The sequence below is a fragment of the Zea mays genome, chromosome 8 (genome assembly GCF_902167145.1).
Source record: "Zea mays cultivar B73 chromosome 8, Zm-B73-REFERENCE-NAM-5.0, whole genome shotgun sequence".
NCBI classification, from domain to species: domain Eukaryota; kingdom Viridiplantae; phylum Streptophyta; class Magnoliopsida; order Poales; family Poaceae; genus Zea; species Zea mays.
This window is the reverse complement of record NC_050103.1, coordinates 176,509,092-176,580,393: the sequence shown is the minus strand read 5'-3', so window position 1 is coordinate 176,580,393 and position 71,302 is coordinate 176,509,092. Positions and strand designations below refer to the sequence as shown.

Sequence of the window (71,302 nt, the reverse complement as noted above, 5' to 3'; positions counted from 1 at the left end):
CTATGATCATCCCCATCGGTGCCATTAAGTAGTACACGTGAAGGCAAACTACCAAGCTTGGGCAACTTAGTGTCCAATGATTTGCCATGGCCATTCTCATGAGGAACTAAAGAAGGTTTTGTATCGAAAGCTTGTTCTACTGAATTCAGTTGTGTCTTAGAACTAAGAGAAGAATATCTGCTCATATTGTCAGGAACAAATCTTGCGACAGGTTTAGATTTATGCTCTGAGATGCTCTAACCATCGTTGCTGGGAGATGCAAATTGCCTGCTGGAAAATACACAATTAATAATGTTGTTTTCGATGTGTCATTCAAACATGAGAAGGGAATAGCCATATAAGATGAATACGGACACATGATTATTGTATCTTAAAGTATGAAATGTGCAATACCTTCTCTACAAAAGCACCAGAAGTTATCTCATGACTTATTTTAGATTTCCTTCATGTTTCTCCCCCCTTCTACAAAGACAGGGAACAAGGAAGACACTTGAATTCATAGAAATTTGAGATAGCTACTTCTTAATACCTAAATACATAATTGAGACTACGTCAAACCAGTGAAAATAATGCATGCCAAGAGTAGCCCTTGTTTGTACGTTTTAAAATTTGGCAAAGGCAAAAGAAAGGTGGCAACTACCACCAGAGCAAGCCAAACAGTTCAGCAACCTTACACTGTAGATCAAATAGCAAACTGTAGATAAATTTTGACATTTAAATCACATGTCAATGCAATTTGCTATTGTCTAAACAGTGCAACCAGAAAAATAATTGGGAGAGTGAAACGTATTCATGAAAATATATAACTGTTTTGTTCAACTGAAGTAATTGTACTTCAGTGATGCAACAACAAGAAAGTTCTCAGTAAGTCGTACCTCTATAAGTTTGTTCTTAGTGACCATGCTGACACAGGTTGACAGATATATTGAAATAACATGACTGAGAAATTGAAGAACACCACTCCGTTATACACAAACGCAGAACCCAATTCCTTGTACATAGATGCACGAAAGAGGTGGCAACTCGAAGCTCGATGCGAGAGGCCTATTGGCTGCTGCTAGCTCCACCTCCATGCCTCCACGGCCACTGTGCTGTGTCAGAGTTGCATACAGAGAGACCTGATGCTATGTGGACAGATGAATGCTTGCACTGCATCGCGGGCCTCTCCCACACCTTTCTGTAATAGAAACCTTCCTTGTACCTCCTTTCTTCCCCTACTTTGCAGTTTGTTAAACCTCACCACTCCTTGAGTACCAAACACAAGAGCAGACCTATAGTCAGGTCGAAAATCATGGCCCCATTTAGAAACACAATGGACCTCATCAATGGCAAAAGTGCAATCCCTAGCTTTTCTGCAAGTTTCTTCAAGAATCCATTAATCTGCAAGAAGAGACATCACCACCAAGATAGGGACGACAACATGTTAGTAAACTTTAGAATACCACAAGAAGAATGATAAAGTAAGTATGGTTGTGTTTCCTACTGTTCAATGTGCCCTTACTATGCTAGCTCGGTGTTTCTTTTCCTATTTTCCCTTCTAAAAGTAGTTTAGTACTCCCTCCGTTTCGTTTTAGTTGTCGCTGGATAGTGCAAAATTGAACTATCCAGCGACAACTAAAAGGAAACGGAGGGAGTATTTTGGGTTGTAACATTGAAAATCTGCTCCTTTCACATTTGGAGGTGGTTATTCCCTGTTTATCAGGGTTAAAAGCCGCTTTTTCTTTATTTCATCACTGGAATGTTACTCTCTAGTAACATGACAGTAGAACTGATCGAAGTTACTAAAAAGGTTAATTGGTGACTAAAACAAGTTTGATTCTAATGTTCATTATGTTGTTAAGTACAGCTGTGGTACTCCATCTGCAAAATGTTTACAATTTATTCTGCTCACATTTTAATTTCCTTGATTAGATGTTAGAATTGCTTAATCAGAAATCTTCAGTCCAAGGGAAAGTTCTTTCAGGCTATTTTAATGCTCTCTTTGAATTAAGTGGAGCTTGGTTGACTGATGCCAAAGAGACCAAGCATCTAGCATTCGACGGATATTTCATTTCTTTGTACAACTTGCACCTAAAGGCTTCTCCATTAGTTCTTCGAGATGAAGTAAAAAAGGCTGTTCCATCGAAGTGGGATCCTATTGCATTATCATGGTAAGACACTACGTTAGCCTGTAATTCATTTGTTCTTGTCATTCAAACGATATGATTTCTTTATGTTCTTATCGTGCTCCCTGAAATTTGACCTGTCCTTTTCTTTGCCATGCTATATTTTTACATCCATTATAAGTTGTTCTTTACTTCAGTCCTAGGTTCCTAGTCATTCATAAAGCTTTATGTTTTTCTCTATAAATAGAAAGCATTAATTAGTGAATGAAAAATGACATCTACAACTAACCAACTGCTACATTATGGAGGCTCACATATAAATAGTTTCAGGTCGGATTATTTTCTGAATTTCTAGTTTGCCATGTTTCTTTGTTTTCGTTTTGTTAACATCAACCATGAGTCTTATATACTCATCTGCAATATTGCACTTCTTGACCTGAGAACTATAAGGCAGGGATTTTTTTTCAGGACTTTCTAATTTTCTCAACATTTAATCTTATTTGGTCTAAAAAAGATGAACTTACCTGGCAAGAATTTTTCCAAACCACATAAATACATCAGACTGTTGTTTTGATATAAAACCTGTTAATCTTGTGAATATCAGGTTTATAAAGAAAAAGCGCCTGCAGGAACCGGCAGTGGAGCTCCGGGGCCCAGCACCGCCGCGCCTTCCGGCTGGGCGCCTGCGACGACAGCTGAGCCTCCTTGTCCTTGCCGCCTTTGGTGCTGCTGGCCTTATTGTTCTCGGCCGTGTCGGTGTCGGTGGCGCCGGCCCTGTCGCAGCTGTCCCCGACCACGGCCGAGCTCGCCGCGGCCGGCAACGGCAGCTCCAGCTCCAGCTCGGCGCGCTGCTTCTCCTCCTTGTCCTTCTTCTTCTCCTCCTTCTCGAACGGCTGGAACGTGCCCCCGGGCTTCCTGCAGGCGTTGAGCGCCACCGGCCTGCACGGCAGCAGCAGCTCATCCTGGTGCTGCGGTGGGGAGGCGGAGGGCTGTTGCTGGTTACTCCAGAGCTGCACGGACTGTAGCCAGTCCGGCATCGCCTTCTTCGTCTCCGGATGTGGCAACCGTCTGCTGCTGCTGGCTGCTGCCGTCTCCAGATCTCCCACCGCCTCGTCGTCCTTGTCGGCATCGACGCCGAGGCCGGGAGGCCGAGGGGGTTGCGGATGCGGATCTGGAGCCGCTCTGTCATGACTCCCGAGCATCACACCGAGGCCGGGGAGGCCGAGGGTGTTGCGGCGCCGATGACGGGGGCGGGGGAGGCGTTGAGGACGGGGAGGACGCGAGGATGGGCGGCAGCGGCGTTCGCGATAGGGGCGAGCGGGGCGGGGATGGTGAACTTGACGGGCGGCATGTGGGGGCGCGCGGCGCCGCCGCGTCAGTCTCCTCCTGGCGGGGGCGCGTGGTAGCAGTCGTGGCAACTATGGAGGGCGCGGGATCCGCGGCAGGGGCGAGATCCGGGGCGGGGGCGGCGGGGGGACGGTGCCTGTGCGGTCGTGGGGGAGGGGCACGGCGGGGGTTGGCGGGCTGCTTCCTTGCGCGCGTGGGAGGGTGCGGGGGCAGGCGGGGGCAACCAATGTGTGGACGCTGACGGTACTATCTTAATAGAGTAGTATAGATAAAACCAGGTCCTTGATGAGCTCTCAAACTTTGAAACCATTTTTTTGGGATCGTTTCAGTGCGCAAATATTCATTACTTATAAACTAATAAAAAATTGAAATATAAAAAAAAAATCCAAACAACCCCACGGTGGCATAGGCTCAATATTAAAACTATAGTGCCTGACAAGATGTACAATATATACTTTGCAAACTTTGTATTTATAAATATTTGCCAAATATACACTACAGAGTTTTGATAAGTGAATTATATAATTTTTTACCTAGTTATTAAAAAAATGCTAGGGACAAATACAAAGACCACGAATTCAAACCCATGAAACACACGCGCGCGGTCCAAAAAGAAAACGGCATGACTTATGAAAATCGATATTAGACCTGTGTAAAAATAAACTATTTCGTGGGAGTAAAAACATCGATTGATCAGCTCGATCGTCCCTGGATATGCTAGTCATGTAGAATAAATGAGTCATATCTACATCCACATGTGCTTTTTTCGTTCTTTTTTATTTGTTGTGTTTTAGTTTAAAAATAAACTAGCAAATGACAATTATTTAATAACAGAGGTGTTGAGCACCAAATTGAGGTGCGGACAGTCCGGCCCTGAGGCCGGACGGTCCGCGGTCCAGACGGCCCACGCCGGACGGTCCGCGCACGCGCAGAACAGATTAGGGTTCCGAGTTTTTCGCTGCGTTTGTTGACGAAAATCGCGGGATTTGCTCGGAGTTCTGACGGTAAAGGGTCCAGCCCCCTCCTCTATAAATAGAGAGGTCTACGGCCGATTTGTAATCATCATCAATCGAATCAATACAACTTCTATTCGCATTTATTTCCAGTACAATTAGGAGTAGTTCTAGTTTAGCTTCTCGATCCCCAAATTCTTCGCCTCTCTTCGACTCTACGCCGATTAGAGGAGTCTAGGTCGGCCGGCCCGAGCCTAGACAACCCCTAGGATCTCTCCTCCCCGACGGGGTCCCTCCCGGGAACGAGATCCAGGCCGCCGCCGGCGACTTCCGCCGCCCCTGCGCACGCGCGGACCGTCCGGCCCCCAGGGCGCGGACCGTCCGGTCGTCAGGCAGAGGACCCGTGCCCTGCGCCAGGTCGCGGACCGTCCGGCCCCAGGTCGCGGACCGTCCGCGCCTGACCAGAGAGCACCAACACCGGTTCTTCTTGAGTATTTGACGCTCCAAAAAAGCGTCAACATACTTTTTGGCGACTCCACTGGGGACAACACATATAGACCTATCAAATCGGCTCTCAATGGCCGGTTCAAAGGATAGCTCTGAAGTTTCCACCAGCAATATCATCACACCGACATGGGAAACCTTGTCGGCTGAAGAACAACTCTTGTTCGAGGAGCGTCAGGAGCAGCTGATCCAAGAAGCAAAGGCAAAGTTCCTGGCCGACTTCAAAGTGGACAGGAACAACAAAGTCGTTCGGCAACGGGCGACGGATCTGGCTTCGCTCCGATCTACTACGATTACCCCCAATGTAAGTAACACCAACGAACTCCAATCTCTTAAAGCTTACATAGACGAGCAACGAGAACAGTTGCAACGTATCGTAGGGGATATACAAAATGATCATAAAAGGCTAGTGCGTGTGCTTGATAAGTCTACTATGGCAAATCTTCCTTCGCACGAGGTTGAATTGAGAGAATACACACATAATTCATCGGCTACAGGTTGTCACGATCAGTCACAACCCCTTTATGGGATGCCGATGGACATGTACTCTGGGCAACGACAGCCTCCCTCGCACATCTGCGATAAATTTGCCGATCTGCGCATGTCCGGACCGTCCGCACGTGGGCGCGGACCGTCCGGGCCAGCGGCGGCCGATCCCATTTTTAGAAGCGAATTACCGAGACCTGCACCCAAGCCGCCACATGCCGTGCAAACCCTAGATAGCCCATTCGGACCGTCTGCATATGGCGCCAGACAGTCCGAATATAATATCGGACGGTCCGGCCACGTGACCGGACAGTCCGCGCACGGGGCCGGACGGTCCGCATATTTAACCGGACGGTCCGACACATAATTTTTTAAGGAGGATGGATATCCAACTCCGTATCCGTCCCAGCTAGACTCCCCATCTCACCATATGACACACCAGCACCATAATATAATCTATCAAACCCGTGAGAGTGAGTACTTTCCGGCCCCTAGAAGGCCAGAAAGGAATGGCCAGTCCTATGAGCCTCATAGGGCATGCATTAACGCGCCGCAAAACCCAAACCAATGGGGAGGAAAACAATATACCAACATCCAAACAAACTCCCCCATATTGGATCAAAAAACCGGTGGTCTCCCACCAGCTGCCATCGATATAGTAAGGGAGGAAATAGTTGGGGCGTTCCGAGATAAGCTCGGAGTTAGTATAGTCCCTGGGGGCAGTCATATCAGAGACCTTATGATAGCCAGTTTGACCAGCTCCCATACCCACAGGGGACCAGAATACTCGAATTCGTAAAGTTTTCGGGTGACCAAGAAAAGAGCACGCGTGAGCACATAGACCAGTTCTTAGCATAGCTAGGAGAATTGGCCGACACCGAAGCATTCCATGTACGTTTATTTTCATTATCTTTAACAGGAACTGCATTCACATGGTATGCCACGCTCCCTCCTAATTCCATTTTGTCGTGGGGAGATTTAGAACAAAAATTTCATGAACATTTCTTCTCTGGCGATTATGAGCTAGATTTAGTAGACTTAGTGGCCCTACGACAAGAAAAGGATGAATCGGTTAGTGATTACATCCGGAGATTCCGGGATACGAGAAACCGATGCTTTCAAATTCATTTAACAGATAAACAACTGGTGGGAATAGCCTTTGATGGATTGCGCTATTATTTAAAAGAGAAATTAGAAGGCATACAATTCTTTACGCTAGCACAATTACATCAGAAAGCTTCGGCTTGTGAAAGACGAAGCAAAGAACTAGTCAAAACGGTTCATCGTAATGACCATATAGTAGAACACAATCAAAGTAGTTCGGACGGTGAACCAAAGGAAATTTACACTGCCGAAATAGTTTGGCCTGAGCAGGCCAAATCTTCGGCTTGCTCCTCCTTGCAGCCTGTTCAAAAGAAACAACAGGAGGAGATTAAGTTTACATTTAATGTTGGCAAATGTGAAAAGATATTCGATGAATTACTAAAGAATGGTAACATTAAAATTGATTATATCGTTCCACCTATCGACGAACTAAAGCGTCGCGCATACTGCAAGTGGCACAACTCATTTTCCCATGCCACTAATGATTGTAATGTGTTCCGACGACAAATCCAATCGGCCATTAATGAAGGACGATTGAAATTTCAGGAGGACACGGAGCCCTTTCCAATGAATATGATCGACTTCAAGGGCAAAAGGGTCCTAATTCGGTCCAACACAGCCGATAAGGGCAAAGACAAAGAAGTCATCATCGGCAACTCACGAGAGGCCGATGGAAACAACAAAATCTCTTGCAGGAAAGTGGTGGCCGAGAAGACTCCTGATGGAGGAGAGACACTGAAAGTGACCATCACAAACTCAGGCACTGGGGGGCAAGCGCAGACAAGGGGATATGCGCGAGAACCCATACTACGCATCACGGACGGTCCGGTGCCCAGGCGCGGACGGTCAGTAACATCACCAGTGAAAGGGAATTAGGCTTACACCTAGTCCCTAATTAATTTTGGTGGTTGAATTGCCCAACACGAATAATTAGACTAACTAGTTTGCCCAAGTGTATAGATTATACAGGTGTAAAAGGTTCACACTCAGCCAATAAAAAGATCAAGTTTTGGATTCAACAAAGGAGCAAGAGGCAACCGAAGGCACCTCTGGTCTGGGGGCACCGGACTGTCCGGTACACCAGAGGACTCCAACTCGAACTTGCCACCTTCGGGAATTTCTCAGGCCGGCGCGCTATAATTCACCGGACTGTCCGGTGTACACCGGACAGTGTCCGGTGCTCCAAGGAAGCGCGGCCTCCGGAACTCGCCAGCCTCGGGATTTCACTTCAGCCGCTCCGCTATAATTCACCGGACTGTCCGGTGTACCAGCGGAGCAACGGCTATTTCGACGCCAACGGCTACCTGCGGCGCATTTAATGCACGCTCTGCGCGCGCAGAACGCAGGCGCGCCCATACTGGCGCACCGGACAATGAACAGGAGTTGTCCGGTGTGCACCGGACATCCAGGCGGGCCCAGAAGTCAGAAGCTCCAACGGTCAGAATCCAACGGCAGTGATGACGTGGCGGGGGCACCGGACATGTCCGGTGTGCACCGGACTGTCCGGTGCGCCATCGAACAGACAGCCTCCCAACGACCACTTTTGGTGGTTGGGGCTATAAATACCCCAACCACCCCACCATTCATTGCATCCAAGTTTTCCACTTCCCAACTACTACAAGAGCTTTAGCATTCAATTCTAGACACACCAAAGAGATCAAATCCTCTCCAAATTCCACACAACGCCCTAGTGACTAGAGAGAGAGATTTGCTTGTGTTCTTTCGAGCTCTTGCACTTGGATTGCTTTCTTCTTTCTTGATTCTTTCATTGCGATCAAACTCACTTGTAATTGAGGCAAGAGACACCAAACTTGTGGTGGTCCTTGTGGTAACTTTGTGTTCCAAGTGATTGAGAAGAGAAAGCTCACTCGATCCGAGGGATCGTTTGAGAGAGGGAAGGGTTGAAAGAGACCCGGCCTTTGTGGCCTCCTCAACGGGGAGTAGGTTTGCAAGAACCGAACCTCGGTAAAACAAATCCGCGTGTCACACTCTTCATTTGCTTGCGATTCGTTTTGCGCCCTCTCTCGCGGACTCGTTTATATTTCTAACGCTAACCCGGCTTGTAGTTGTGTTTATATTTGTAAATTTCAGTTTCGCCCTATTCACCCCCCCTCTAGGCGACTATCAATTGGTATCAGAGCCCGGTGCTTCACTAGAGCCTAACCGCTCGAAGTGATGTCGGGAGATCACGCCAAGAAGGAGATGGAGACCGGCGAAAAGCCCACTACAAGCCACGGGAGCACTTCATCGGAAGAGTCCCGCACCAAGAGGAGGGAGAAGAAGAAGAGCTCCTCCAACAAAGGGAAGGAGAAGAAATCTTCTTCTCACCACAAAGAGAAGAAGGAAAGATCTTCTTCCCACAAGCCGCATCGGAGTGGGGACAAGCAAAAGAGGATGAGGAAAGTGGTCTACTACGAGACCGACACTTCATCAACATCGACCTCCGGCTCCGATGCGCCCTCCGTAACTTCTAAACGCCAAGAGCGTAAGAAGTTTAGTAAGATCCCCTTACACTATCCTCGTACATCTAGACATACTCCATTACTTTCCGTTCCATTAGGCAAACCGCCAACTTTTGACGGTGAAGATTATGCTAGGTGGAGTGATTTAATGAAATTTCATCTAACCTCACTCCACAAAAGTATATGGAATGTTGTTGAGTTTGGTGCACAGGTACCATCCATAGGGGATAAGGATTATGATGAGGATGAGGTGGCCCAAATCGAGCACTTCAACTCTCAAGCAACAACAATACTCCTCGCCTCTTTAAGTAGAGAGGAGTATAACAAAGTTCAAGGGTTGAAGAGCGCCAAGGAGGTTTGGGATGTGCTCAAAACCGCGCACGAGGGAGATGAGCTCACAAAGATCACCAAGCGGGAAACGATCGAGGGGGAGCTCGGTCGGTTCCGGCTTCGCAAAGGGGAGGAGCCACAACACATGTACAACCGGCTCAAGACTTTGGTGAACCAAGTGCGCAACCTCGGGAGCAAAAAGTGGGATGACCACGAGGTGGTTAAGGTTATTCTAAGATCTCTTATTTTCCTTAACCCCACTCAAGTTCAATTAATTCGTGGTAATCCTAGATATACTAAAATGACCCCCGAGGAAGTTATCGGGAATTTTGTAAGTTTTGAGTGCATGATCGAAGGATCGAGGAAGATCAACGAGCTTGATGATCCCTCCACATCCGAAGCTCAACCCGTCGCATTCAAGGCGACGGAGGAAAAGAAGGAGGAGTCCACACCAAGTCGGCAACCAATCGACGCCTCCAAGCTCGAAAATGAGGAAATGGCGCTCGTCATCAAGAGTTTCCGCCAAATCCTCAAGCAAAGGAGAGGGAAAGACTACAAGTCTCGCTCCAAGAAGGTTTGCTACAAGTGTGGTAAGCCCGGTCACTTTATAGCTAAATGTCCATTATCAAGTGATAGTGACAGGGGCGACGACAAGAAGGGAAGAAGAAAGGAGAAGAAGAGGTACTATAAGAAGAAGGGCGGCGATGCCCATGTTTGTCGCGAGTGGGACTCCGACGAAAGCTCAAGCGACTCCTCCTCCGACGAGGACGCTGCCAACATCGCCGTCACCAAGGGACTCCTCTTCCCAAACGTCGGCCACAAGTGCCTCATGGCAAAGGACGGCAAAAAGAAGGTTAAATCTAAATCCTCCACTAAATATGAATCCTCTAGTGATGATAATGTTAGTGATGAGGAAGATAACTTGCGCTCTCTTTTTGCCAACCTCAACATGCAACAAAAGGAAAAATTAAATGAATTAATTAGTGTCATCCATGAGAAGGATGATCTCTTGGACTCCCAAGAGGACTTCCTAATCAAGGAAAATAAAAAGCATGTTAAGGTTAAAAATGCTTATGCTCTAGAAATTGAGAAATGTAAAAAATTATCTAGTGAGCTAAGCACTTGCCATGAGACAATAGACAACCTTAGAAATGAAAATGCCAATTTATTAGCTAAGGTTGATTCTCATACTTGTAGTGTTTCAACTTCAAATCCTAGAGATAATAATGTTGATTTACTTGCTAGGATTGATGAGTTGAATGCTTCCCTTGCTAGCCTTAGAATTGAAAATGAAAAATTGCTTGCTAAGGCTAAAGATTTTGATGTTTGCAATGCTACTATTTCCGACCTTAGAACTAAGAATGACATGTTACATGCTAAGGTTGTAGAATTAAAATCTTGCAAACCCTCTACATCTATCGTTGAGCATGTATCTATTTGCACTAGATGTAGAGATGTTGATATTAATGCTATTCATGATCACATATCCTTAATTAAACAACAAAATGATCATATAGCAAAATTAGATGCTAAAATTGCCGAGCATAACTTAGAAAATGAAAAATTTAAATTTGCTAGAAGTATGCTCTATAGTGGGAGACGCCCTGGCATCAAGGATGGCATTGGCTTCCAAAGGGGAGACAATGTCAAACTTAGTGCCCCTCCTAAAAGATTGTCTAATTTTGTAAAGGGCAAGGCTCTCATGCCTCAGGATAACGAGGGTTACATTTTGTACCCTGCCGGTTATCCCGAGAGCAAGATTAGGAGAATTCATTCTAGGAAGTCTCACTCTGGCCCTAATCATGCATTTATGTATAAGGGTGAGACATCTAGCTCTAGGCAACCAACCCATGCTAAGTTGCCTAAGAAGAAAACTCCTAGTGCATCAAATGATCATAACATTTCATTCAAAACTTTTGATGCATCTTATGTTTTAACTAACAAATCCGGCAAGGTAGTTGCCAAATATGTTGGGGGCAAGCACAAGGGGTCAAAGACTTGTGTTTGGGTACCCAAAGTTCTTGTGTCTAATGCCAAAGGACCCAAAACCATTTGGGTACCTAAAATCAAGAACTAAATTTGTTTTGTAGGTTTATGCATCCGGGGGCTCAAGTTGGATACTCGACAGCGGGTGCACAAACCACATGACAGGGGAGAAGAAGATGTTCTCCTCATATGAGAAAAACCAGGATCCCCAACGAGCTATCACATTCGGGGATGGAAATCAAGGTTTGGTCAAAGGTCTTGGTAAAATAGCTATATCTCCTGACCATTCTATTTCCAATGTTTTTCTTGTAGATTCTTTAGATTACAATTTGCTTTCTGTATCTCAATTATGCAAAATGGGCTACAACTGTCTTTTTACTGATATAGGTGTCACTGTCTTTAGAAGAAGTGATGATTCAATAGCATTTAAGGGTGTGTTAGAGGGTCAGCTATACTTAGTAGATTTTGATAGAGCTGAACTCGACACATGCTTAATTGCTAAGACTAACATGGGCTGGCTCTGGCATCGCCGACTAGCACATGTTGGGATGAAGAATCTTCACAAGCTTCTAAAGGGAGAGCACATTTTAGGACTAACCAATGTTCATTTTGAGAAAGACAGGATCTATAGCGCATGCCAAGCAGGAAAGCAGGTTGGTGCCCATCATCCACACAAGAACACCATGACAACCGACAGGCCACTGGAGCTCCTACACATGGACCTATTCGGCCCGATTGCTTACATAAGCATCGGCGGGAGTAAGTACTGTCTAGTTATTGTGGATGATTATTCTCGCTTCACTTGGGTATTCTTTCTACAGGAAAAATCTCAAACCCAAGAGACCTTAAAGGGATTCTTGAGACGGGCTCAAAATGAGTTCGGCTTAAGGATCAAGAAAATAAGAAGCGACAACGGAACGGAGTTCAAGAACTCTCAAATCGAAGGCTTCCTTGAGGAGGAGGGCATCAAGCATGAGTTCTCTTCTCCCTACACCCCTCAACAAAATGGTGTAGTGGAGAGGAAGAATAGAACTCTATTGGACATGGCAAGGACCATGCTTGATGAGTACAAGACTTCGGATCGGTTTTGGGCCGAGGCGGTCAACACCGCCTGCTACGCCATCAACCGGTTGTATCTACACCGAATCCTCAAGAAGACATCATATGAACTCCTAACCGAGTCTTTAACAAGTCCACTGGACAAGTTGAAGTTTCTTGTGACGTTGTGTTTGATGAGACTAACGGGTCTCAAGTAGAGCAAGTTGATCTTGATGAGGTAGGTATTGAAGAGGCTCCGTGCATCGCACTAAGGAACATGTCCATTGGGGATGTGTGTCCTAAGGAATCCGAAGAGCCTCCAAATGCACAAGATCAACCGTCCTCCTCCATGCAAGCATCTCCACCAACTCAAAATGAGGAAGAAGCTCAATTTGATGAAGGACAAGATCAAGAAGATGAGCCACCTCAAGACGATGGCAATGATCAAGGGGGAGATGCAAATGATCAAGAAAAGGAGGATGAGCAAGAACCAAGGCCGCCACACCCAAGAGTCCACCAAGCAATCCAACGAGATCACCCCGTCGACACCATCCTCGGTGACATTCATAAGGGGGTAACTACTAGATCTCGTGTTGCACATTTTTGTGAACATTACTCGTTTGTTTCCTCTATTGAGCCACACAAGGTAGAGGAAGCACTTCAAGATTCGGATTGGGTAGTGGCAATGCAAGAGGAGCTCAACAACTTCACTAGGAATGAGGTATGGCATTTAGTTCCACGTCCTAATCAAAATGTTGTAGGAACCAAATGGGTCTTCCGCAACAAGCAAGATGAGCATGGTGTGGTGACAAGGAACAAAGCTCGACTTGTGGCCAAGGGATACTCTCAAGTCGAAGGCTTGGATTTCGGTGAAACCTATGCACCCGTAGCTAGGCTTGAGTCAATTCGCATATTATTGGCCTATGCTACTTACCATGGCTTTAAGCTTTATCAAATGGACGTGAAAAGTGCCTTCCTCAATGGACCAATCAAAGAAGAGGTCTATGTTGAGCAACCTCCCGGCTTTGAAGACTGTGAGTACCCTAACCATGTCTATAAGCTCTCTAAGGCGCTTTATGGGCTCAAGCAAGCCCCAAGAGCATGGTATGAATGCCTTAGAGATTTCCTTATTGCTAATGGCTTCAAAGTCGGAAAGGCCGATCCTACTCTATTCACTAAAACTCTTGAAAATGACTTGTTTGTATGCCAAATTTATGTTGATGATATTATATTTGGGTCTACTAATGAGTCTACATGTGAAGAATTTAGTAGGATCATGACACAGAAGTTCGAGATGTCTATGATGGGGGAGTTGAAGTATTTTCTAGGATTCCAAGTCAAGCAACTCCAAGAGGGCACCTTCATTAGTCAAACAAAGTATACTCAAGACATTCTAACCAAGTTTGGAATGAAGGATGCCAAGCCCATCAAGACACCCATGGGAACCAATGGGCATCTCGACCTCGACGCGGGAGGTAAGTCCGTGGATCAAAAGGTATACCGGTCGATGATAGGTTCATTACTCTATTTATGTGCATCTCGACCGGATATTATGCTTTCCGTTTGCATGTGTGCAAGATTCCAATCCGACCCTAAGGAATCCCACCTTACGGCCGTAAAACGAATCTTGAGATATTTGGCTTATACTCCTAAGTTTGGGCTTTGGTACCCTCGGGGATCCACATTTGACTTGATTGGTTTTTCGGATGCCGATTGGGCGGGGTGCAAAATTAATAGGAAGAGCACATCGGGGACTTGCCAGTTCTTGGGAAGATCCTTGGTGTCTTGGGCTTCAAAGAAGCAAAATTCGGTCGCTCTTTCCACCGCCGAAGCCGAGTACATTGTCGCAGGCCATTGTTGCGCGCAACTACTTTGGATGAGGCAAACCCTGCGGGACTACGATTACAAATTAACCAAAGTCCCTTTGCTATGTGATAATGAGAGTGCAATCAAAATGGCCGACAATCCCGTCGAGCATAGCCGCACTAAACACATAGCCATCCGGTATCATTTTCTTAGGGATCACCAACAAAAGGGGGATATCGAGATTTCTTACATTAACACTAAAGATCAATTAGCCGATATCTTTACCAAGCCTCTTGATGAACAAACTTTTACCAAACTTAGGCATGAGCTCAATATTCTTGATTCACGCAATTTTTTTTGCTAGATTGCACACATAGCTCATTGATATACCTTTGATCATATCTCTTTTATATGCTATGACTAATGGGTTTTCAAGTCTATCTCAAACCAAGTCATAGGTATATTGAAAGGGAATTGGAGTCTTCGGCGAAGACAAAGGCTTCCACTCCGTAACTCATCCTTCGCCACCACTCCGCGCCTCTCTCCACCTTTTGAGGGAGAGTTAAAAGAAAAAGGACTTCGTCTTTGGTATAATCTTAACTCATTTGTTTGTGACCAAAGGGGAATAAATTACTTCGAGGGCTCTAATGATTCCGTTTTTGGCGATTCATGCCAAAGGGGGAGAGTATGAGCCCAAAGCAAAAGGACCGCACCACCACCAATTTCAAAAACTTTGTGTTTTCCAAAAATATTATCAATTGGTATCCTATTGTGTTCAAAAGGGGGAGAAAGTAGTATTTCAAAATGATATATCAAAACCCTCTTGAACACTAAGAGGAGGATCTCATTTAGGGGGAGTTTTGTTTAGTCAAAGGAAAAGCATTTGAAACAAGGGGACAAAATTTCAAATCTTGAAAATGCTTCTCAAAATCTTATTTATTTGCCTTGACTATTTGCAAAAGAACTTTGAAAAGGATTTACAAAAGAGTTTGCAAAAACAAAACATGTGGTGCAAGCGTGGTCCAAAATGTTAAATAAGAAAGAAACGATCCATGCATATCTTGTAAGTATTTATATTGGCTCAATTCCAAGCAACCTTTGCACTTACATTATGCAAACTAGTTCAATTATACACTTCTATATTTGCTTTGGTTTGTGTTGGCATCAATCACCAAAAAGGGGGAGATTGAAAGGGAATTAGGCTTACACCTAGTCCCTAATTAATTTTGGTGGTTGAATTGCCCAACACGAATAATTAGACTAACTAGTTTGCCCAAGTGTATAGATTATACAGGTGTAAAAGGTTGAAAGTCGCCTAGAGGGGGGGGGGGGGTGAATAGGGCGAAACTGAATTTTACAAATATAAACACAACTACAAGCCGGGGTTAGCGTTAGTAATAAAGAAACGAGTCCGTAAGAGAGGGCGCAAAACAAATCCCAAGCGAATAAGCAAGTGAGACACAAAGATTTGTTTTACCGAGGTTCGGTTCTTGCAAACCTACTCCCCGTTGAGGAGGCCACAAAGGCCGGGTCTCTTTCAACCCTTCCCTCTCTCAAACGATCCACGGATCGAGTGAGCTTTCTTTTCTCAACCACTTGGAACACAAAGTTCCTACAAGGACCACCACAAGATTGGTGTCTCTTGCCTCAATTACAAGTGTGTTTGATTGCAAAGAATGGATCAAGAAAGAAGAAAGCAATCCAAGCGCAAGAGCTCGAAAGAACACAAGCAAATCACTCTCTCTAATCACTATGGCGTTGTGTGGAATTTGGAGAGGATTTGATCTCTTTGGTGTGTCTAGAATTGAATGCTAGAGCTCTTATAGTAGTTGGGAAGTGGAAAACTTGGATGCAATGAATGGTGGGGTGGTTGGGGTATTTATAGCCCCAACCACCAAATGTGGCCGTTGGAAGGCTGTCTGTTCGATGGCGCACCGGACAGTCCGGTGCACACCGGACAGTCCGGTGCACACCGGACAGTCCGGTGCCCCCTGCCACGTCATCACTGCCGTTGGATTCTAGCCGTTGGAGCTTCTGACTTGTGGGCCCGCCAGGGTGTCCGGTGCACACCGGACATCTACTGTTCCTTGTCCGGTGTGCCGGAGTGGGCGCGCCTGCCATCTGCGCGCGCAGAGCGCGCATTAAATGCGCGGCAGAGAGCCGTTGGCGCGGAGATGACCGTTGCTCCGGAGTCTCACCGGACAGTCCGGTGCACACCGGACAGTCCGGTGAATTATAGCGGACGAGCCGTTGGCTTTTCCCGAAGCTGGCGAGTTCCTGAGGCCGACCCCCTTTGGCGCACCGGACAATGTCCGGTGTACACCGGACAGTCCGGTGAATTATAGCCGAGTCGCCTCCGGAAATTCCCGAAGGTAGCGAGTTCGAGTCTGAGTCCCCCTGGTGCACCGGACATGTCCGGTGGCACACCGGACAGTCCGGTGCGCCAGACCTGGGGTGCCTTCGGTTGCCCCTTTGCCCCTTTGTTGAATCCAAAACTTGGTCTTTTTTTAATGGCTGAGTGTGAACCTTTTACACCTGTATCATTTATACACTTGGGCAAACAAGTTAGTCCAAAGATTTGTGTTGGGCAATTCAACCACCAAAATTATATAGGAACTAGGTGTAAGCCTAATTCCCTTTCAATCTCCCCCTTTTTGGTGATTGATGCCAACACAAACCAAAGCAAATATACAAGTGCATAATTGAACTAGTTTGCATAATGTAAGTGTAAAGGTTGCTTGGAATTGAGCCAATATTAATACTTACAAGATATGCATGGATTGTTTTATATAACATTTTGGACCATGCTTGCACCACGAGTTTTGTTTTTGCAGACTATTTTGTAAATCCTTTTCACAGTTCTTTTGCAAATAGTCAAAGGTGAATGAATAAGATTTTGCAAAGCATTTTCAAGATTTGAAATTTTCTCCCCCTGTTTCAAATGCTTTTCCTTTGACTAAACAAAACTCCCCCTAAAAAAGATTCTCCTCTTAGTGTTCAAGAGGGTTTTGATATATCATTTTGAAATACTACTTTTTCCCCCTTTTGAACACAATAAGACACCAATTGAAAATATTCAACACTTAAGTTTTTGAAATTGGTGGTGGTGCGGTCCTTTTGCTTTGGGCTCACTTCTCCCCCTTTTTGGCATGAATCGCCAAAAACGGAATCATTAGAGCCCTCGAAGTGCTATCTTCCCTTTTGGTCATAAATAAATGAGTTAAGATTATACCAAAAACGAAGTCCGGTCCTTTTGCCTTGGGCTTATTTCTCCCCCAAAGACGAAGTCCGGTCTTTTTGCTTGATGCTCATGCTTGAAGTAATGGCGAAGTATGAGTTACGGAGTGGAAGCCTTTGTCTTCGCCGAAGACTCCAATTCCCTTTCAATATACCTATGACTTGGTTTGAAATAGACTTGAAATCACATTAGTCATAGCATATAAAAGAGATATGATCAAAGGTATATAGAAGAGCAATGTGTGCAATCTAGCAAAAGAAGTTCCTAGAATCAAGAATATTGAGCTCATGCCTAAGTTTGTTAAAAGATTGTTCATCAAGAGGCTTGGTAAAGATATCGGCTAATTGATCTTTCGTATTAATGTAAGAAATCTCGATATCTCCCTTTTGTTGGTGATCCCTTAAAAAGTGATACCGAATGGCTATGTGCTTAGTGCGGCTATGCTCGACGGGATTGTCGGCCATTTTGATTGCACTCTCATTGTCACATAGCAAAGGGACTTTGGTCAATTTGTAACCGTAGTCCCGCAGGGTTTGCCTCATCCAAAGCAATTGCGCGCAACAGTGACCTGCGGCAATATACTCGGCTTCGGCGGTAGAAAGAGCGACTGAATTTTGCTTCTTTGAAGCCCAAGACACCAAGGATCTTCCCAAGAACTGGCAAGTCCCCGATGTGCTCTTCCTATTGATTTTGCACCCCGCCCAATCGGCATCGGAATAACCAATTAAATCAAATGTGGATCCCTTAGGATACCAAAGCCCAAACTTAGGAGTATAAGCCAAATATCTCAAGATTCGTTTCACGGCCGTAAGGTGAGCTTCCTTAGGGTCGGCTTGGAATCTTGCACACATGCATACGGAAAGCATAATATCCGGTCGAGATGCACAAAGATAAAGTAATGAGCCTATCATTGACCGGTATACCTTTTGATCCACGGACTTACCTCCCGTGTCGAGGTCGAGATGCCCATTAGTTCCCATGGGTGTCTTGATGGGTTTGGCATCCTTCATCCCAAACTTAGCAAGAATGTCTTGGGTGTACTTTGTTTGGCTAATGAAGGTGCCCTCTTGGAGTTGCTTGACTTGGAATCCTAGAAAATACTTCAACTCCCCCATCATAGACATCTCGAACTTCTGTGTCATGATCCTACTAAACTCTTCACATGTAGACTCGTTAGTAGACCCAAATATAATATCATCAACATAAATTTGGCATACAAACAAGTCATTTTCAAGAGTTTTAGTAAAGAGTGTAGGATCGGCCTTTCCGACTTTGAAGCCATTTGCAATAAGGAAATCTCTAAGGCATTCATACCATGCTCTTGGGGCTTGCTTGAGCCCATAAAGCGCCTTCGAGAGCTTATAGACATGGTTAGGGTACTCACTGTCTTCAAAGCCGGGAGGTTGCTCAACATAGACCTCTTCCTTGATTGGTCCATTGAGGAAGGCACTTTTCACGTCCATTTGATAAAGCTTAAAGCCATGGTAAGTAGCATAGGCTAATAATATGCGAATTGACTCAAGCCTAGCTACGGGTGCATAGGTTTCACCGAAATCCAAACCTTCGACTTGAGAGTACCCCTTGGCCACAAGTCGAGCTTTGTTCCTTGTCACCACACCATGCTCATCTTGCTTGTTGCGGAAGACCCATTTGGTTCCTACAACATTTTGGTTAGGACGTGGAACTAAATGCCATACCTCATTCCTAGTGAAGTTGTTGAGCTCCTCTTGCATTGCCACCACCCAATCCGAATCTTGGAGTGCTTCCTCTACCCTGTGTGGCTCAATAGAGGAAACAAACGAGTAATGTTCACAAAAATGTGCAACACGAGATCGAGTAGTTACCCCCTTATGAATATCGCCGAGGATGGTGTCGACGGGGTGATCTCGTTGAATTGCTTGGTGGACTCTTGGGTGTGGCGGCCTTTGTTCCTCTTCCTCCTTGTCTTCCTCATTTGCATCTCCCCCTTGATCATTGCCATCATCTTGAGGTGGCTCATTTGATTGATCTTCTTCTTCATCAACTTGAGCCTCTTCCTTATTTTGAGTTGGTGGAGATGCTTGCATGGAGGAGGATGGTTGATCTTGTGCATTTGGAGGCTCTTCGGATTCCTTAGGACACACATCCCCAATGGACATGTTCCTTAGCGCAATGCATGGAGCCTCTTCTTCACCTATCTCATCAAGATCAACTTGCTCTACTTGAGAGCCGTTAGTCTCATCAAACACAACGTCACATGAGACTTCAACTAGTCCAGTGGACTTGTTAAAGACCCTATATGCCCTTGTGTTTGAGTCATAACCAAGTAAAAAGCCTTCTACAGTCTTAGGAGCAAATTTAGATTTTCTACCTCTTTTAACAAGAATAAAGCATTTGCTACCAAAGACTCTAAAATATGAAATGTTGGGCTTTTTACCGGTTAGGAGTTCATATGATGTCTTCTTGAGGATTCGGTGAAGATACAACCGGTTGATGGCGTAGCAGGCGGTGTTGACCGTCTCGGCCCAAAACCGATCCGAAGTCTTGTACTCATCAAGCATGGTCCTTGCCATATCCAATAGAGTTCTATTCTTCCTCTCCACTACACCATTTTGTTGAGGTGTGTAGGGAGAGGAGAACTCATGCTTGATGCCCTCCTCCTCAAGGAAGCCTTCGATTTGAGAGTTCTTGAACTCCGTTCCGTTGTCGCTTCTAATTTTCTTGATCCTTAAGCCGAACTCATTTTGAGCCCGTCTCAAGAATCCCTTTAAGGTTTCTTGGGTTTGAGATTTTTCCTGTAAAAAGAATACCCAAGTGAAGCGAGAATAATCATCCACAATAACTAGACAGTACTTACTCCCGCCGATGCTTATGTAAGCGATCGGGCCGAATAGATCCATGTGTAGGAGCTCCAGTGGCCTGTCGGTCGTCATTATGTTCTTATGTGGATGATGAGTGCCAACTTGCTTTCCTGCTTGGCAAGCGCTACAGATCCTGTCTTTCTCAAAATGAACATTTGTTAATCCTAAAATGTGTTCCCCCTTTAGAAGCTTGTGAAGATTCTTCATCCCAACATGGGCTAGTCGGCGGTGCCAGAGCCAACCCATGTTAGTCTTAGCAATTAAGCAAGTGTCGAGTTCAGCTCTATCAAAATCTACCAAGTATAGCTGACCCTCTAACACTCCCTTAAATGCTATTGAATCATCACTTCTTCTAAAGACAGTAACACCAATATCAGTAAAAAGACAGTTGTAGCCCATTTGACATAATTGAGACACAGAAAGCAAATTGTAATCTAAAGAATCTACAAGAAAAACATTGGAAATGGAATGGTCAGGAGATATAGCAATTTTACCCAATCCTTTGACCAAACCTTGATTTCCATCCCCGAATGTGATCGCTCTTTGGGGATCTTGGTTTTTCTCATATGAGGAGAACATCTTTTTCTCCCCAGTCATGTGGTTTGTGCACCCGCTGTCGAGTATCCAACTTGAGCCCCCGGATGCATAAACCTACAAAACAAGTTTAGTTCTTGACTTTAGGTACCCAAATGGTTTTGGGTCCTTTGGCATTAGACACAAGAACTTTGGGTACCCAAACACAAGTCTTGGAGCCCTTGTGCTTGCCCCCAACATATTTGGCAACTACTTTGCCGGATTTGTTAGTCAAAACATAAGATGCATCAAAAGTTTTAAATGAAATATTATGATCATTTGATGCACTAGGAGTTTTCTTCTTAGGCAACTTAGCATGGGTTGGTTGCCTAGAGCTAGATGTCTCACCCTTATACATAAAAGCATGATTAGGACCAGAGTGAGACTTCCTAGAGTGAATTCTCCTAATTTTGCTCTCGGGATAACCGGCAGGGTATAAAATGTAACCCTCGTTATCCTGAGGCATGGGAGCCTTGCCCTTAACAAAGTTGGACAATCTTTTAGGAGGGGCACTAAGTTTGACATTGTCTCCCCTTTGGAAGCCAATGCCATCCTTGATGCCCGGGCGTCTCCCATTATAAAGCATACTACGAGCAAATTTAAATTTCTCATTTTCTAAGTTGTGCTCGGCAATTTTTGCATCTAGTTTTGCTATATGATCATTTTGTTGTTTAATTAAAGCCATATGATCATGAATAGAATTAACATTAACATCTCTACATCTAGTACAAATAGATACATGCTCAACAATAGATGTAGAGGGTTTGCAAGAATTAAGTTCAACAATCTTAGCATGAAGAATATCATTTTTATCTCTAAGATTGGAAATGGTAGTATTGCAAACATCTAGTTCTTTAGCCTTAGTAATTAAATTTTCATTTTCTACTCTAAGGCTAGCAAGAGAAGTGTTCAATTCTTCAATCCTGGCAAGCAAATCATCATTATTATCTCTAGGATTGGGAATTGAAACATTACAAACATGTGAATCAACCTTAGCATTTAAACTAGCATTTTCATGTCTAAGGTTGTCAATCATCTCACGGCAAGTGCTTAGCTCACTAGATAATTTTTCACATTTTTCTAATTCTAGAGCATAAGCCTTTTTAGCCTTAACATGTTTCTTATTTTCTTTAATTAGACAATCCTCTTGGGAATCCAAAAGGTCATCCTTTTCATGAATGTCACTAATTAATTCATTTAATTTTTCCTTTTGTTCCATGTTAAGATTGGCAAAAAGTGAACGCAAACTATCCTCCTCATCACTAGCATTATCATCACTAGAAGACTCATATTTAGTGGAGGAGTTAGATTTAACCTTCTTCCGTTTGCCGTCCTTTGCCATGAGACACTTGTGGCCGACGTTGGGGAAGAGGAGTCCCTTGGTGACGGCGATGTTGGCGGCGTCCTCGTCGTCGGAGGAGTCGCTTGAGCTTTCGTCGGAGTCCCACTCTCGACAAACATGGGTATCGCCGCCCTTCTTCTTGTAGTACCTCTTCTTCTCCTTTCTTCTTCCCTTCTTGTCGTCGCCTCGGTCACTGTCACTAGATATAGGACATTTAGCAATAAAATGACCGGGCTTACCACATTTGTAGCAAACCTTCTTGGAGCGGGACTTGTAGTCTTTCCCTCTCCTTTGCTTGAGGATTTGGCGGAAGCTTTTGATGACGAGCGCCATTTCCTCATTGTCGAGCTTGGAGGCGTCTATTGGTTGTCGACTTGGTGTAGCCTCCTCCTTCTTTTCCTCCGTCGCCTTGAATGCGACGGGTTGAGCTTCGGATGTGGTGGGTTCGTCGAGCTCGTTGATCTTTCTCGAGCCTTCGATCATGCACTCAAAACTTACAAAATTCCCGATAACTTCCTCGGGGGTCATTTTAGTATATCTAGGATTACCACGAATTAATTGAACTTGAGTGGGGTTAAGGAAAATGAGAGATCTTAGAATAACCTTAACCATTTCGTGGTCGTCCCACTTTATGCTCCCGAGGTTGCGCACTTGGTTCACCAAGGTCTTGAGCCGGTTGTACATGTGTTGTGGCTCCTCCCCTTTGCGAAGTCGGAACCGACCGAGCTCCCCCTCGATCGTTTCCCGCTTGGTGATCTTGGTGAGCTCATCTCCCTCGTGCGCGGTTTTGAGCACATCCCAAACCTCCTTGGCGCTCTTCAACCCTTGCACTTTGTTATACTCCTCTCTACTTAAAGAGACGAGGAGTATTGTTGTTGCTTGAGAGTTGAAGTGCTCGATTTGGGCCACTTCATCCTCATCATAATCCTTGTCCCCTACGGATGGTACCTGTGCACCAAACTCAACAACATCCCATATACTTTTGTGGAGTGAGGTTAGATGAAATCGCATTAAATCACTCCACCTAGCATAATCTTCACCATCAAAAGTTGGTGGCTTGCCTAATGGGACAGAAAGTAAATGTTTAGATGTACGAGAGTAATGCAAGGGGATCTTACTAAACTTCTTACGCTCTTGGCGTTTAGAAGTTACGGAGGGCGCATCGGAGTCGGAGGTCGATGTTGATGAAGTGTCGGTCTCGTAGTAGACCACTTTCCTCATCCTCTTTTCCTTGTTCTTACTCCGGTGCGGCTTGTGGGAAGAAGATTTTTCCTTCTTCTCTTTGTGGTGAGAAGAAGATTTCTTCTCCTTCCCTTTGTTGGAGGAGATCTTCTTCTTCTCCCTCCTTTTGGTGCGGGACTCTTCCGATGAAGTGCTCCCTTGGCTTGTAGTGGGCTTTTCGCCGGTCTCCATCTCCTTCTTGGCGTGATCTCCCGACATCACTTCGAGCGGTTAGGCTCTAATGAAGCACCGAGCTCTGATACCAATTGAAAGTCGCCTAGAGGGGGGGGGTGAATAGGGCGAAACTGAATTTTACAAATATAAACACAACTACAAGCCGGGGTTAGCGTTAGTAATAAAGAAACGAGTCCGTAAGAGAGGGCGCAAAACAAATCCCAAGCGAATAAGCAAGTGAGACACAGAGATTTGTTTTACCGAGGTTCGGTTCTTGCAAACCTACTCCCCGTTGAGGAGGCCACAAAGGCCGGGTCTCTTTCAACCCTTCCCTCTCTCAAACGATCCACGGATCGAGTGAGCTTTCTTTTCTCAACCACTTGGAACACAAAGTTCCTACAAGGACCACCACAAAATTGGTGTCTCTTGCCTCAATTACAAGTGTGTTTGATTGCAAAGAATGGATCAAGAAAGAAGAAAGCAATCCAAGCGCAAGAGCTCGAAAGAACACAAGCAAATCACTCTCTCTAATCACTATGGCGTTGTGTGGAATTTGGAGAGGATTTGATCTCTTTGGTGTGTCTAGAATTGAATGCTAGAGCTCTTGTAGTAGTTGGGAAGTGGAAAACTTGGATGCAATGAATGGTGGGGTGGTTGGGGTATTTATAGCCCCAACCACCAAATGTGGCCGTTGGAAGGCTGTCTGTTCGATGGCGCACCGGACAGTCCGGTGCCCCCTGCCACGTCATCACTGCCGTTGGATTCTAGCCGTTGGAGCTTCTGACTTGTGGGCCCGCCAGGGTGTCCGGTGCACACCGGACATCTACTGTTCCTTGTCCGGTGTGCCGGAGTGGGCGCGCCTGCCATCTGCGCGCGCAGAGCGCGCATTAAATGCGCGGCAGAGAGCCGTTGGCGCGGAGATGACCGTTGCTCCGGAGTCTCACCGGACAGTCCGGTGCACACCGGACAGTCCGGTGAATTATAGCGGACGAGCCGTTGGCTTTTCCCGAAGCTGGCGAGTTCCTGAGGCCGACCCCCTTTGGCGCACCGGACACTGTCCGGTGTACACCGGACAGTCCGGTGAATTATAGCCGAGTCGCCTCCGGAAATTCCCGAAGGTAGCGAGTTCGAGTCTGAGTCCCCCTGGTGCACCGGACATGTCCGGTGGCACACCGGACAGTCCGGTGCGCCAGACCTGGGGTGCCTTCGGTTGCCCCTTTGCCCCTTTGTTGAATCCAAAACTTGGTCTTTTTTAATGGCTGAGTGTGAACCTTTTACACCTGTATCATTTATACACTTGGGCAAACAAGTTAGTCCAAAGATTTGTGTTGGGCAATTCAACCACCAAAATTATATAGGAACTAGGTGTAAGCCTAATTCCCTTTCAAAGGTTCACACTCAGCCAATAAAAAGATCAAGTTTTGGATTCAACAAAGGAGCAAGAGGCAACCGAAGGCACCTCTGGTCTGGGGGCACCGGACTGTCCGGTGTACACCGGACAGTGTCCGGTGCACCACCGGACAGTGTCCGGTGCACCAGAGGACTCCAACTCAAACTTGCCACCTTCGGGAATTTCTCAGGCCGACGCGCTATAATTCACCGGACTGTCCGGTGTACACCGGACAGTGTCCGGTGCTCCAAGGAAGCGCGGCCTCCGGAACTCGCCAGCCTCGGGATTTCACTTCAGCCGCTCCGCTATAATTCACTGGACTGTCCGGTGTGCACCGGACTGTCCGGTGTACCAGCGGAGCAACGGCTATTTCGGCGCCAACGGCTACCTGCGGCGCATTTAATGCGCGCTCTGCGCGCGCAGAACGCAGGCGCGCCCATACTGGCGCACCGGACAATGAACAGGAGTTGTCCGGTGTGCACCGGACATCCAGGCGGGCCCAGAAGTCAGAAGCTCCAACGGTCAGAATCCAACGGCAGTGATGACGTGGCGGGGGCACCGGACATGTCCGGTGTGCACCGGACTGTCCGATGCGCCATCGAACAGACAGCCTCCCAACGGCCACTTTTGGTGGTTGGGGCTATAAATACCCCAACCACCCCACCATTCATTGCATCCAAGTTTTCCACTTCCCAACTACTACAAGAGCTTTAGCATTCAATTCTAGACACACCAAAGAGATCAAATCCTCTCCAAATTCCACACAACGCCCTAGTGACTAGAGAGAGAGATTTGCTTGTGTTCTTTCGAGCTCTTGCACTTGGATTGCTTTCTTCTTTCTTGATTCTTTCATTGCGATCAAACTCACTTGTAATTGAGGCAAGAGACACCAAACTTGTGGTGGTCCTTGTGGGAACTTTGTGTTCCAAGTGATTGAGAAGAGAAAGCTCACTCGATCCGAGGGATCGTTTGAGAGAGGGAAGGGTTGAAAGAGACCCGACCTTTGTGGCCTCCTCAACGGGGAGTAGGTTTGCAAGAACCGAACCTCGGTAAAACAAATCCGCGTGTCACACTCTTCATTTGCTTGCGATTCGTTTTGCGCCCTCTCTCGCGGACTCGTTTATATTTCTAACGCTAACCCGGCTTGTAGTTGTGTTTATATTTGTAAATTTCAGTTTCGCCCTATTCACCCCCCCTCTAGGCGACTATCAACCAGACGGTCCGGAGAGTTCCAGCGGACGGTCCGACAACGCCGAAGAGCCACGGCGACTACGTACCTTCGGACCACGACGACCAGAAATAGGTACATGGAAAACTAACATGTTCAAGGCAACTGGTTAGTTGGTAAAATCCAGCCCGACCTTTTATCAATTATTGTCTAAATATGTGAAAAAGAAGGCTGGCCCTAGCGACCGGCCACCAAAGCGACCTCGCTTACCCACCAAGGTGCGACAGCAGGTTAGGCCGATTGGACCACCACACCAATCAGAAAAGACGGGAGGTCATAATGTTCAATTAAGACCTAACGTTCTTGCATGGACACCTCCACCACCATATCCACCTATGCCATATCCATACACATACATACCTCCACCATATGTCCCAAATCAAATGTGGGGCATGCCACCATACCCATTTGGGATGCCACAGTACCCCGCTTGGGGGGCACCCCAAACATCTGTATTCGATAGGTTGACACCTCCAGTACAAGACCGACTGAGAGCCCCTCAATCTGGTCCACGAGCACATGCCCAACAAGATTTCCGAACAACTCGGCCCCAAAGGCTGACTAATCCGGCAGGGGGGCATACAACTACAACCTCTAACAGTACAAAAAAGGGAGACGTCATTAAAATAGGAACGACAGATGTCGTCGTACAACAAAATAACGAAGGGCCGATGATTTTTGGTGAATCGGCCAACACAAACAAAAAAGGAGGTACGACTGTCAACAAAACAGACGATCCAAAATACTCCATGCCCCGATGGTGCCCATCAGGATTGACACGATCACAAAAGCAAAAATTACAGCGCCTCAGAGCAAAGGATAATCAGGAAAAGGAGGCGGAAAGAATATTCAATGACACGCATCCGCAGTATCCGCCACCACAAAAGAGATGGAGACCAAAGGTCGTTGAGAAAAATCAAACGGTCACAAAGATAGAAAATAAAACGACAACTGTACAGCTCTCTGCAGGTATGGTAGACTGCCCGGCTATAAAGGCCGGATCATCTGCACATGACGCGGACCATCCGATCCCTGAGGCCAAACCATCCGCACTACACCAAGACACCTCCAACGACGTACTGACGCCCATGGAGGAAGACGACCTGCAAGGAGAAGATCGACTACGGAGCTACGCCAGAACACTTAGAAAATTAGGAAAGCAAGGTGACGAATTGGTCAGGACCAGTATGACGCTTGGCGGTATTGGGACTAACAGTTCGATCAAAGCTAAAGGGGTCACGTCCGTTAAGTCAACCATCAGGACTAAGGCCAATGCGTATTATCCTAGTAAGTGTCAAAATGCCTAAGAAAACTGATGTGATCACATCGAGTTATTTGCTTTTGGTTTGCTCAGCTCCACCAAAAGGCAGGGGGGCATATATTGAGCACCAAATTGAGGTGCGGACAGTCCGGCCCTGAGGTCGGACGGTCCGCGCACGCGCAGAACAGATTAGGGTTCCGAGTTTTTCGCTGCGTTTGTTGACGAAAATCGCGGGATTTGCTCGGAGTTCTGACGGTAAAGGGTCCAGCCCCCCTCCTCTATAAATAGAGAGGTCTACGGCCGATTTGTAATCATCATCAATCGAATCAATACAACTTCTATTCGCATTTATTTCCAGTACAATTAGGAGTAGTTCTAGTTTAGCTTCTCGATCCCCAAATTCTTCGTCTCTCTTCGACTCTACGTCGATTAGAGGAGTCTAGGTCGGCCGGCCCGAGCCTAGACAACCCCTAGGATCTCTCCTCCCCGACGGGGTCCCTCCCGGGAGCGAGATCCAGGCCGCCGCCGGCGACTTCCGCCACCCCTGCGCACGCGCGGACCGTCCGGCCCCCAGGGCGCGGACCGTCCGGTCGTCAGGCAGAGGACCCGGGCCCTGCGCCAGGTCGCGGACCGTCCGGTCCCAGGTCGCAGACCGTCCGCGCCTAACCAGAGAGCACCGCCGCCGGTTCTTCTTAAGTATTTGACGCTCCAAAAAAGCGTCAACAAGAGTATAGTAATTGCTATACGAGCTTCCTTGAGTTCTTGCGAAGTGGCAGAGCACCATCTCCGATGGTGAGAACAGTTTTGCCTCTACTAATATAATGATAAACTTTCAGACTAAGTTGACTGCAAATTAATATGTTCAAGTCAACTGGCACATACACAGTTTCGTTACTTCGTATGCCTCCTGTACGGGCCCAGAGACCACACCACAAGCCGTTTGCACTTCGTCCTAAACAAAGCATGACGCCCAAAAGGCCTTTCGGCCCAAAGACCGAATCATTGCCCAATGCCACAGCTGCTTCATCCGCTGGTACATGTTATATTGGCGGTCTCTAATACCCCGTTTGGATAGAGCACGGAATTAACAATTGCAACTAGCTTTCTAAAATTCTGTTGTTTGATTGTGTATAGAATTGAGGTTTAGAATTAGAGACTATAACTAGAAACTCACTTTTCCAATAAAGAGCACCACCATGATTGATTTGGTATTGAACCCGGTTTAATTCCTTGTTCTTCAATATCAACATCCAAACGGAGGCTCCCCTCCGTCCTAAAATATAAAAAGATCTAAATTTATCCTACGCCAAACTATATCAAACTTTATCGAAAGATTCTATTATAAAATATTAGCATCTACCGCATCAAAAGATAAAAGATAAATTTTTATCATATATCTAATTAAATGATTCTTTTATAAATTTGATCAAAATTACTATAGTCTGACTTAGGACAAAAGTAGATTATTTATATTCCAGGATAGAGAAAGTAGGACACTGACGTGGGAATCGGACGAACCCATCGAACCTCTCTCCAAATTATGCGACTGCATGTGCTATTGCGCACACCGAAATGGCCTGTGAGTGACTCTGAGAAGAACACAATCCCCGACGTGTGGCCCATGTTATGTCGATTTAGAACTGATTACAACGACGCAAGTTTTTTTTAAAAAAAAGTTAATTTACCCATTGAGCTGTCTCCATGTTAGTTTTCGTTTCGAGTAGGAACAAACAAGGCAGACAGAGAAAAGTGGACAACCGAGAAATGTGTTTGAAATTTTGGATGAACTGAACAAAATCTTCCTGTACAGGTTGGTGCTGCTATAAGCAGTTATTTTTGTCACAGTTTTCCCCCTCATCTCCCGAGCTAAGACCGCTCATCCCTGGACACAACGCAACACAGTGTCGAGGGGGGATCGTGAGGCGAGAGCCTGCCGGAGACTCGGTCCTCGACCGATCGTCGTGGTGTTCGCATCGGCAGATCAGAAGGAAAACCAAAAGAATATAAGACCGAGAGCTCTTGGAGCCGCCGTCGATCTAGTCGGAGGCCTCCTCGACGATGCTCTCGAGCCGCGGCCTCCACACGCCGACGCGGGCGCCGCTGCGCCGCCTCCGGTGACCGCCGCCCGACGCGGCCTTTTCGGAGAGCAGCTCCCTCAGGTAGTTGTCCTGCTCCGCCGTGCCACCGGCGCTCTGCTTCTTGGCGTGGTGGCGGAGGCGGCTCTGGCTCTGGCTCTGGCTCTGGCTCGGCCGCTTGCTGCTCTGCTTCTTGCTCCTCCGGTCGGCGGGCAGGGTCGCGGACGGGATGAGGAAGTAGATGCGGCCGCGCTTGAGGTCGGAGTCGGGCGACACGATGGCGAGCTTCCGGGAGCCGCACCCTGGCGCGCCGGAGGGGGACCACGCCGTGGTGAGCGTGTGGGCGGGGTTCGCGGCGAGCACGGTTGCCGCGGCCACCGGGCAGCTGAACTCGTCGACGCGCCCGCTGAGGTGCACGACGCGGACCACGTCCAGGGCGCCGCAGGGGACCATGCAGGCCAGGCAGCACCGCAAGCTGTTGCCCATGACGCTGTCGTCTTCGTCGTCGGTGGTGGACGTGGGGGCTTCTTGATTGGTTTGCTGCTCCTGCTAGGCGCTAGCTGATTGATTGCAACTGGTGGGGATGAGTCCTGATGGGTGGGAGTGCCGGAGGCCAGCTGCTCGCATGGTATATATAGCGCGCCAAGTGGGAGTGGACCCTGGGGGAGGGGGGTTGTGATTGTGCCGTGCTGGCATCTTTTAAAGTCATAGCTATCTCGCTGGCTTGGGGATTGGATAATGGTAAGGGTCCACTCAAATTCATGTGGATTGGAGGGAATTTGTAGGTTTAAATTCATAGCAAGTTAATATATGTTTTTTTCAATTCTATTGAATTCATGTGGCGTAGAAATAAACGAATAAAGTCTAAATGATTCGGCAAGAACTAAAGAGCAATGGTTGCCAAGGTACCCACAGTCTTGTACATAGTAAAATAAAAAATAAAAAATAGGATAAAAGAGCTGCTAAAGACAGCCTAATAATCCTACTTCCCACACGAATTTCGTGTAACGATCGATATCCGTGTAGTAGTTCTAGCATTATTATCGATGGAGCATATAACGTTCGCGCCGCAGGACAAAGGTGTCCTGCACCGTGCACCGTATTCCCTGGGCCCTGCATGGTCGATTATTTTTAGTGCTCTGCATGACTGGATACGTGTTTGTTTGGTTCTCCATAGATTCCTTTGGACGTATTCTCGATTGGCAAGGCCTTATAGATTATTACGAATCCAATAATTCGAACTCGTTAGGATATTAGCATGCATGGTTTGTGCCCCTCTCTGATCTCACCCCGGAAGGTACCACGAAGGAGCCCATTCACAGTGATTAGGAATAAACAGTGGTTCACCTGTTATGGTTCTCAAGGAGAACATTCCTGATGGTAGTACAGTGGAATAATACTAGCGTGCATTTTGAGTGTAGTCTGTAGAAGAAGGGTGCGTATATACTGGTACTGGTAGATACACTGGAGTACTGGACTCAAATATATATGTAAATTGACACGATGTTCTTGTGATAAGCATGGTGATTTTGCCTCGAATTATTAACCCAAAGATACACTAGTACTACGTTCCAGGTACGACGAGTGGAGAGGGAATTTTCGACGGAAAAGAAGTCACTCACCCCATCCCCAAGCTGATGCCGATCTACGCGGCGCCAAGACCAAGAGTGGAGACACGACATAAACGTTGGGTACGTGGCTGTGGAAGGTGCTGATGGGTGGTGGTAGCCGCGCACGACGAACTGGCTGGCACGCCGACGCTGCCAAACCGCCGCCCAAATCCGCATTAGCCCGGGAGCCGAGGGCGCTGCTGCGCCAGCCCGGGCGCGACAAAAGCAAGCTAAGCCTCGCCTGGCTCGACACGCTTGCCGGCCGCCAGGGCTCGTCGCCACCGTACGGGCGGGCGGGGCGGGGACGCGTACGTTGTCGGCCGTGCGATCTCGCTGCGGGAGCCGGAGATTTTGGCGGGGGAGCATCCGGCCGGATCTCCGGGGAGGTAGCTGCCTCAAGGTTAGTTTCGTCGGCGGTTTGGGACGCAGCCGCGCTGGACTGCGGCCCGGCATAGCATAATCGTGCTGCGGTCGAAACATCTAGCGCTGCCGGCCGGTGCGTGCGTGCATGGGCAGATGAGGGGAAGCCTCCGCGGCTTCATTTTGTTCCAAGATAATAAGCTGAGACACGGTTACCGTACCAGGCTGGGTTCGATGTTAAGGTACGTACCTGACCAAATCATTGGTACGCCCAATTATAGCTGAATTGATGATCTTCAGTGGATTGGTTTAATTATGAGTTGCTGAAAAGATGTTTATACCAAGGCCCTATTTATATTATAATATATAAAATTTAAAATCAATCTATAATGTTCATTCTTGTCTTATTAGGCGATCTCTATCCCCGACGTCGTCGTGTTGACGCTGCAAGCAGTATCTCTAAAACATCGTTGTATTGAAGAACTTGCATGGGTTAGGGCAAATCATGGCTTTAGGCAACGATCACGCGGCTGTCCGTCGAGTTAATCTGCGTTGCAACGTTGTATACGATCTTCATCAGGCCTTTGGCCTCAATCTCATCACCGACTACGTTTTAGAGCGATTCGCACCGAAAAACACGACGAGTTTCCATCTCGTATCTGATATAGATTTAATCTTCTATAGACATGATGCTTTTCACCATGTGTGGCTTATCCCTACTTTCATTCAGTAGTTGCTTAGCAGTTGCTTTACATGACCATCTTAGTCTCGCTCTTTTACAGTAAAAATATATATAGCTCATAAATATCTCTGACATCTTGTTAATAACATTATATAAATATATTTTACATAAAACCGAATTAGCTTAATTAATATATGCCTAAATTATTGTTATTAGAATGGATTCAATTCTAATGATCCAAACCGAGCGTAAGTGTATTCCTATGTCTATCATAAAGAGTTAAAATAACCAAGGTTTTAAACCTATTAACCAGCCTATCAACTAAGCCAGGAAGATAAAGTATACAACCGAGATATATAGTGTAAATATGGAAGCTAAAGGACGACAGAGATACAAAATCATGTTGATCAATGTATCAAAAAGCGCGTTCGATCTATAATCATATATGTACCGTTCTATAATTTTTTTTTGAGGAGTGCTCACAATCCAGATCGATGGATCGTCTTGACTATAAATCCTAGGTTTCGATAGAGGCTGCTGATCTGCTATCAACGTGCAGCGCAGTTGGCGGCCGGGGAATCCAGATAAGCAATCGCCGCGTGCAAACCTTAAACGCGGCGCGAGGCCATGACTGGGTCGGTCGTCACTTGCCTGCCATGCTACATGCCTGCCTACTACATATCATAAATAGTATAGTACACGCGACGTCGGGCAGGCGATGCGCGTGAGCAACACTGACAGATCGACCCACCGCGAGCGGTGCGCCGTCTCCACGTGCACGCGGCAGCTCCAAATAGCTGTACTGGACAAATGGAGAGGGTGCTGCCATGCGCCCATCCCATGACAGTGAGGAGGAACTGGAAGCTGCCACGAAGCTTCGTGCGGGCTCGGACTCGGAGGCGCATCCAACCGCCACCGTACGGCCACCGACCGCCCCGCCGTCTTCGTCAGAATATCAGATAGGAGTACCTGCTACAGTATACAGATCAAATCCATCTCTGCAACAATCAAATATCAAATCGGAGGCGTCCGTGTGTTGGCTGGACTCCTGTACAGTACACTACGCAGTACGGTGCTATAGCCTATACTACTTGTGCTCACAGTGGAGTTTTGACCCGTCTCTGCCCCTCGAGGGCTAATTTGGAAGAAAGAGGAGGCACATACGGAGAGGTATTTCTGGAGGTATTTCTCACACTGAAAAAGAAGAAGGGATCTCAAAAGGATTTAAGTTTCTAAACTAGCAACTAGCTAGTGGCCTTTGGCCTATGGTCAAAAATGGTGTGATAGATTCGGAGTGTATATCTCTACTGTATTTAGACCTTATTTGAATACTCTCGTATTCACCTTCAATTCATATACATTGAAATAGTTTCAGGTATAAATTAGTTTAAGTTTTACTCTAATCTATCTCAATACATGTGGATTGAGGTGAATACTCGTGTCTAAACAAGAGCTTAAGTAAGAGTTTCTCCCTTCGTGCGTCATCTCCGGTGCTGGTGTTCGAACCGTCCCGCCCCTCCCACGCCTAGATTGTAATCATTTGGGCTCACAACCATTTGTGTGCAACAAAGAATAAATATTATAAATATTCTGAATATAGAAATCGTAGTAACATATGGGCAACTGACTAATAAAAATTATGGTATATTATCTATTTGCTCCATACAAATAAAGACAGAATTCTTAACTTGTCATTTTTTGTTAAAGTAGATTTAATATGTTAAATATATAAATATATATCATAATCAGTCTAATAATATCTATTTATATTGTGTGTTGAAATATTTATTAAACTTGAGATACTTGTAAGGGCCTGTTTGGGAGGGGTTTGGGAGGGCTTCACTTCATGAATTTACTACTTGTAGCTTTTAAAAAAATGAAACTAGAGGGTAGTTTCAAGATTTTTTTGCAGCTTCTCAAATGGTGCATTAAAAACATTGTTTTCATACATCCTCATGAAGCTACACAAAATTACCCACCACCCCATTGGTTACACGATCTACTTATCCATGTCTCTCTCCCCAACTCATCATAGTCCACTAATCATCAAAGGTAATTATTGAAACTCACACAAATTAATTATATTATAGAAGCTGGAGTCCATGTGCAAGCTAAAAACTCTTGAAATCCACCTTAACAATATATTGAAGCTGTTTTATGGTGAAGTTGAAAAACAGAAGTTGCAATTTTTGAAGTGAAGTCGTCCCAAACAAGGCATACAGAAAGCAATATTTTCATTACTTTGGGTAGCAAAAAAAATAAGATACAATAGGCCATTCTCAGCGATAGTTTGGTTTCACCATTTCTAATGTTACCATATCAACAAGAGTAAGATGAAATGAAGAATGAAATATGTTCTTTCAATGAAGAGTTTTATGACAATTTTATAGGCTAACACGTGACATAAATGTTGCATCTAAATAATCAATAGAAATAGATAAAATAAATCACTCTTAGTAGTGGTTTCGTACGCTTTCCAATGTCTTGGAAACATGTTGGCATAGTTTCATAGTGATGAAACTAATTTCACCTATTTTATATTAAATGTAGTCCCATGCCATAAAAATCCTACGCATGCGACATATTAATTAATGCCATAAAAATTTTAAGGGCTGGTTTGATAAAAGGGGATTGAGAGGATTAAGGGACAAATCAATTCATCCCTCTCCCCCCACAATTCTCTACAATTCTCCTCGATTACTTTGTCACCAAACTAGCCCTAATAAAACTTCTACTGAGAATGGCCTTATGCATAGTTGTTCCCATTTTCCGCTGGAGCGATAAAGTTGTTTCCAGCAGCTATCTTATCACGTTCACTATCTCATCCTCTATTTCAAATTTTATTATATAGATAATGTAATATATAGTTATAGACATCTGCTGCGGATAGCCTCCATTTGATCATTTGATACGTCTGGCACTTCGGTAGCGCACGGTGCCCGGATCTCTGGTTCTGTCACATCACATCTGTTTTTACTGTTGGGCTTTTGGATGTCTTTTTCAGTGGTCCAAAGTGTGAGGTAGCATCTTTAGGTTCATGTGGGATGGTTGATGAGAGTCGGGAACTGGATTCGTGAGGCAGCGGCACAGGGCCACAGAAGCCCGTATGGCGGTGCCTTGGTTGCACGAGCGTGACAGCCTGATGGATCCCTGCGCTGTATTTGAAGGAACAGGTAGAACCTGTGCACGAGGTGATAGATGCCCGTTCGTTAGGAGCTTGTCCTTCTTGTTTTCAGGCTTTTGAGCATAGATATAGCGACCTGATGATTCTAACACAAAACAAATATCTCTGCGATGGATTCTTCCCACATTCCTCTAGTCTGCACCAGCGTTGGAAAGGCAAAGGTGCAAACAGTTAGCCCGTTTGGTAGCACCAGTACCACAGGAAACATCAGACCGTCTCTTGAATGCACTCTGGATTCAAGTGCGCACAAGGTGTGTATCACCAGCGACAATCCTGATCCTTCCCGACCGTATGACAATCTCCAGTAATGCTTTGGATCAAACTTCACGTGTAAAATGCTGTGCAGGTTTCAAAGAATTCTTCGACCGTCTCCTCTCTGAATGCACAAACGGTATTCACCCCCATGATGGTGTAAAAATGGCTGTGATCATAACAACTCAGAAAATCTTCAATGCTGGGCGCTCTTCAGCTTTATGGTGTAAAAAGCGTTGGCGAAGCTTCAATCTGGCTCTAAGAAGTCATCTCATTTTATATGCCTATACGGTTGTATTAGTGTATGGCGTGCCATGGAAGGAAGCTGCTCTGCGTTTCGTATGGACACAACAAATTTAGGCCACTGCGCGATGACTATGTCAAGTCATTTGATTGGTTACTGCTGTCGTCCACATTCTGTACTTCTTTCGTGCCACATTCTAGCAGTGAAATTTCAGATGCGCTCAAAGCCTCGGGAGAAGCCAGCTCTTTCTTTTTAGTACTTTGTACGCCTGTAGCTCGTGCAAGATTCGATCCATTGCTGCAAGAAACATGGTGTCAGTACAGCAAGATGTAGTGCAAATACTACCATGAGTAAATCGTGGAATTTCATCAAATACTACCATGGTGTCATCCATTTGTCACTAGACAACAAGAGTAGTGTGCGCCACAGTTTCGGTTGGATTTTCACCGGCAACAAAACTCTTTGACCTGTTCGGCGGCAGCCGGCAGCCGGCACCAGCACAGGCAGCACCGCAGCATAGCCTCACAGTGCTAGATTTTTGGGTGAATTTCTTGTGGCCAAATCGTGGCGACTCTTTTCAGCTCGAGCGGCAATCAGGTACTCAGTAGGCGGTAGCTGTTGTTATTTCCATCTGCGGCGGGATCTGGAGCCCATGTGCCCGGAAAGCACGGAAGCGAGAAAGAAATCTTCGGACGAACGATCAGAAGCGAAACGGAAGGAAACCGATGGCCCCAAAAGGGGCACCAAGGTGCCACAGCAACCACTAGCTCACGTTCATGTACCGTAAGCATTTTGCAAGACGAATGGTCACCTTTCTTGGATAGACATGGCCCTCGGCTGGTGTACTGCAATTCGGATTTCGGAGACCCACAACCGGGCCACCATAGCATTGACTCGTGTGACGATTCTCCTGCTGATCTGAAAACCTTAGGCGAGGTGGAATTCACCGGACTGGTGTACTGCAATTCTGATCTGAAAGCTGGACACGTCTACACACTTCGCAATCACATTGAGGTGGTGGAGGACCTCGGCTGGACATGGCCCTCGTGGGAGGGGTGCCAGGGGGGAACCGCCTAACCGTAAACAGCGTAGGGAGTTTGTGTGGAGTTACGGCGCTCCGGACACAGTGGGCGAAAAAAGAGAACGTGCTGAAGCTTGCAGAGGAAGAGAGATGGTGCGCCGTGATTGGGGTCATGATGATGATAATGAGGATTTCCACCGTGACAGACGCAGCGGCAATCGTCGCCATCGCAGCCTCTCTGGTTGGGCGCGTTCGTCGCGATGCAGGGGGGGATTGGATGACTGCTACAGCTCCAATGACAGGAACAGGCACTCAACACCCTTTCGCCGCCGTGGTCTTGGTTTGATACCGGCAGCGCGCTGGGTGCCCAAGGGGAAGGTCAGCTCGGTTTCTTTTGCAGACCCCGTTGTTACCGCTGTTTGGCCGCAGGAGGAGTGCCATGGGCCACCTGAAGATGTTGGAGACAGTCCGGCTTCGATGGCCACTGACGTTCAGGTTGCGCTGCACGGCTCTGCTGCCTCCACACACAAGGTAAACAATACGGTTGATCTTGCTAATGTTTTCACTACAATCCAAAAAAGTTTAGACACTGTGCCTGTTTGCTCCCTCGGCGTTGGCATGATCAATATGAGTTCCACTTTACTGAACTCTGCCCCAGCTGCCCATCCGATTGAGTGCCCACATACCAATTGCTTAGACAGTGTCCTGGAGAGTGGCCCCTGCGCTGTTCCGGTCCCTGCTTGGCCGGGCAATTGTTTATCTGGCCAACAGACTTTGCTTTCAGAGTTACATCTTGTGAACGATAATCGCGCTATTGACCTCATCATGCCTGCTCCCGATCTGGGTGGGCTGTTAGGTGGCTCAGTCGCCCACGATCCAGTTGTCACTGACAATCAGGAAGCTGTGAGAATTCTACCTTCCCTCGGATCAGAGAACCTACCGACAGACAACACCAAATTGATAGACTTCATAGCCACAATAACCAAGACACCAGAGCCACCTTTGATCTCATCCCCGCCGCAACCACACCCGTTAAAATCTCAGAAGCAACCCACCACTAGAAGATCAAGTGTTAGGTTGGCTGCTAAGAAATGCATTAGGCCTGGGCGTAACCGGGATGCAATATCCAAGGCCCAGGAAATCTTACTTGCCAAGCTTAACAATTCGGCTGTTAAAAATGTTGACTGCTCTAGTTCTTCCAATTGTTCTAACTTTGATGAGTCTTTTGAGCAGATGACAAGCCTTCTCACAAAGCCTCTCTCCAAGAAGCAAATGGATGCAATCATGGAGCTCTTAAACCAAGACAAGGTGAAGACAGCGAAGAGTAAAAAAAAAGGGAGAAAGGTGATGCCGGCCATCGAAGATGTCGAGGCGGGGGTCAACTGAGCTGCTTTGTCTGGGCCGGTTGGTGGTGCTTTTGGTGACCAATGTGTTCTCAGATGGTCAGGCTCTTTCGGAGCGGTTGTATCTCCGCTGGCGTTATTACTTCTGGGCGCTGGTCAAGGTCCCCCAGCTTGCCTGTGTACCTCTGTTGTTCTTTCTGGTTGTCGGTTGTGGCCAGGCTGTGTTTTTGCTCGGCGAGTCCTTGTTTGGAGGTTTCCCCTCCTGTTAGGATTTTTCAGCAGGCTCTCCTGCTGATCCATGTATGGTGGCAGCATGCTGTGTTAAGTGGAGTGGCAGTCTTTTCCTTATGAATCAAAATTGTGCTATTTTTTCTTGGAATGTTCGGGGGCTAAACGACCATGCGAAGAGAGCAAGTGTTAGACATACAATTATGTCCTATGGTGCTTCCATCGTTTGCCTACAAGAAACAAAGATCTCGAATTGGTCCAATGTTTTATTAAAGGAAACCGTAGGCAACAAGCTTGCTAATCAAGTTTTTCACTTGCCTTCTCTGGGCACCTCGGGCGGCATCCTTATTGCTGCGGATTCGGATTTCTTTGACATGGCTCTCTTGCCATGTTCAGCAGCATATTCTCTATCAGTCAGGATCAGCTCTAGATCACAGGAGGAGGTTTGGGACCTCACGGGGGTTTATGGGCCTCAGCTGGACAATGAAAAAATGATTTTCCTTTCTGAACTCCGTAACATCCAAGCCATGGTCAGACCAGAATGGGTATTACTAGGTGACTTCAACATGATCAGGAGAGCAAGGGAGAAAAACAAAGGATCAATCAACAGAAGAGTCATGAGACAATTTAATAACACGATTGATTACCTACACCTCCTTGAGCTAGAGCTCACCGATAGAGCATTCACCTGGTCAAATGAACAAATTAACCCAACCATGACTAAGATTGACAGATTCTTAGCGACAACAGAGTGGCACGATCTATTCCCCTCGGCTGATCTTCGCTCCATGTGCACCATGACGTCGGACCACTGCCCTCTTATAATGCAAAGCCACTCTTTGGGTTCCCCATACCATGGGTTCAGATTCGAATCTTTTTGGCCTCAGATTGAGGGGTTCAAAGAGGTTGTCAATCAAGCTTGGAACTCTGCTGTGAACTCTGATGATGCCATCCTTCGACTTCATGTAAAGATGTCTCGCACAGCCAAGGCTCTTTTGGCCTGGAGGCGCAACACTGTTGGCAACTTCAAAGTGCAGATGGCCATCATTCAGATCATCCTCACTCTCCTGGAAAAAGCGCAAGAGATTAGACAGCTATCCTTTGAAGAAATGGACTTCAGGAGGTCTCTTAAAACCAAGATTCTTGATATGGCCTCCGCAGAGAGGGCACGAGCAAGACAACACTCCAGGCTCACTTGGATGCGGTTGGGCGATGCTAACACTAAGTTCTTTCACATGACAGCCAATAATAGAAGACGGAAAAATTTAATCAGATCATTAATGAGTGATGGCAATCTGCTAACGAGTCAGGAAGACAAAATGAACGAGGTCCAACATCACTTTACCCAGGTGCTAGGCACGACAGGTAGGAGGTGCAGGGCTGTCCGTTGGGACCATCTGGGGTACACCCCTTTCGAGCTATCTGAGTTGGACAACTTGATTGATGACAGTGAAATCAAGAATGTTGTAATGGGGCTTCAATCGGAAAAGGCCCCCGGGCCGGACGGGTTCATTGGGCTGTTCTACAAAAGTTGTTTCGAGTTGATCAAAAATGACCTCTCCATGGCAATAAATGATTTTTTCCATCACAGATCCAAAAGCCTGCTTCGGGTCAATGAAGCAAACATCATCCTCATACCTAAGGGGGAAAACGCGGACAGAATTGATAGATTTAGGCCGATCAGCCTGATCAATAGCTTCATGAAAATTATAACAAAAATCATGGCAAATAGGCTAGCTCCAAGAATGAACGAAATTATCTCCAGTGCTCAGAACGCTTTCATCCAGAACCGTTCAATCCATGACAATTTTCTATACGTGCAAAGGGTGATTATGAATTTGCATAAGAAAGGTAAACCAGCTCTCTTCGTCAAGCTAGACATCTCTAAAGCCTTCGACACCCTAAATTGGGCATATCTCCTGGATGTGTTAAGAGCCTGTGGGTTCTCCCTGAAATGGCGCAATTGGGTAGCAGATATTCTGAGATCTTCATCCTCAAGAATAATTATCAACGGACAGCGGTCGAACGCTATCATACATAGGCGTGGGGTGAGACAAGGAGACCCGCTTTCCCCCTTTCTTTTCATTTTAGCAATGGACCCGCTACATCGGATGATTGAGAAAGCTGCTGATGTGGGACTGCTGGGACAGGTGCTGCCTAGAGGGGCTAAGCTTCGCTGCTCCCTCTACGCGGATGATGCGGGAGTATTCATTAAAGCTGACAAATCAGACTTGGAGGTGCTGAAAGAGATCCTCAATGCATTCGAGGGATGTTCAGGACTAAAGATCAACTATGACAAAACAGAAATTTACCCAATTCGGCACCCGGAATCATCATGGCCGGTACTTAAGGAGGTGTTTCCGGGCAAATACTCTAGCCTTCCCGGGAAGTACCTTGGGCTTCCCCTTCATTACAAGAATGTGAAGAGGATCGATCTACAACCCCTTATTGAAAAAATTAATAACAGGTTAGCTGGCTGGAAAGGGAAGCTGTTGTCCAAAGCTGGAAGAGAAACACTTGTAAAAGCGGTGCTATCCGCACAGCCAATCTACCATCTAACGGTCTTTCGTCCCAAAAAATGGCTGCTGCAAGCAATTGACAAAATACGAAGAAACTTCCTTTGGAGAGGTAGCAATCCACTAGCTTGCAGCGGGGGCCACTGCCTCATCAATTGGTCCACTACATGTCTTCCAAAGAACAAGGGGGGTCTTGGAATTCTTGATCTTGATCGTTTTGCGAGGGGGCTAAGACTAAGATGGTTGTGGCTACGATGGAAGAGCAAAGACAGGCCGTGGACCGCCATGAGACTACCATGTGACAAAATTGATGAAGACCTCTTCAATGCCTCCACAACTGTTACGGTAGGCAATGGAAAGATAGCGGGATTCTGGAATTCTAGTTGGATCCAAGGCCAAGCCCCTAGAAATATTGCGCCCTCACTGTTCAAGAAGGCAAAAAGGAAGAACATCACGGTCGCCAAAGCGCTCACTAACAACACTTGGATTCGACTGTGCTACCCATTCTCGGGTGAGGGGGAGTTTAGAGAGTTCTTCTCCCTTTGGCAGGCCATTGGTAGCATGCCAGAGCTCAACGGGTCAGAGGACAACATTTCTTGGAGATGGACGGCAGATGGTCAGTACAGTGCTAGCAGTGCGTACAAAATACAATTCGCTTCCAATTTCAGCAGAATGAATCTCTGCCACATTTGGAAGGCTAAAGTGGAACCGAAGTGCCGTTTTTTTGCTTGGACGTTACTGCATAAGAGAATTCTGACTGCTGATAACCTTCAAAAAAGAGGCTGGCCTTGTAACCCAATCTGCTGTCTTTGCAACTCAGCCCCGGAAACAATTCTGCACTTATGCAAGGATTGCCCCTTTAGTAGAGAGGTATGGACCAAAGTTTTGTCTCGGGCCAATCTTCATTTCCTGACTGGGTTCCCTAGTGGCTCTTCCTTGTACGATTGGTGGACAGATCTGCGTAGTCTTTGCAGCAGTCAGATAAGGAGGGACTTCGACGGCCTGCTAATTCAATTCTGGTGGAATCTATGGCTAGAAAGAAATTTCAGAATCTTTCAAGGACAGCATAGGGGTGTTGACCAAGTTGCTATGGCTACTTTGGGCATTGCTAGTAGCTGAGGTCTTGTTAGGAGTCTTCCTAGTGGCTTTTTTTTGTTTTTGTTTTTTTCCTTGTTCCTTTTTTCTTCTTCTCGTTGGTTCTTCGAGTCGAGTCTGTTGTTCCTCTTTGTTTTTCTTCCTCATATAATATAAAACGGAGCGGCAAGCCTTTTGCCCCTTCCTTTCAAAAAAAAAGATCAGGCTGAGAAAAATAAACCGCAGAATTTTCAGGTACTTACCTGGAGATACCAATTCCCAGAAAAGTCCATAGAAATGTGTCCCTTCGGTAATGGAGAGTGTGGTCCTGTCAGTCTATACGCCGGTCGCATGATTCTCAATGGTGTAGCTATTTTCACGCTGCACAATAACAGCTCAAATTCACCTGTATATGAACATCGTACTTCAACTGCTGCTTTTTGCATATCCTTTTGTTTCTTCTGCTACCTTTGTCCATATGCTAGCAAAATGGTCCGAGTATGTGGCCTGAACACAGCAACAGGAAAAATTATCCAAATTAGTAGCTTCCATCATTCCATGGTTAGATTTGACTAATTTAGCATGCATCGTTGATGCCATTTGTTTAGGTGGGCGTTTTGCACCCAAAAATGAGATACAAGATAGCAAAGGTACTGTCTCTGAACAGTACACTGTGCACTCCTATATTACTGAACTTTTTCATAAATTGCAACTAAGCTGTCTGATGTCCACTTTCAGAAATTTTGTTTGTTCTCAATCAAAAGGGTTTGCAAAACTGAAATGGTCATAATGCACAACGTTTGACGTAAAAATAACGGCAACTCATTTGATTGGTAATGATTGTGTTCAGGAGTTCGATTAGAACCAAGATGTTGTTTACCATGTGCAGATGAACACTAGATCCAAGCAATTCAAATGGTCCGACAAGTCTTAACTCCGCTGCTTTTCCAGCATATCAGCCAAGCAGAGACTGCATTGGAAGGTTTCAAGTTCTGCTGCCTGGCTGTTCCCCTCAACACACATGGACACACACAAGCATGCAATACATGCAATAACACAAAATCTGCATATCTTATCTTTTTCAGGAACAATGGAAGGTTGCTATGCCTTTTATAAAGAGCTAAAGATGCATGACAGACCTAGCATTTAGCACTCATGTTATTCCTTTTGTTCAAAAAGCAGGCAAATACTACTGTTAAAAGACACGGAATTTCAAAGATAGATCTAAAGTAATCGATAAAGTAGATTGGTCATTGAACCGGTTACCTTTTTTTAAGAATTATAAATTTACTGCAAACTGAAAAAACAACCCAAAACATAAACCATGTAAGTTGAGAGCTTCTACCTGATCGGATACAAAGCCTTTCAGCATCTCCAACAAATCCTGGCGTCTTTCCTTGTTAAATCTTTTAATTTCATTCATGTTGTTTTCCTGCATTAGTCGTGTTTTTTAAGATGGTGCCCTCGGTTTTGCTGGTGTCCTTATTTTTATCCTTAGTCGTGTTTTTTCTCAGTTTTGTCCTTCCAGTGCTATAGAACAGAAAGACAAAACCGAGCAAAAAACACGACTAAGGGTAAAAATGAGGACACCAGCAAAACCGAGGGCACAGCTTAAATCTTGTCAACAGGATAGCATAACCTAGCATTTGAGTTGCAGCAGGTTGTGTTTGAAAATGTTAAGGTCAATACATAAACAGAAAATTCATTGACAATGCATCTATTATAAAATTCTTGATACTTTCACCACAGCTCAAACATCACAATAGTCAGAAACAGACAATCTGGACTCTTGGTTGCTTAGCAACATGTCAGCTGCTATCCTGCTCATCCAGCTTCTGCGAGCTTAACTTGGAATAATGTTAACTGGACATGGTCAAAAGAAGTGTTGGCTGATGAGAATTCTGTAGCACAAACAACTATAACAAATAGCTTTAACCTGACTGCTTCAGCGGATTATCCAAATATATAATACTCCCTCCGTCTCAAAATATAGTTCTTTTTAGTCCTCTTTTTTCTCATCCATATTCGAATAAATGATAATGAATATAAACATACAAACAAACTATATTCATAGGTTATTGCATTAATGTATGTTTAGTCTAAAACGAATTCTATTTTGGGACAGATGGACTATTAGCTAGTGTTAGGCGTCATGTTACAAAATCTAAACATTATATCCCGAACGTACTGCAAACTGAATAATCTAGACATGTTTTTTGTATCCATATTATTGGTCCTTCCAAATAGAGAATTATGCTTGTGGGTCTGTTTTGAGTAATAACAATATTGCAGTTTTTAATTGTAACACATGATGTACACTTTCTTTGTTTCATAAGTTTGAATGAACTACCGTGATTAGTCCCAATTCTTCAAGTACATGTGTTTTTGCATCTTCCATGGCTCTCACTGTTTCTTTCAATTCTTCTATTTTTGATACCTTGATCTCTCCTGATCCATTCCTCTCGATGATACAGATTCAAGTTTTCCTGCCCGAGTATGCAAGAAATATAGATCTGCTGACAAATTTTGCACATGCAGCAAAGCATTGGAACGATCAGTAAAAGCATTATGAACAGAAGCCATTGTCTCCATGAGTCCATGTACTCATGGATAATGCCTTGCAAAAGCACAGAACATATCAAAATAAAAGGGGTAAACCAATAATCCTAAAAGTATATGACCAAGCAAATATTCATTCGCTCAAGTCACTCCACTTACCAGATGTTTTAGAATTTCAGCATTTAGTTTTGCCTGTGATCTGTTAACTCTAACAACAGCACTGGCAAAATTACTGATGCCAGCAGCTTGTCTTTTCTGAGCTACATGCAGCTTGCTCCTTTTCAAACTTAGCCAGTTTGACGAATGACATTTTCAAGAGACCTGTCGTTGCTCTAAGATCGTCATAAGCTTTAACAAAATGTGAAAATGATGTCATGGTAGTAGATTAGCTAGTTTAGTTTACACTAATAGTCTGGTACGCAGTACTGAAATATTTATGATGCGTAAAATGTATCTTTCATTCTTTCTGCAGGTAGCAAATGCAAGAGTATGAGCTTCTCCAAACAAGCACTCAGAAGATACTCACCTTATTCATTTATCCTTTTTTCTGCCTTTAGAACAACAACGATACCAAATACGCAATCTATCATGAGTAATGACAACAAGATACAGAGTCTACAGCATGCAAACTAAATCTTCGCAAAGATGTAATTACCTGCTGAGATGCTGTCACCAGATGTTTCTCCAGGTCCTCAAGCTTGGCCTTGTGCACAAGGTACTTTGTGTCAATCTCCTCCTCCACTGGAGGCGGTCTTACCGCTACCGCCACCAACCCATTTGCCACTGTCTGCTTCAGGTCGTTGAACACCCGAAAAAAGTCTCGCCCAGACTCCCACTCTCCGTAGGCGTCATTGGAGCGGCAGCAGCCATGCACGTGGCAGCACTCATCGGAGGGCTCCACCTAGGAGACCCACCGTCGGAAGTGGGTATGCCGTTGGGCCCGGTGGCGGTGAGGGAGGCGTGGAGAACGGGGCTATGGCCGACGACGGCGAGGCGGCGGAGGTAGCGCTGGAGCGTGGCGCACCGCTGGTTCACAAAGTCGTGCCGCTGCATGATCTGCCCCTCGACGATGCTCTTGTCGGGCCGCGCCGGCACGAAGAGGCCGCGTTGGGTCTCCCGTCTCCGCGAGGCGGTCGGCAGGCGCCACGACGTCGCGGAAGTTAGGGTTGGGTCGAGAAATTAGATTTGGCGGGGAACCCGCGGGCGGAGCGGAGTCCGGATGGAAGGTGAACGCCGTGATTCGCCGCGCGTACGCGTAAAGCAAAAGCGAAGGCAAAACCGTGAATGGCAGGTGGGCCAAGTTATCTACGAATTTCGTTTGACTTCGCAACTGCACCCACTGATATAGTTGGCCAAATGGCACTAACACGACGGGCCGGCCCGGGCACGGCACTAAAAAGCACGGCACTGGCACGGCACGGCACGGTCCTTCTAGTGCCAGTGCCGGGCACGGCCCGTACATAGTGCCGTGCCTGGGTCACGACTTGGGCCCGTAGGGTCGGCCCAGGCACGGCACGGCTAACTGGGCCGGCACGGCGTCGGCACGGCCCAAAAGCACGCGCTGTAAACAACCCTAAGGCCTAACCCGCCCCAGCCGCGGCCGCGGGCGTCACTCCTCACTCACTGTCTCGCTCTCGCTCAAACCCTAACGCGCTCTCTCTCAGCCGCGGGCGATTCGGCGGCGACCGGCGAGCTCTCCTCTCCCTCGTTCCCTCCGCCTCCGCTAAGCGCTCCGGTCTCCTTCTCCGCCTCCGGTCTGCGGTCTCCGGCTCTCCGCCTCGGCGCCTCCGCTCGGATCGATCGTCGCTCGTCGCCGTCGGAGATCCTCTCCGGCTCTCCCCCGCTCGGATCTGCGCATTTGTGAACCGGGTAACTCAGATCCATAACCCCCGCTCGGATCTGCTGTCTTCTTCTCCTCCTCCGGTGTGATCTGCGGAGATCCTGGTGCTCCGGCTTATTAGGGTTTACAGTTTACACGCGCATTTTAGAACCGGCGCGATCTGCGCTTGTGCGGAGATCCCGGTGCTCCGTTCTCCCTCTCCTCTCTACTCTCTCCTGTCTTCTTCTCCCCCTCCGGCCTCCGGTGTGATCTGCGCTTCTGCGGAGATCCCGGTGCTCCGGCTTACTCCGTTGAGGAACCGGGACTGGGGACTCCGGGGTCCGGTACGGCGGCACTGGCACTGGCACTGGTACTCTCCTCTCTTCTAGCTCTGGTCTCCCTCTCCTATCTTCTTCTCCCCCTCCGGCCTCCGGTGTGATCTGCGCTTCTGCGGAGATCCCGGTGCTCCGGCTTACTCCGTTGAGGAACCGGGACTCCGGGGTCCGGTACGGCGGCACTGGCACTGGTACTCTCCTCTCTCCTAGCCCCGGTCTCCCTCTCCTCTCTCCTAGCTCTGGTCTCCCTCTCCTATCTTCTTCTCCCCTCCGGTACTGTCCGGCAGACCGGCACGGCACTGGCACACAGATCCGGTCTCCCTCTCCCCCTCCGGCCTCCGGTGTGATCTGGCTTACTCCGTTGAGGAACTCGGCCTCTCCTCTCTCCTAGCTCCTGTCTGGCTGTCTCCCTCTCCTCTCTCCTAGCTCCGGCCTCCTAGCTCTGGTGCTCCGGATTCAAATCCGTGGAGGAACCGGTTGGCCGGACCAGTCGTCCCCTCCTCTCTCCTAGCTCTGGTGCTCCGGCTTACTCCGTTGAGGAACCGGGACTCCGAGTCCGAGGTGGGTCGATGGTCGTCTCCGACGATGAAACTGTTGAGATCGACTGCAACGATGAGCGACGGTTGTGCGGGTTGGCCGGAGATGACGATGAGGATGACCTCCGGGAGGATGCTGCAGCGCTCTTTGGCCATAGCAGCGAGCATCCTGTCCATGTCGGTGATGCACAACAAGTCGGTGGTCAGGATAACGAAGGTGAAGGGGACGAACACAGTGCCAAGCGATGTCGTCCTTCTACTTCTGCAGTGTGGTTAGATTTCGAGAAACTTTTCAAATTCGTGAACGGTAAGAAGGTTAGGTTTGCAGCTAAGTGTATACATTGCTCTAAGCAATATTCTGCTCTCTCTAGTGGTGGCACTGGCCACCTGACCCGACATAGAGACAGATGTCCCAGGAGGCGTGAGAAAACCCGCATGTCTCAGTCTCAGATATCTTTTAATCCTGATGGTAGTATGCGTAACTGGGAGTACTGTCCTATGGTTGCACGTAATGAATTGGTTCGATTGCTTGCTAGGCTAGAAATTCCTATTAGTTTGGGTGAAAATGCTGCATTTGAACACTACATTAGAACTACTCATAATCCTAAATTTGTGCCTGTCTCTAGGCAAACCACCACCAGAGACATGGTTAAATACTTCACTGATAAGAAGGCTAAGCTTGTTGAGACTCTTTCTTCTAATGTTAATTGTGTGTGTTTGACCTCTGACATTTGGTCTGGTAATGCCAAAGAGGACTACCTTAGTGTTGTTGCCCATTACATAAACCCTGATTGGCAACTAGAGAAAAGGGTGCTTGCTTTAGTGCTTATTGATGTGTCACACAATGGACAAAACATTGCTGATCGTGTTGCTGGTGTGCTTGCTGATTATGGCTTGACTAATAAGGTGTTTGCTTTTACCCTAGACAATGCATCATCTAATGCTGCTGCCATGAGGTTGCTTAGACCTATAATGTCACCATATCTTGGTATTGATAATGGGGCAGATTCTGAAATGTTCTTGCATCAGCGTTGTGCATGTCATATAATCAATTTGATAGTTAAAGAGGCCCTAGATTCTCTTAAGAACTTGATTGAAACATTTAGAACTGCAATATCATTTTTAAACTCATCTAATCAGAGAATTGCTGCATATAAAAGTTATTGCATTGCTACTAATATTAGGCCTAGAAAATTCCAGTTAGACATGGAGGTTAGATGGAACTCTACATATCTGATGCTTAAGCATTTGTTTCCTCATAGGATACCTTTCACTACTTTCATTCATGCAAACTATCCTAGGGCTGAAGGTGATCAATTTATTTTAACTGATGAACATTGGGTTATTGGAGACAAAGTACTTAAATTTCTTGAGCTATTTTATGATTCTACAGTTGCATTGTCTGGTGTTTATTATCCTACATCTCCACTTATGCTTCATTTTCTTGTTAAGATTGCTATACATCTAAAGAACTATGCTAATGACACTCACATCAGAAGTGTCATTCAACCTATGGTAGATAAATATAATAAATATTGGAGGAACATCCCTTTACTTTACTCTTTTGCATTCATCTTGGACCCTAGAGCTAAAATGAAAGGTTTTAGTAGAGTGCTTAGAAGATTAATGAACCTGACAAGTACAGATTATGCTGTTTATCAGGTTACCACTAGAGCTAAGCTTACTGATGTTTATAATAAATATGAAGAGAAATATGGATCTGTTAGATTGAATAGGGTTGTCCCTCCTAACTTGTCTGGTAAGAAACGGTCTGCTTGGGATGAAATTTATGATGATGCTGATGATGTGGGTACTTCTGTTGGTATGCATTCTTTTGCTTCTACTCTAAACATTGCTAGAGATACCTCTGCAACTGCTCTACTGCATGCTGCAAGCTCTTCAGCTTCTACTGCTTCTGAACTCATTTCTTACTTAGATTGTGACACTGTCAACCAGTTAACTGATGATTTCAACATCTTGCACTGGTGGCATCAGCACAAACTCACTTATCCAGTTCTGTCAATTATGGCTAAAGATATTTTAACTGTTCCTGTGTCTACCATCTCTTCAGAATCCACTTTTAGTTTAACTGGCAGGATCATCGACGAGCGGAGGAGGAGATTGAAGTCTGATGTGGTTGAGATGTTGACATGCATTAAAGATTGGGAGGATGCTGAAGCAAGGATGCAACACATGGTGGATGACAAAGAGCTTGAAGAAACATTTGAAAATCTTTATCTTGATTAGTCTTACTCTCTTTGTGACCATTTCTGTAATGGGACTGTAATATTATGCACCTGGACACTGGACTGGACTCGACTGTAAACATTTGAAAAACATTTTAATGAGCTGGGCTGTACTCTTTTTTCCTGTCTAGGGTTTCTCACAAGGGTGAGTTTTACCTAGACAGGTTTTTAACGAGGCAGCCATTGCACTTCAGCTCATATAATTTTTGTTTGATTAGTCTCTTACTCTCTTTGTGAATGCTGTTTGAATGCTGTTTGAATCTGTTACTAACTATGAAATCTGTTAGTCACTTATGCTGTTTGAATGCTGCTGCGTGTATTTCTACACGTAGTGCCCGTGCTGGCACTAGCACTGGCGTGCTGGCGTGCCTGTTGGCACGGCACGGCACGGTTAAGCACTGGTAGTGCCGTGCCTGGGCCGAGGACCCAGCACGTTGGCACTAACAGGCACGGCACGGATCTTCTACCGTGCCTAGCCGTGCCGTGCCCTGACGTGCCGTGCCTGGCCGTGCTAGTGCCAGTGCCGTGCCGTGCGGCCCGGTTGGCCATCTATACCCACTGAATGATTTCGCAACTGGTCAGCCAGTGGTCACTGGAGTCTATTCCTTTATATTAAAGCCCTGCAGCTAGACATGCGCTGAGGGTATCCACATCGGTACTTTTATTTTCAGACGTCCGATCGCAATCCAACAGCTGCCAAACTGTCATCTCGATATCTCCACGTCAGCACCTTTTTATATTTATATTTTATCTATTCCAGACATGGGGCTCCAGAGCCATCAAGAAAGCTCACGTGGAAAGCGCAAAACTCATCTGCCCTGCGGCCCCGCCTGTCCTCTCCATTGCAGCAGCAGAGCTCGCCGCCGATGGACGTGGGGTCATCGGAGAGGGCGCAGGATATCGCGCAACAACGGGAGGGGATGCTGAGGAGATGTTGCACGTCCTCACCGAATCCGAGTACGAGCTCTCGCTCACCAACCTCGTCGAGAAGGCCGCGGGCGGGGGCGGCGGAGCCGAAGCTACGCCCCGCACCCAAGACAGAGGGAAAGGACCGGAGCGCCGCACAGCCAGCAGCAGCTAACGTCGATAGCGAGGAGTCCCGGGCGGAGGTAGTTGGTGGGGGCAGCTTCCACAGCATCAACGATGGCGTCTTGCTCACCTTCTACATGTCGCGGGCGCCCACCTGGAGCTTCATCGTGCGCCTTGCTCGAACGCCGTCGTCCGCCTCCATCTGCCGGAGCCCCAACATCGCATCTGACTGTAGCAAGAGGTGATTAATCAATCATCTCCGAGCTCCAAAACATGTCCGAAGTTCAAACGCTACGTAGGCGTTAGCCATGTGACTTGATTGTTCTGTTTAATCTAAATTCTTAAAGGCACGGTCATCCTGTCTCCTCTTTTTTTTGTTCTTCTCTCGGATCTTCCATTTGTTGGCGCAAACAGATCCTCGGTATTTGTTCGGCCAGAATGATCTTTTTCGTTACGGATAGGGCTTCTGATCTGTGCGAGAGGATAAGAATCCCAGTTCTTTAGTTTGATATTATAATACGTGTCTAGCTATTAGTTTCCCCAAATCACATCCATGCTTCCTTCCCCGTTTGCACTTTGCTGTGAATGTGATCAGGTGACTTATCAAACCACACTATGTCATTGATTCCAATATTTGGGCTGCCAGTAAGTTTCAATTAGATATACCAAATGTGCGTTCTCTGCAACGTCTCTCATCTCTGAGAGTAATAAATCTAGGCTATCGGTAAAGATGCAGATTGTCAAATCGTGTAGGCTCTTACACACTGAATTGTGCTTCTGTTTATTGTCCCAATTTTGTTAGTTCTCACGTGCTATTTCTTTTTCAGAGCAAATTAGTACACTGAATTAGTACATCCGCTCTCATCCTTACCTTTGCGTTTCCGTTTGATTTATTTATTTTATTTCTTTCTCGGTTTGTTGCTATTATTCTACTAGATTCGGATATGATTAGATGTTGGAATGATTAGCATCCCCTCACAATTTAATTCATGTCTGATGCCTCAAGCCCTCAATTCCATGTTGCTTCGACTGCGTCCTCTTGACTGCACAAACCAGATCTAACCCACCAGAAAGGAACGAAAAACGCACATAAATCTTAAATTATTGTTTAGTCATATTAGAAATAAATAAGTTGAAATTCTTTAATTTTAGATCTCCAATTTTGAATTTTGGTCTAGACTCCTAAAAATCCTAGAAATGCACCATTTGGAACGCAAGATTGACAAAATGCATGAATAGGAAAAAAAATTGTAGAAATGCAGTTGCATGATACTTGCAATCTTACATGATTTAAAAGTGCAGGAAAGCTTCTAATACAATGTTTGTATGCAACACAGTAAGAACATAGGAATTAGAGGGGAGGGATATATACAAAGGGAAGTTTTTCAAGAGATTGGATCTTATGTTAGAAATCTTCTAAAATCTCACTATAATATGCCATCTCATAAAAATTTTATAGAATTTGGAGGAGCTCAATCCTTTGTTTCAATGTACCATGTAGGAAATTTTCTTATTGGATTTTAATCCTCTAAAATTCCTCCACTTTTGGTTGCTCATTTATCTAGGGGCAGAACATTAATATTAGGTCTACGATGTTAGTTAACATGTTACTAACTCATATCTTATGATCAAACACTGCTATCACATTTTTGTATGATCTTATTTTCTGTCCACTACTACAAATATGCAAAAAGTTATAAAGACAGTTTTAATATCACGCGCAGGGCGCGCGTCATTTACTAGTTATATTGCGTAGGCACGCAGCTAAACAGCACAGACTTCTGAAGCGTGAACAAGTTCGAGAAGAGGGATCCATACAAGCGACTACAAGTTTATGAGTTCACAAGCGGTCATTAAAAGGTCATGCGTACCCTGTTTCACGTTCCCGTTCCTGGGAGAAACAACTGCTAAGATACGATCTCGACCGGTTGACCCACCTTATTCGGTTAAGGATAAATTAAATTTTGTATAGGAGAAGAAATGAATCCACTTTAAACCGAACAAGCCTTAAATTAGCTCTGCCGTAGAAAAGAAAAGTAGAACACATGTAGCATGGGTCGTAGAGCTGACAGCAATTACCAAACGGCAGTTCCAGGAGTGAAAATGATTGGAATGGATGGATGCCCAACCACCTGAATGCAGCGAACTCCGATCAGAGCGATAGGAACTTTGCCAAGGGATCGTGGTAGTTGGTTTCTGCCGATCTGTTGTTCTCACCTGCCGTTCCTACACTTCAAACACAGGTCTTCTGACGAGTCGCTCGCTGGGGGGCCGTGGCGGCCGGAGGAAAGGCCCGGATTCGCCAGGTTGCCAGCCTACCTCCTCATGCAGGGTTGGGTGGTCAAGGACGGGCGAAATGCAGGCTCAGCACAGGCACATTTGGGGCCCCGAAGAACACTGCTGCTGTTTATGTTGTTCAGAGTTTCAGTGCTCGCTTCCAATTGTCAACCGCTGAGAGACAACTATCTCTTCTCTTTGATCTTCTTGCAAATTCGGAACTTTTCAGATGATACTTCCCTGATTTGTTTTATGGGCGGATGGTACTTGTAACGGGTTCGTTTTTCACGACATACTGATCGATCTGTTGCAGGCATAAACCCTGGCTTCCACCAAGTTCTCCATTTCATAGTTCCAGCTAAAAAGAAGAAGAAGAAAAAACTTGTCTACTTCCCAAGAAGAAGAAAAGAAAAGAAAAGAAAAGAAAAAAAGGGAAGGGAAGCCAGAAACGTGGCATCTAGAATGAATAATTGGACTGAGCAATCGGATCTGGTGCCGTTGTTTGTGTCAAGGGACTGTCAGTGTCTCCGAAGATTTGTTGGAACGAACATTGACGCCCGCGCTGCGATTTATTGGTTACCAAATCCACCACCTCGCATCAGACAGAGCAGAGGTCACCACAACACAAAAGGACTTCGACCAGTCTCTGTTGCGGACGCAGAAACATGTACCGGCAGAGGTCAACGCGTTAGATTTAGGGGGTGTTTGGTTTATAGGGACTAAACTTTAGTCCCTCCACTTAATTCCATTTTAGTTCATAAATTGCTAAATAGGGAAACTAAAATAGAGTTTTAGTTTCTATATTTAGTAATTTAGGGACTAAAATGGAATTAAGTGGAGGGACTAAAAATTAGTCCCTAGAAACCAAACACCCCCTTATGCTGGTCAACAAGAGGACACACAGCAGTCGCACCGTGTGCGTCGAAACGTCGTGGGTCGACTCCTAATCACTGTGTCTCGAAACCGAGTTCCTTTGCCCACAAGTTTCAGCAAACTGCAAGCTATGATACGGAGAAATGGCCATGCTTTTTCGCCGTCGCTAGACATAATGTGATAGCGGCAGAACAACTAACTAATCGAGCACGAACGGGATGGTCAACAAACAAACACTCGCCGATCTGCATGGAATGGCCAATGCTGAATGCTTGGGTCACAAGATTAAAGTTGACGCGAATGAAATACCCGAAGGACATGACAACGTAAACACAGTAGTGTGAACCCCAGGTGTTATGGCTGGTTGCAGAAGCGTGTGTGGGGAGAGAACTGCCTTGAAACCGCGGCGTCAAAGGGAGGGGGGGCAGGCCAGTGGGTGCACCAAACCGTCTGCACAGTTTGAGTGATCACACACACACACACCATGGCATGATCAGCTTGGAGCCGCACGCAGTCACTCGCACTGCACTGCAGCATGAAGGCAACATCTCCCCCGATGGTCGAATTCGAAGGTTCGAAACCTAGCTAGTCGACCGAACAAACACCCACAGGCCGTAGCGGGGACGCCATGGAGCGAGAGCCTGCGCGCTCCCTGGAACGCGCTATATATGCCGTGCGTGCTCGGTGGCGAAGAAGCCTCTCATCGCCAACTCGGAGACCTTGAGAGGAAAGCCACCGCGCGCTAGGGCCTAGGGCAGGGCACGAGCAAAGGCCCTCCCGCGGGTTCCATTGGAGCGCGAGCGAACGGCGCCGACGCGGCAACACACATTCGCTTTATTTGCCATGACATCGCCGTCCTCGTCGTCGTCCTGGCTGCTGCTGCTCCTCTCGTGCCTCGCGCTTGCCCTGCTCGCGGCGGACGCCGAAGTGCACCACCATGAGTTCGTTGTACGTGGCACGCGGTAGACCTGTTTTTTTTTTCAGTGCGCAGCTGAAACAATTTATTTCTTGCCTGATCGATGTACTTTTGCTTTTGGGTTGTGCCTGTGGTGCTCATCAAGGTCCAAGAGACGCCAGTGAAGAGGCTGTGCAAGACGCACAACGTCATCACGGTGAACGGGCAGTACCCGGGGCCGACGCTGGAGGTCAGAGAGGGCGACACGCTGGTGATCAACGTCGTCAACCGGGCGCAGTACAACGTCACCATCCACTGGTACGGTACACCCTTCCTTGTTCCATCTAGTTTTCTCATCCGTCGTGTACTCTACTCCCTCTTTCGTGGCTGTCTCGACTCTCGATCAATGCGTGCTTCTGTTCTTCATAATGCATGGCGCGGCTGCAGGCACGGCATCCGGCAGATGAGGACCGGGTGGGCGGACGGGCCGGAGTTCGTGACGCAGTGCCCCATCAGGCCCGGCGGCAGCTACAAGTACCGGTTCACCATCGAGGGGCAGGAGGGCACGCTGTGGTGGCACGCGCACAGCTCCTGGCTCAGGGCAACCGTCTACGGCGCGCTCATCATCCGCCCCAGGGAGAACAAGACCTACCCCTTCGCCAAGCCCTCGCGCGAAGTCCCCGTCATCCTTGGTCTGCACCCGCCTGTTCTGTAATTCTGTTCTTCCTGGGAGGCGATTGCTGGTCTAATCTATCCGACCAACGTAACGGCGGGTGATCGATGGGCAGGGGAGTGGTGGGACGCGAACCCGATCGACGTCATCCGGGAGGCGCAGAGGACGGGCGGCGCCCCCAACGTCTCCGACGCGTTCACCATCAACGGCCAGCCCGGCGACCTGTACAAATGCTCCCAGAAAGGTAGCTCATATCTCGCATGCCCATGCACGTTCGGTTCGGGTGCTGCATGACACGGACACGCAAAACAAACATACAGAGCACACCATCCATTCCATGCTCCTCAGCTCCTCAGCTCCTCCTCCCGCATCGGCACGCAGAGACTACGGCCATCCCGGTGAAGCCCGGCGAGACGGCGCTTCTGCGGTTCATCAACGCCGCGCTCAACCACGAGCTGTTCGTCACCATCGCGCAGCACAGGATGACGGTGGTCGCCACCGACGCGTCCTACACCAAGCCCTTCACCACCTCGGTGCTCATGGTCGCGCCGGGACAGACCACCGACGTCCTCGTCACCATGGACCAGGCGCCCGCCCGGTACTACGTCGCCGCGCGCGCCTACGTCTCCGGGCAGAACGTGGCGTTCGACAACACCACCACCACGGCGGTCGTCGAGTACGACTGCGGCTGCGCCTCCGACTTCGGCCCCAAGATCCAGCCGGCGTTCCCGTCCCTCCCGGCCTTCAACGACACCGCCGCCGCCGCCGCCTTCGCCGCGGGGATCAAGAGCCCCGGCAGGGTCAGGGTCCACGAGAGCGTCGACGAGCACCTCTTCTTCACCGTCGGCCTCGGCCTGTTCAACTGCGAGCCGGGCCAGCTCTGCGCCGGGCCCAACAACAGCACCCGCTTCACGGCCAGCATGAACAACGTCTCCTTCGTCTTCCCGCGGACCGACTCCCTCCTCCACGCGCACTACTTCAAGACCCCCGGCGTCTTCACCACCGACTTCCCGGCGCACCCGCCGGTGCAGTTCGACTACACGGCGCAGAACGTCAGCCAGGCCCTGTGGCAGCCGGTCCCCGCGACCAAGCTGTACCCGCTCAGGTTCGGCTCCGTGGTGCAGCTCGTCCTGCAGGACACCAGCATCGTCACGCCCGAGAACCACCCCATCCACATCCATGGCTACGATTTCTTCATCCTCGCTGAGGGCTTTGGCAACTTCGACCCCGAGAAGGACGTCGACAAGTTCAACTACGTCGTCCCGCCGCAGCGGAACACCGTGGCGGTGCCCGTCAACGGGTGGGCGGTCATCCAGTTCGTCGCCGACAACCCAGGTGTGTGGCTCATGCACTGCCACCTGGACGTGCACATCACCTGGGGCCTGGCAATGGCTTTCCTAGTGGAGGACGGGTATGGAGAGCTGCAGTCCCTGGAGCCGCCCCCAGTTGATCTTCCCATGTGCTAATGCTGACCAGAAGCAACTGTGTTGAGGAATCGAAAGCATGTTCACGCTTCCAGCTTGTTTTGAAGTTTTCCCCTGTAAATCTATGTAATTTTCAATGACATTCAGCATATTATTAGAGAATAAATTATTTCTTTTTGTGTATGATCAATTACTGAAACAACCAATCTGAGATGTGCAACAGCAAATTTAAACACTGTTCTTTAAGACAGATTCAAGACTGATGAACGCAAGCATGACGTACAAGAAAATTCAGAACCATTATTCAATACCTATGAAGGACAATCTTTGATGGAGGGATTGCAACTAATATAACCCATTGCTAGCAAAAAGTGGGTCTGACAATGTTATTCCTAACTACTTGGTTTTATATCCTCTTCATACTGAGCCGACAGAGGATTCGTTTTGCATTTGGAGCCGAGCCTATAATATTTGTGTTCAACCATTGCATCTCTGTTTTGCTTTAACTTCACTTGTAAAAATGCTTACCTGCCATCCTGGGGAGGCTGCGTTATTGTTATTAATTCCATTGTTCAGTAATCCAATAACACATCAATACATCATGCATAGCATGATAGATTGATAGATGACATACGATAAGCTCTTGTATCCTGGACTTAAGTATGAAGGCAAAACAATTAGTTGCGTATATTAGTACAAGAAGAAAACATTATTTGGGTATTTGATTAACTAAAACTGTGGAATAACATCGTTGACTATGTAATCATTTACTAACATGTAAACCCTCTCTGTTGGGTGCACAGCATCGTAAAATACATAGGATGAGATATTTTTGCAGGTAGGAGTGAATGCATTGCACAACAGAGCAACCTCTCTGAGCCCAGTCCCACAACATCCTCGTGTTGTCTCTGTAAATCCTGTTGTTGTGGCAAACCTTTATCAGAATTGATGTGGTCAACAGCAAGTCAATCTCTTGGCTGACTTGAAGAAAGAACTTAATAATAATAATAATAATAATAATAATAATAATAATAATAATAATAATAATAATAATAATAATAATAATAATAATAATTCATTTTGCAATTGAATTACTAAGTGTTTGGTTTTCTGCCAGCCACTAGGTTTTGGTGGCCAAGTTTAGTACTGTGGTGTTCAATAATACTGCATCGGCTAGGATTTATGGCATTATCTCTGAATTTTGTTCAAGAACTTGAAGTCTGCGATCAACTTCCATCACAGCTCCAGCCTCCTAGTGCATAAGCCATGGAATTAACAGAAAGCATTACCATATTTGGCCGGGTTCTCCAGGATTTCCATGAGAGCTCTGTATGCATCCACGTACACAATTCTGCTTCCATGGAGTGAGCCTTGCAACTTTGCAAGAAGTCTTTGAAGTTTAGAGTTGTAGACATGAGCATCCCAGTTTTGCTCATCCACACATGCCCTGTCAGGGTCTCCGCTCAACGTGATTTGGATAGGTGTGCAGCCAAACGGCGGAAGGCCTGCCAAACAGAACTGTCGCCCCCCAAGGTCATACAGTTCCTGCATTCAGAGTTACAGTAGGGAATCGAAGGTAAAGTTATGCCTAGTTTCTGAAGTGTAGTATAAGAATTCAGTAGAGATAAGATAACTCAGAAGGAGGAAATGCCTATTTTTACCTTGACATAAACCTGTACCATCTGGAGAACAATATCCTGGTAGTCACCAATCTCCATCTTCCTCTTCTTTGGCGAACGGTAGTAGTGTGAGAAATCGTTGGTCCCCGAGCTGATAAAGATCAGAGATCTGGCAACGATCCTGGAAGCCTCCTTGTCCCCAACGATGCCTCTGAGCCGGAGCAGGTAGTCCTCGAAGAGGTCCACCTGTTTCGACATCGGCAGAGTGTTGGACAGCCGCGACGTCTGGTCGTTGAATCCTGACCCAGCCGAAGCGAAGTTCACCCCCGTCGCGACGTCGCTGTTCGGAAGCCTTGCGTCCAGAAACGGCGGCGAGAACTCTTTGAGCTGCAGCCTCTCGTTGAGGAGGTCTGGGATAAGCCGGCCGTCGGAAAACCTCCCCGTCGGTTTCTTCCCTGGGAAGTCCCTTCCGTAAGGAGCATGGTTCGCCACAGCTACCGTGGGGAGATGGTTGTTGTTGCCGGTGTCGAGAACCGAGTCGCCGAAGTAGAAGACGGCAGAGAACTTCGGCTGGGTTCTCTTGGAGGAAGGAATGGCAGTGGAGGAGAGGAAGAGCAAAAGAATTAGTAGGAGAAGAGGGTGGTGTGCCTGTGCCATCAGGAGTCAGGACGATCTGCTTGCCTGCGCTTTAACTCAGATGATGCGTGTTACGTTGTATATTCTAGACTAGAGGGCCCTTGCATTGCATGTCTAATAAATTTGGGAATATCTAGCTGATTTTCTGTAACCAGCAAATCTTCTGCTAACAGTTTTTATAAATACCATTTTTTTTTTGAGCTCGTGATTTGTTTGATTGTCTTTCTAGAGCTGAAGACTATGTGGCTTACTGTCGGTGGACGTCATGCAACGCTTATGCTGGTTATTATGCCGAGTGCAGAATTTGGCGCAGAGTGAATATGCTGATGTAATTTCTGGTATATTTTTTTTCTTTTATCATGGAGTTCAGATTCCCGTTTCAGATTTGTGCGTTGTAGTTCAGATTCTATATTGAGTATCCAAATACGGTTTGGCTATAGTAAAGTGGCAGCGATTCTAGTTGCTATCCCATTTATTTTGTATATGAATACAATTATTTTGCTTGTGATTTTCTTTGGAGTAATAACTTCTATTTTTTTATTTTATTTTGTCATTCTGTTTGAAGCAAATATTTTCCGCAAGGAAACAATTTACAGATCAATATTTGCTGTAGGACAACGAGTACACGCCATACACACACAACACTATATGGCTGGTGTGTTGGATTGGAGGGTTTCTCGTTTGATTGGTGTCAGTCGGGAGTCGGGACAAGCTGCAAGCTCACGGGACGTTGGAGCGTATAGGCCTGGCTAAATGAGATTGTCCAGCGCGTTCCACTTCCCCACATGGTAATCTTCTACCACTATTTGAGTTAAAGGTGTTCAGAGTTGAAGTCGCAAAAGTCTGACGAGAAAGAGCTGAACTTCCAGAAATGTATACCGTGTTTGGGAAAAAAAAAAGATTTTTCTTAGGAAAAAAACCATAACCATGGAGATTGGGAGAGAGATAGAGAGTCATGTATGGAGCAGATGTAATTCAATCAGTAGAGCATTATTAATAAGCTTTTCTATAAATATGGGGTTCAATTCCTTGGGCCTCCCAATTATTTTTGTTGAGACATTTTATCTTCATAATAATGATTATTATACGACCGCGGTATCGTAGCCCATGTGAGAAACGATCGTGACCGAGCCTTAGACTTGAGAGGATTTTTTTAACCACATCCTAAAATTCACTCCCATGAGGAGTCAAACCTAGGACATGAGGAGTGCTACTCATATCACATAACCAATTCGGCTAGAGTCTCTTTCACATCGTTGCACTATATAAATTTATAGAAAGTAACAATATTATTTATGGCACCACATTAACTTCATTATTAGTTACAATTATGATATTTAGTTTTACAATTTTCCTCTTTAATATGGTAGATGTGGATATTATTCTCAAATTAATCCGGTCAAACTTAGGCCAAACTTGATTCCTTAATAAGTAGTTAATAGCTAAATATGTATATGTTACTACAGATAAAAAATAGCATCTTCAAGGAAAAACATAGTAACAGCATTTGTTTTGAAGAACCGCACGAGTAACTGGAAATTGTACACGAGTTACAGAGCGCAAACACTCGTGTTTTTTTTTAAAAAATAAATTGAGTAGTAGAATTGCCAATTATATTAATAAAGAAGATAGTTCAGATTACACAAGCGACAATACCACAGAAAATAAAACAAAAACATTAAGACCGGCTATAACAAGCTATTGTCAACAAAAGCAAAGAAAACAATAAGACATCAACATCTAACCCCTACTATAGATTAGTAGGAGACAAAGACCTTCATTACTAGTTCCTAGAAGGTAGAGCCTTTAAACCTATTAGGCCTAGTTTGAATACTTGTAATGAGTGTGATTGGAGTGGATTGAAATGTATTGAGGGAATATTTGACCTATTGGAGATTTACACCCTCTCCAATCCCTCCAAAACCCTCCAATCCTAAAGTTTCCAAACTAGGCCTCAATGATTTGATGAGATCTAGTGGCAACAATTCTTTCTATCAGCCTAATGTTTTACACTGCGTCATCATCAAGCTTCCCATCGTTCCCAACAACGTCTAAATCTTTTTAACACACTATGTTGTACAATATAGACACTTCAACAAAGCGAAGACATGTAGTAGGATTTGTGATTATGTCTTATTATCATGGTATATGGTGAAGCAGTATGTATAAGAGGACATGCCACATCCTTCTTCATCCTAGTTGTGGTATACAAAGAAGACAATGCATAAGTCGAAGCATAGATTCCCATTGGGGCTAACCCCAAAGGGGATCATGTCATTTGTTTAGGGCTTTGGAGCTACCAACGACGCCACCTTAGCTAAAGTCAATTTAAAGGTGATTCTTCATACTCCCCTCAATCTAGTTGAGGACGATGAGTGAAGTGGCCATGCACATCCTTCTTGTCCCTGTAGTGGAGGTAGAATGGATATTAATAGCTAACTGTACATGGGGTGTCACCCCTAGAACAAAATACTTTATGGTTTATAAATAAGTTGCATGTTGCCACTTTACCGTCCATTCCCTATTTCTGAATTTTTAGCTAGGATTCCCTTTGCCATTCGGCTTCTATAGGCCCTCCATGAGTCTTTGCCATAAACTTGTTGTCAAGGGTCAATCCCATCAATGTTTAGATGTAGTTGTTCAGTTAGAGGCTAGGACCATATAATAGGGATGAGAGGAGACACGGCCAGGAAATGGGAAAACAAGCATGCACATTGGGTAATTTTTTCTTAACATTGCGTTGAGCAAAATTATCCCATGGATACAGGCCTGATGAGCCCTAGAGCAATGTACCATGCTTGGATCGACTAGGCGTGGCAGAGAGCGATTTTAGAAAGAAGGGTTTGTAGCAATGAGAGCACACCTTTTTAAAGTCAAAGTTGAAAGGGTACATAACATAAATGGAAGACTTAAAGAGTTTAGGAACATAACTTCAATTTTGTCTTCTAGATATCTTGTCAATGTAGAGGGTCAAACTCCATAGCCATTGGGGATAACGCGCTACTGAGGCTATAGCTTAGTTGAGGCCTTCTCATGGAGAGAGGAGTCGGTACTCACCTCTGCTAGGCCTTTTCCTCCAATGGATATGGGCACCGAGGCAAAGAGGTCGAATGGGCAAAGGCCATTATCTGTAGCTCCTGAGCCTTGTTGGAGCTTGGTCAATCAAGCAACACCACCATTCTAGTCTTCATCCCATCTAGACCTCCTTCTTTATGCCATGGCCATGGCTAAGGGACGTGGAGATCAAGAGGGTGACATAGTCTTGATAGCTTTCACACCTAGATTTTAGGCTAAACCTAGATGTACCTCATATGTGTGCCATGATCAAGCTTCACGCATATGATGACTCAATGTATAGTAGCCAATGTCACAAGCTTTATTATATATTGAAACTATCTTACAAAATATCTGGAATGGAATAAACCGAGCTAAGATAACTTTCTCCACAGGCGTGGTTGACTGGAAGATGACAACCTAGATCTCATTGTAGTTATCCTCCTCTGGCAGTACCTGCTCTTGACCTGGGTAGTGATTATAACAATAGTGAGCTCCCATATGGTCATCACTCAGCAACTGTGGAGGAAAAAGTGTAGTGTAATGCTTACCAAGGAAAATGGTTGAGGCTAAGTGTCGGTTCCCCAAATATGGGATACCCACTCCTGCTAGGTCTAGGCAGGACCCTTATGTCTATTCGTAGCCATAGGTGAACGAGCAGTCTCCCCTGACTTAGAGTTTGGGTTCGTCCGGTGGGGCCACTAACCTTTGGACCGGTGCCATCACATGCCCCGACGGTGGGATTGCTCGGCATCTACACTCTTGGGCCGAACCATCACGAGACATTCTCGGACCCTTACATGTGTTGTCCGGACCTCCGGCCAGGGGAGGCCCGGTGCAGCCACATGTCTAAGCCATCACAGATGGGTCTTTGACCTTTGCAAGTGCCATTCGAATCCCAACCAAGGGAGGTCTGGGGGCGCCACGTCTACATACGCTTCCAGCCCCTGCTCTTCACGCATCGGAGGTACGATGCTGCTACGTCGCCCGATGCATATCATGGAAGCTGTCAGGTGTAGTCTGACGTGGGCCTCTTGTGTGGAGGGCTTCCCATATTAATTGCGAGCAGCGTGCACACCTGTTCACATTAGTGGCAGGCGACGTGCGCCCCACATTAAATGCAGGCGGCGTGTGCAGTCTGCAAGGCCTAGGTCACGCCAGTAATCCATGTGATACTAAGAGGCAGGAAAAGAGACAGTCGAAGGGGACATGAAGACACCATCTGCTTACTCCCCTACGCAAGTCGATAAGCCAGCCTACGCTAGACCTTCACCCACACGCTGACAAAGATGGGACAATGATGAGTCTCGCTAGAGGAGTCCGCACGGTGGCCAAGAGAAAAGATTCATGCCCACCACAAGAGAAGACCTTGGTCCACCAACTCTATATGTTGCTCTGCGCTTCATACTTTAGTATTCCTGGGCCCACCTGTCGGGACCCAGCTCCCTTGTATGTATCCCCCCTTAGGCTATAAAAGGGAGGGCATATGCGTAGCAACAAGGGGACACACGAAATTGGCTCTCGAGCCCATAAAGGGACTCGGGGAAGGGACAAGCTCGCTCAAGGCCACCCAAGTTGTCACACCCGGTTTTGGAAGGCAAACCGAATGTGAACCATGTACGTATGTGCCAGGATCAGAAACTCACGTACACAGCGATTACATAATTGGACATCATCACACAATGCTTGAAATAAATAGCGGAAAGGTACTTTATTACATCAAGATGTCCAAGACATCCACATAGTTTAATACATAACCATTGTTCAACATAAATATCAAAGTGCGGAAATACGGAACGTAGAAGCTAAGCCTACACAGGCAGCTGACTGGGGGTTTGCCACTAAGAAAGAACTAGAACTCGTCGTAATCCTAAAACTCCTCGAAATCTTCCATGATGCCAGCATCACCTCTGAGTACTGTGTACAGTGGGGACAACCTGGGGTGGGGTGGTGTGTAAAGCAAGGGTGAGTACACATCAACGTACTCAGCAAATGTCCTGTTTGGCTAAAGTGGACTAGCTGTATGTGGAGTTGAGGTCAAGCAGTTGCTTTTAAGTTAGTCAAGTATTTATTATTAGTAGTAGAGCCAGCTTTTAGTAATAAACCCAGATATTACCCAAAAGTACTTCCTCAAACGAGGAAATACCAAAGATTAGATTTTATAGCATCATTGTTAATCATCATCATAACAGTATCCGAAGTTCTTCTAATCAAAGAGGATCCCAAGGCTGCTCTTAACCGTGAGCTCGGCTGATATACCAGTTTTTAACACTCTGTAGAGGTTGTACACTGTCGGAACTTGCTCTCCTGCGCAAGTTGATCCAACGTGGGAGTGAAAGCGGTGTAAACGGGGCTACAACTTGAGATGGCAATAGCTCTGTTAACCTAGCCCCTCAAGGGCACTGTGCGGGGGTATTTATAGGTGCCTGAGTGCCCAGCGTCAAGGATTAAGGACGCATGTGCCCTCAGGAGCCTAGGTTCTCCCCGGAATATTCCCATTAAAGCAGGGTTACAGACTGTAATAATAGAAAAACCTTTATAATTTAGGCCCGTAATGCGCAACAACAGCGCGGGGCCCGTTATGACGGGCCGGATTGTACGTGGGCTCTCACGTTGGGCGACCCCGCGGGACGGAGCGGCCTCGCCATGGGTCTTCGTCCTTCAGTCGCGTCGGACGAAGGGTGCAGTCCGTCAGTCGTCGTCTCCGTTGGTGCAGCGAGACTGGCGAAGGCATCGAGCGGAGGGTAGCGTCTACGCCTTCGCCCCAACATTTGCCCTCCAAGGGACCAGTTCGACCAAGTCATCTGGTGCCGAAGGCGTCGCTAGATGGTGGAGACGCTGCCCTCGCTCGAAGTGGTTCCTCGGGGGTTTTTGACATGACCGTTGATTGACGCCGCACTGTTGGATTGCGGGTTTCCCGAAGCGCCGCGCCCTATGTATAAAAGGGGGCGGAGGCGGCGCCTTTCGAACTTTATCTCTCCGCGCGCCGCGAAAACCCTAACCTCCTTTTCAAACCGCCCGCTTGCTCGTCTGCCCTCCTTGCTCCTGCTTGCCGGAGATCTAGCACGTGTGAAGCAGACCACCCGCCGTCGCCGACGGTACGTAGCCATGCCGTCCTCTTCCTCTTCTGCTGCTGATACGCCGCCGGCCGGCGAATCGTCCGAGGAGACGCTGAGCAATGTGGCGGCGGAGGAGTTGCGTCCCGGCGACACAGTGGAATTCGGCGCGTCGCGGATGTCCTCGGTCCGCGTGCATGACATGCAACAACTTGGGTATTTTGGCGGCGGAGTGGCGCGTGTGTCGGGGGCAGAGGAGGTCCCCGAGCTAGAAGGCGAGCTGGTCGTCTTCGAGGCTTTTTTCGCCGCTGGCCTTCGTCTGCCCGCGCATCGATTTGTGGGAGAAGTTCTGCACAGATTCGAAGTCCAGGTCCACCAGTTGACACCAAATGCCGTGGTGGCCCTGACAAAGTATGTCTAGGCGACAACTTCGTACGGCGGGCAGCCATCGGTCGAAGTCTTCGTGAAGCACTATTGTCTGCATTGGCAGAAAAGGAAAATTGGAAATAAGATTGCTCAATTTGGATCTTGCACATTTACGCCGAAGACCGGCAAGACTTCGATGGAAGTCGTGGAGTTGGTTCCCTGCGCCCGCAATAAGTGGGGCAACTGGTGGGAATTTTGGTTCTACGTTGCCGAAGGCACAGTCGAAGGCCAACCAGGGCTTCCCGTGGCCGTTATGTGTTCACATTATTACGCGGTGTATCCGCAGTTTGAGGTAGCGGAGGAGGATGAAAACGAGGGGGCCCTTCGGTGCGCGACCCGCATGAGTAGCGGGCGCGACCTCGTTGAGGAATTTGTCGGGTATGGGGTATGGCCCTTGGCGCGTGGCTGGGCGCTGGGCAAAGTATGCCCTCGCCAGATGCCCTCCCGTGGCGGGATGTTGGTGCGGAGTCCTGCCTTCGCACTGGATCTGCATGGCCGAGATCCCGCCACATTCGTGCGTGAAGCGGAGGACGGCGCGACGAGGATCGTGTGGCGGTACGTGCCGAAGACGGAGGGTCTGCGGAGCTGGGATATCCACGGGGCCAATGACAGGCTGAATCGGGTCTTCGAGTTGAACCGCTTACCTTACGACGGTTACCCCGGGGAAGACGCCGCCGACCGCCGCGGGAAGAACCCGATGGGCGGTACCGAGGAAGGGCCATCGCAGGAGGCCGCCCCGGTCACTAAGAAGAGAAAATTAGGTACCATGGTGGGAAAAAAGAGGGTGTCTGATAATTTTGTTGTGGAGTTGATGGAGACATGTGCGGCCCCCGGGGGGAGGATGTCTTCGCACGAGCTCCGGGAGTCTTCGGCGCGAATGCTGGAGGTTACCGGGGGTCGGTGGCCAAAGGATCTTCCGATCCCCTGGGCAAAGGGCGAAGACATGTCTACGTCTCGTATAGCTCGTGGATTGAAGATTTTCCCTTACTGATGGAATATTGCTGTTGTTGTGTCGGCAGTGATGAACAAGGATTGGCAGGAAGCTGCGCAGAAGCGCCGGGCGGTCGTCCGGCTCCTTGAGGCCAGGCCGAAGAGGGCGCGGGGGGGGGGTGCGAAGGCTGCCGTCCCCGGCGGTAGCCAGCCTTCGCTGGCTGCGAAGGCGGCCGCGCCTGGATCTGGCAAGTTGCCGGAGAGCACGAAGGCGGCCGGCGCTGGCGGGACCAAGTCCGCCCCGGAGGGAGCTGCGAAGGTCTGGGAGCTGCCTTCACCGGGGAAGCGTCTTGCCGACTTCAGCATAGATATTTGCGTGGACGACTATCTCGTTGGTAAGTTTTTTTTAACCGGTGATACATTGCAGGGTCGGGCGAAGGGCAACTTGTTGCCGTCTCACCTGCGGTGGCAGCCACGGCGTCTGCCGCGGTTTTTAGGGTGAAGGGTGGCGCTTTCAGCGCTGGCGGTGAGGTGTCGGCGACCACTGCCGTCAAAGATGAGGCGGGCACTGTGTCCCGTGGGCTGCGGGAAGCGTCGCTGCAGCTGAATCAAGTAAGTTGAGGTAGGCTTCGTTGTGGGCCGCTTTCATGGTGATTGTGGACTGATGCGCGTCTGTTAGGCGGCCGACTTCGCCGACCGCGTGGCGTCGGGCGTGGATGCCGAAGTCGAGAGACTTCGAGCGCAGCACGTGGACGCCGTCCGGGAAAAATCGGCTGCGGAGAGCAAAAACCGCAGGCTGGCGGAAAAGGTGGCCGCCCTGGAGAGCGAAAGGACTGACCTCCGGCGCCAGTTGGTGGAGGAAAGGAAGGAGGCCAATCAGGCCATCACCAAGGCGCAGACGGCTCAGGTGGAGGCCAAATTGGCGAGGGCGGAGGAGAGTCTCGCCAGCCAGCGCGCCGAGGAATGGGAGGCGCGGTTCAACGCTCTGCAGGCCCGCGTGGAGAGGGCCGAGGCTTCTACTCGCGTGGAGGTTGAGCGGACGCGCAAACAGCTCGTGGACTCGTACCGCGAGCTGGGTGCGCGGACTGCTAACTTCGAGGTGCCTGACCGAGAGGCGGGCCTTCGGTTCCTCGAATGGCTGCAAGAGGAGTTGCAAGCGCTCTCGACCATCGTGGCGGGCTTCATGTCGTATGCCTCCCTCGTCACCTGCGAGGGGGCTATGAATGCGCTGTCCCGCGAGGGGTGCAGTCACTATGAGGTCTTCGACCGATCCGATGAAGATTTTAGGCGCGACATTTTTAAGGTTGAAGACCCTGTGGTGAAGGACGCCGGGGGGCCCTCTTCGACCGGATGTGGGGCCCCCACGGTCGGGAGGCGGTTAGGGAACGGGCTGACCGGGCGAGGGATCAGGTAAAGTTTGTGTTTTGTTTTGTGTTGTGGAATGTGGGTGTACGCTGGTGTACTGAATCGGTGTGCTGCGCTGCAGATGGCGTGTGCTGAGGAGGTGGAGGACTTCGGGTGTCTGAACAGCGCGCTGCCCGAAGCGGAGGCCGACCCGGTGATGGCCGAGGATGAGGTCTACCCAGCGCCGCTCCCGGAAACCGGTGAAGGTTCCCACACTGCCCCTGCGTCTACTGTGTCTGGTGGAGGCTCGCCGACAGCCACCGTACCGATGGCAGAGGATCCCCCGAAGGCGGCGACGGAGCCAGCGGCAGAAGATCCCGTCGCGGCTGCTGGGTCTTCGCAGGTGGCTTAGTGTGTATGGGGTAGTTAGGGAATTTTGTTTGTGTTACTGAACCTTGGTTGCTGCGCAGGTTCAGGATTTTGGGCCTGCGCACGCAACCAGTACTGCTAATTTTGTGGCGGCTTCGACCGTGGTCGCCAGAAATGAATCGGATGGGTCTACGTCTAAGTTTTCTGCGTTTGACGACTTTGGGAGTTCGGTTTTGTGGACGGAAGAGTCTTCGGATGAAGGCTTAGATTATTTCGCGGCCTTGGATGTGGCTGAGGCGGAGGCTTCTCCGCGTGTTACGGATGCTGAAATTTTGCCTGGTCCGAGTGTTGGGCGTAGGCGGCGAAGGGCGGTGGCGAAGCGTAGAGTGAGCGGGTTTGATGGTGGTCGGCTTCGTGTGGGCAGGGCTGGTAGGCAGGAATTGTTGTCCTCGCCGGTTGGGGCGAGTATGGGTGAGGGGGAGTTGCGAAGGCTTTTTGAGGGTGAGGAGCTGAGGATAATGCTATTTAACTATAGGGAGATGGGGATCATTCTGAAGATTGAGCCTATGTAAGGTGTGATGCCCTCGCTGTACGCGTGTAACTGTAGTTTGTATGATAAGGTTGACTGCCTTCGCGCATCTGGGTGTGTTCGTAAGGTGTTGCGCACCCGGTCTGGTACATTATTGTGTTGGTCCGACTGCGCCTGTAGACTTTCGGACTGATGTAATGCGCCTTCGATTTTTACACTCGTTATGCTAGTCCGGCTGCACCCTTAGGCGAATTTTGCACGGGTAGTCTTTTGTAGAAGACTTGGAATTTGCGCACTTGCTGTGCTAGTCCGGCTGCACCCTTAGGCAACTTTTGCGCGGATTGTCTTTTGGAGAAGACTTCGATTTACGCACTTGTTGTGCTAGTCCGGCTGCACCCTTAGGCGACTTTTAACGGATAGTCTTTTTGAGAAGACTTCGAATTTATGCACTTGTTGTGCTAGTCCGGCTGCACCCTTGGGCGACTTTTGCACAGATAATCTTTTTGAGAAGACTTCGAATTTATGCACTTGTTGTGCTAGTCCGGCTGCACCCTTAGGCGACTTTTGCACGGACTGTCGCACGCGAGGGTAGCCATCGCTGCCCCTCGCGGTGACTTTTGTGTCGGTCGAATGTCGAAGACCGTTGATGCGGTCTTTTTCGACGTAGTTTTTGCGGGGGATTTTTCGTGTGTATATTACATGGCTCCGCCTCGTTAAAAACGTCACCCCCCGGGAGGAAAAGAGTGCGGGCCGGCTTAAAACTGTTCTGCGGATTACAAGGGCAAAGTGGCCCTGAGGAGTTAAACAAAAAATTTGCGAAGATTATCAATGTTCCAAGAATGTTCTAAGTCTTCGCCGGATGGCGTTGTGAGCCTGTACGCGCTGGGGGACGCCTTCGTCTTGACGATGAAGGGGCCCTCCCATTTCGGCTCCAACTTGCCCCAGGACTCTGTCCGAGCTGTCCGGACGAGTACGAGGTCTCCTTCGTTGAACTCCCTCGGGATGACTGTGTGGTCGCGCCATGCTTTTGTCTGAGCTTGGTATTTGTTTAGAGCCTGTAGGGCGAAGACGCGGTCTCCGTCGATGAGGTCCTTCGAAGTAGGCTCGTCTACGTCGGGGACGGCCGACGCAACTGTCCGAGGTGACCCGTGTTTTATTTCTTGTGGAGTCATAGCCTCTGATCCGTATAGAAGGCAGAAAGGGGTGAACCCAGTCGCCCTGCACTCAGTTGTGTTCAGCGCCCAGACCACTTCGGGTAACAGGTCGGGCCACTTGCATTTTTTGTCGTCGAGGAGCATTTTCTTGACGGCTGTGAAAATTTTTCCGTTGGCGCGTTCCACGACTCCGTTGGATTGGGGGTGGTACACTGAGGCAAAGGCAAGCTTGGTGCCAATGGAGAAGCAGAAATCCTTGAAGTCTTGGCTGTCGAATTGTTTGCCGTTATCAACTGTGAGTTCGGACGGGACTCCGAAGCGGCAAACAATATTTTGCCAGAAGAATTTCTAGACTGTCTTCGATGTTATAGTGGATACTGCCCTCGCCTCAATCCATTTGGTGAAATACTCAACGGCGACGAAGGTGAACTTGAGGTTCCCCTGAGCCGTGGGCAAGGGCCCGACAATGTCCAGGCCCCAGCGCTGAAGAGGCCACGTGTGGGCGATTAGCTTCGTGAATTGCGAAGGGCATCCTGAGCGTGGAGAAAATTTCTGACAGGCTTCGCAGGACCTTGTGACCCGATTTGCGGCGCAAATCATGGCGGGCCAGTAAAAACCTTGACGAATCACCTTTGCCGCTAGGGCCCTAGGCCCTGTGTGAGAGCCGCAAGTCCCACTGTGGACCTCGCGCAGAATTTGGACGCCTTCAGTCTCGGTGACGCACTTAAGCATTGGTTGGCTGACCCCCTTCTTGTAAAGTTGGCCTTCGATCAACGCGAAGTCCCGGCTTCGGTGTTTGAGGCGCTTGGCCTCGTTGATGTCGGTTGGATGGTAGTACCCCTGCAGGAACATGGTTATTGGTGCCCGCCAGTCTTCAGTCATGATGAGGTTGACTATGCGGTGGCCCTCGCTGTCATTGGTTATTTGGAGCCCCTCTGGGCTGCGGATGACTGGCGTGCCGATGACGTGGTAGAACACGTCAGAGGGTAGGGCCTCGCCCCTGGCGGCTGCCTTGGCCAATGCATCGGCCTCCTCATTCTTGGCTCGGTCCACGTGCTGCAATGTGAAACCCTTGAATTGTCTTTCGAGGCTGCGGATGGCCGCGAGGTACTGCATGAGTGCGGGGTCCTTCGCTGCATAGTCTTTCTCGACCTGGTCGGCGACTACCTTGGAGTCTGTTCTGATGATGCAGATGGTGACACCGAGTGCCCTTATCTTGCGAAGGCCGAGGATGATAGCCTCATATTCTGCTATGTTGTTGGTGCACCTATCAGACTCCAAAGCAAAGCTGAGGCGCGCTGCGTATCTGTGCTTGATCCCGGTGGGCGAAGTAATGACTGCAGCGGCACCTGCCCCTGCATGGCACCATGCGTCGTCGCAATGGATTGTCCACACTTTTTCTGTGGTCGGGTCCGGCTGTGTCATTGGCCCAGTCCAATCGACGACGAAGTCTGCCAGGACTTGTGATTTGATGGCTGTCCTGGGTTCAAATGTGATGTGGTAGCCGGAGAGTTCGGCTGCCCACTTGGCAATCCGTACCGA

At 47.5% G+C, this 71,302-nt stretch overlaps 3 protein-coding genes and 1 pseudogene across 5 annotated transcripts; 1 reads left to right on the top strand and 3 right to left on the bottom strand.

Moving 5' to 3' along the window:
- Positions 1-29,134: 29,134 nt before the first annotated feature.
- Positions 29,135-30,012, bottom strand: LOC103636540 (uncharacterized). Its single transcript, NM_001150410.2, has one exon. It carries the CDS (start codon positions 29,947-29,949, stop codon positions 29,425-29,427), a length of 525 nt encoding a protein of 174 aa, NP_001143882.2. The 5' UTR covers positions 29,950-30,012; the 3' UTR covers positions 29,135-29,424.
- A 4,501-nt stretch (positions 30,013-34,513) lies between these two features.
- On the bottom strand, positions 34,514-45,998 carry LOC103637549 (sorting nexin 2A-like; annotated as a pseudogene).
- Positions 45,999-53,969: 7,971 nt separating this feature from the next.
- LOC100502492 (putative laccase family protein) lies at positions 53,970-56,833 on the top strand. Of its 2 annotated transcripts, none has more exons than XM_020542291.3 (5): positions 53,970-54,599; positions 54,713-54,864; positions 54,994-55,238; positions 55,335-55,463; positions 55,568-56,833. In XM_020542291.3, the coding sequence occupies exons 1-5, from the start codon at positions 54,495-54,497 to the stop codon at positions 56,683-56,685; spliced, it is 1,749 nt and encodes a 582-aa protein (XP_020397880.1). In that variant the 5' UTR covers positions 53,970-54,494; the 3' UTR covers positions 56,686-56,833. The 2 variants fall into 2 exon arrangements, with proteins under 2 accessions (XP_020397880.1, NP_001183899.1); NM_001196970.1 differs by having other exon boundaries at positions 54,206-54,599; positions 55,601-56,828.
- LOC100194260 (uncharacterized) lies at positions 56,800-59,080 on the bottom strand. 2 transcript variants are annotated; one of them, NM_001139299.2, is made up of 4 exons: positions 58,305-58,944; positions 57,933-58,188; positions 57,419-57,560; positions 56,800-57,293 (listed from the first exon to the last, which is right to left on the bottom strand). In NM_001139299.2, exons 1-4 carry the CDS (start codon positions 58,917-58,919, stop codon positions 57,203-57,205), a joined length of 1,104 nt encoding a protein of 367 aa, NP_001132771.2. In that variant the 5' UTR covers positions 58,920-58,944; the 3' UTR covers positions 56,800-57,202. The 2 variants fall into 2 exon arrangements, with proteins under 2 accessions (NP_001132771.2, XP_008654438.1); XM_008656216.4 differs by having other exon boundaries at positions 56,859-57,298; positions 58,305-59,080.
- Positions 59,081-71,302: the final 12,222 nt, after the last annotated feature.

Coding starts and splice junctions, on each gene's coding strand:
- LOC100194260 (NM_001139299.2), bottom strand. CDS start 58,919: ATGGCACAGGCACACCACCCTCTTCTCCTACTAATTCTTTTGCTCTTC. Junction 58,189..58,304: donor TGGTACAGGTTTATGTCAAG/GTAAAAATAGGC, acceptor CTCTGAATGCAG/GAACTGTATGACCTTGGGGG. Junction 57,294..57,418: donor CCAACAGAGAGGGTTTACAT/GTTAGTAAATGA, acceptor ACTTAAGTCCAG/GATACAAGAGCTTATCGTAT.
- LOC100502492 (XM_020542291.3), top strand. CDS start 54,495: ATGACATCGCCGTCCTCGTCGTCGTCCTGGCTGCTGCTGCTCCTCTCG. Junction 54,600..54,712: donor TGCACCACCATGAGTTCGTT/GTACGTGGCACG, acceptor GTGCTCATCAAG/GTCCAAGAGACGCCAGTGAA. Junction 55,239..55,334: donor CGAAGTCCCCGTCATCCTTG/GTCTGCACCCGC, acceptor ATCGATGGGCAG/GGGAGTGGTGGGACGCGAAC.
- LOC103636540 (NM_001150410.2), bottom strand. CDS start 29,949: ATGGGCAACAGCTTGCGGTGCTGCCTGGCCTGCATGGTCCCCTGCGGC.